The following is a 72089-nucleotide window of genomic DNA, read 5'->3' on the forward strand; positions in this document are numbered from 1 at the left end:
ATGCCCTAGAGGCAATAATAAAGTTATTATTTATTTCCTTATATCATGATAAATGTTTATTATTCATGCTAGAATTGTATTAACCGGAAACATGATACATGTGTGAATACATAGACAAACAGAGTGTCACTAGTATGCCTCTACTTGACTAGCTCGTTGATCAAAGATGGTTATGTTTCCTAGCCATAGACATGAGTTGTCATTTGATTAACGGGATCACATCATTAGGAGAATGATGTGATTGACCTGACCCATTCCGTTAGCTTAGCACTTGATCGTTTAATATGTTGCTATTGATTTCTTCATGACTTATACATGTTCCTATGACTATGAGATTATGCAACTCCCGTTTACCGGAGGAACACTTTGTGTGCTACCAAACGTCACAACGTAACTGGGTGATTATAAAGGTGCTCTACAGGTGTCTCCGAAGGTACTTGTTGGGTTGGCGTATTTCGAGATTAGTATTTGTCACTCCGATTGTCGGAGAGGTATCTCTGGGCCCACTCGGTAATGCACATCACTATAAGCCTTGCAAGCATTGCAAGTAATGAGTTAGTTGCGGGATGATGTATTATGGAATGAGTAAAGAGACTTGCCGGTAACGAGATTGAACTAGGTATTGAGATACCGACGATCGAATCTCGGTCAAGTAACATACCGATGACAAAGGGAACAACGTATGTTGTTATGTGGTTTGACCGATAAAGATCTTCGTAGAATATGTGGGAGCCAATATGAGCATCCAGGTTCCGCTATTGGTTATTGACCGGAGACGTGTCTCGGTCATGTCTACATAGTTCTCGAACCCGTAGGGTCCGCACGCTTGAAGTTTTGATGACGGTTATATTATGAGTTTATGTGTTTTGATGTACCGAAGGAGTTCGGAGTCCCGGATGTGATCACGGACATGACGAGGAGTCTCGAAATGGTCGAGACATAAAGATTGATATATTGGAAACCTATGTTTGGATATCGGAAGTGTTCCGGGTGAAATCGGGATTTTTTCGGAGTACCGGGAGGTTACCGGAACCCCCCCCCCCCCCGGTAACTTAATGGGCCTTAGTGGGCCTAGGTGAAAGAGAGGAGAGGAGGCCAGGGCAGGGCCGCACGCCCCTCCCCCCCCCCCCAGTCCGAATAGGACAAGGAGAGGGGGCGGCGCCCCCCCCTTTCCTTCCTCCCCTCCACCTCTTCCCCCTCTCTCTCCTAGTCCAACATGGAAAAGGGAGGGAGTCCTACTCCCGGTAGGAGTAGGACTCCTCCTGGCGCGCCTCTCCCCTTGGCCGGCCGAACCCCCCCTTGCTCCTTTATGTACGGGGGCAGGGGGCACCTCTAGACACACAATTGATCAACGATCTCTTAGCCGTGTGCGGTGCCCCCCTCCACCATATTACACCTCGATAATATTGTAGCGGTGCTAAGGCGAAGCCCTGCGTCGGTAGAACATCATCATTGTCACCACGCCGTCGTGCTGACGAAACTCTCCCTCAACACACTGCTGGATCGGAGTTCGAGGGACGTCATCGAGCTGAACGTGTGCTGAACTCGGAGGTGCCGTGCGTTCGGTACTTGATCGGTCGGATCGTGAAGACGTACGACTACATCAACCGCGTTGTGTTAACGCTTCCGCTTTCGGTCTACGAGGGTACGTGGACAACACTCTCCCCTCTCGTTGCTATGCATCACCATGATCTTGCGTGTGCGTAGGAAAAATTTTAAATTACTACGTTCCCCAACAATACCTGCTTCTAGAAGTTTTAATATTTCCGTTCTTACCAGTTCTTTCATTTTCGGATTTAACCGACGTTGGTGATCAACAACGGGTTTAGCATCAGGTTCCATATTAATCTTGTGCTGACATAGAGTGGGACTAATGCCCTTTAAATCATCAAGAGTATATCCAATAGTAGCTCGGTGCTTCCTTAGAACTTTCAATTATCTTTCTTCTTCATGCTCTGAAAGGTTAGCACTAATAATAACAGGGTATATCTTCTTCTCATCAAGATAAGCATGTTTCAAAGTGTCTGGCAATTGTTTTAATTCAAACACAGGATCACCTTTAGGTGGAGGAGGACCTCCTAGAGTTTCAATAGGCAAATTGTGTTTAAGCAGAGGACGTTGCTCAAAGAAAATCTTATCTATTTGATTTCTTTCATGCATATGTAAATCATTTTCATGGTCTAGCAAATATTGTTCTAGTGGATCAGTAGGAGGCACAGCAATAGAAGAAAGACCAATTATTTCATCCTTACTAGGCAATTCTTTTTCATGAAGCTTTCTACTAAACTTGGAAAAATTAAACTCATGAGACTCACCACCAAAACTAACACCGACAGTTTGTTTCTCACAATCTATTTTAGCATTAACGGTGTTCAAGAAAGGTCTACCAAAGATAATCGGACAAAAGTCATCTTGTGGGGAACCAAGAACAAGAAAATCGGTAGGGTATTTTATTTTCCCACACAAGACTTCAACATCTCTAACAAACCCAAGTGGTGTGATGGTGTCTCTATTAGCAAGTTTAATAGTGGCATCTATTTCTTCTATTTCAGCGGGTGCTATGTCATTCATAATTTCTTGATATAAGGTAAAGGGAATAGCACTCACGCTAGCACCTATGTCACATAAACCATGATAACAGTGATCTCCTATTTTAACTGAGACAACGGGCATGCCAACAACGGGTCTATGATTATCCGTTCTATCGGGTTTGGCAATTCTAGTAGCTTCATTACATAAGTAAATAACATGCCCATCTATATTTTCTTCTAAGAGATCCTTAACCATAGCAACACTAGGCTCAACCTTAATTTTCTCATCGGGTTTAGGTGTTCTAATATAACTTTTGTTAACCACAATTGAAACTTTAGCATGTTGCTTTATCCTAATAGGGAAAGGTGGTTTCTCAATATAAGTAGTAGGAACAACTGGATCAACATTATAAATTATAGTTTCCTCTTTAGCTGGTAACGGTTCTTTAATTTCTTCTTTAATAGGTGGGTGATATTTAAACCACTTCTCTTTAGGGAGATCAACATGAGTAGCAAATGATTCACAAAAGGAGGCTACTATCTCAGAGTCAAGTCCATATTTAGTACTAAACTTTTGAAAAGCATCGGTATTCATGAAAGATTTAACACAATCATACTTGAGTTTAATACCTGACTCTTTACCTTCATCGAGTTCCCAATCTTCAGAGTTACGTTTAATTCTTTCCAAAAGATCCCACCGGAATTCAGTAGTCTTCTTCATAAAAGAATCATCACAAGAAGTACCAAGCATGGATCGATCATTATGAGAAGCCGAGCATAAAAATTCTGGATAATAATTTCTCTTGAGAGCTCATGATTGGGGCATGAATATAACATTGACTTCAGCCTCCCCCAAGCAAGATCGATACTTTTTCCTTCACGAGGCCAAAAATTATATATATATATATATATATATATATATATATATATATATATATATATATTTCCGATCACGATGAACTAGATGCATGGGATAAATTTTTTGGTGGAACTCCAATTTCAATCGATTCCAATTCCAAGATCCAATATCATCGCATAGCCTATACCATGCCAATGCTTTTCCCTTCAAAGATAAAGGGAAAACCTTCTTATTAACTTCATCTCCGGGTAAACCTGCAAGCTTAAACAATCCACAAATTTGTTCCACATATATCAAGTGCATATCAGGATGTTCGGTTCCATCTCCTGCATAAGGATTAGCTAGCATTTGTTCTATCATACCCGAAGGAATTTCATATTCAATATTTTCAGTAGGTGCAGTAGGTTGAGGGGTAGCTAGTTGTGGTTCAGGTCGAGGTGAAGATACCCCGAACAAACCCCTCAAAGGATTGTTTTCCATAGTAACAAGTGACAGTAAATTTCAGCACACTATATAAATGTTTCCTTACCAAAATCAACTTACCAAAGGCGCTTCACTCCCCGGAAACGGCGCCAGAAAATAGCCTTGATGACCCACAAGTACAGGGGATCAATTGTAGCTCTTTTAGATAAGTAAGAGTGTCGAACCCAACGAGGAGCAGAAGGAAATGACAAGTGGTTTTCAGCAAGGTAATGTCTGCAAGTGCTGAAATTGTAAGTAACAGAGTAGTTTGATAGCAAGATAATTTGTAAAGAGCAAGTAATTATAGTAGTAATAAAAGTGCAGCAAGGTAGCCCAATCCTTTTGAGGCAAAGGTGAGGCCAAAACGGTCTCTTATAGTAAGCAAAGCGTTCTTGAGGTTACACAGGAATTTCATCTAGTCACTTTCATCATGTTGGTTCGATTTGTGTTCGCTACTTTGATAATTTGATATGTGGGTGGATCGGTGCTTAGGTGCTATTCTTACTTGAACAAACCTCCTACTTATGATTATCCCCCTCGCAAGCATCCGCAACTACGAGAAAAGTATTAAGAATAAATTCTAACCATACCATTAAACTTTTGGATCCAATTTGTCCCTTACGGAATAGCGCATAAACTAGGGTTTAAGCTTCTGTCACTCTCGCAACCCATCATCTATAACTACTCCACAATGCATTCCCTTAGGCCCAAATATGGTGAAGTGTCATGTAGTCGACGTTCACATGACACCACTAAGGGAATCACAACATACATACTATCAAAATATCGAACACATATCAAGTTCACATGATTACTTGCAACATGATTTATCCCGTGACCTCAAGAACAAAAGTAACTACTCACAAGTGATAAACATGCTCAAGATCAGAGTGGTATTAAATATCATATTCGATCTGAACATATAATCTTCCACCAAATAAACCATATAGTAATCAACTACAAGATGTATCAACACTACTAGTCACCCACAAGCACGAATCTATAGTTCCGGTACAAAGATTGAACACAAGAGATGAAATATGGTTTGAGATGAGATGGTGCTGTTGAAGATGTTGATGAAGATTGCCCTCCCCAAGATGGGAGGGTTGTTGGTGATGATGATGACGATGATTTCCCCCTCCGGGAGGGAGGTTCCCCTGGCGGAATCGCTTCGCCGGAGGGCAAAAGTGCTCCTGCCCAAGTTCCGCCTCGAGATGGCGGCGCTCCGTCCCAAAAGTCCTCTCTTTATTTTTTTTCTAGGTCAAAATGACTTATATACCAGAAGATGGGCACCGGAGGTGGGCCTGGATGAGCACAACCCACCAGGGCGCGCCTGGGAGCCCAAGCGTGCCCTGGTGTCTTGTGCTCATCAGGGTGGCCCCCTCTGGTACTTATTTGCTCCAGTATTCCTCATTTATTCCATAAAAATTCTCCGTCAAGTTTCAGCTTGTTTGGAGTTGTGCAGAATAGGTAGCCTGACTTAGCTTTTCCAGGTCCACATTTCCAACTGCCGGAATTCTCCCTCTTTGTGTGTACCTTGCATATTATGAGAGAAAAGGCATTAGAATTACTCCAAAAAGCATTATTATGCATAAAAACATCATAAATATCAGTAGGAAAACATGATGCAAAATGGACGTATCACTGAACCTCGTAGGTCAACCAGAACACGTACCGCACCAGAGTGGTACGGTAATCCTGTCCTAGAAGTCATGTTGTTAGACAACGGCGAACCTACGAACTATGAAGAAGCTACGATGAGCCCAAATTCCGATAAATGGCTTGAGGCCATGAAATCTGAGATAGGATCCATGTATGAGAACAAAGTATGGACTTTGGTGGACTTGCCCGATGATCGGCAAGCCATTGAGAATAAATGGATCTTCAAAAATAAGACAGACGCTGATGGTAATATCACTATCTACAAAGCTCGACTTGTCGCAAAAGGTTTTCGACAAGTTCAATGGGTTGACTATGATGAGACTTTCTCACCAATAGAGATGCTTAAGTCTGTCTGAATCATGTTAGCAATTGCCACATTTTATAATTATGAAATCTGGCAAATGGACGTCAAAACTGCATTCCTTAATGGATTTCTTAAAGAAGAGTTGTATATGATGCAACCAGAAGGTTTTGTCGATCCTAAAGGTGCTAACAAAGTGTGCAAGCTCCAGCGATCCATCTATAGACTGGTGCAAGCATCTCGGAGTTGAAATATACGCTTTGATGAGGTGATCAAAGCATATGGTTTTATACAGACTCGCTGTGAAGCCTGTATTTACAAGAAAGTGAGTGGGAGCTCTGTAGCATTTCTGATATTATATGTGGATGACATATTGTAGATTGGAAATGATATAGAATTTCTGGATAGCATAAAAGGATACTTGAATAAGAATTTTTCAATGAAAGACCTCGGTGAAGCTGCTTATATATTGGGCATCGAGATCTATAGGGATAGATCGAGACGCTTAATAGGACTTTCACAAAGCACATACCTTGGCAAAGTTTTGAAGAAGTTCAAAATGGATCAGTCAAGGGCGCTTGCCTATGTTGCAAGGTGTGAAGTTGAGTAAGACTCAAAACCCGACCACGGCAGAAGATAGAGAGAGAATAAAAGCCATTCCCTATGCCTCAGCCATAGGTTCTATAAAGTATGACATGCTGTGTACCAGACCTATTGTGTGCCTTGCCATGAGTCTGGAAAGGGGATACAATAGTGATCCAGGAGTGGATCACTGGATAACGGTCAAAATTATCCTTAGGTACCTAAGAGGACTAAGGAAATGTTTCTCGGTTATGGAGGTGATAAAGAGTTCGTCGTAAAGGGTTACGTCGATGCAAGTTTTGACACCGATCTGGATGACTCTGAGTCTCAATCTAGATACGTATTGAAAGTGGGAGCAATTAACTAGAGTAGCTCCATGCAGAGCATTGTAGACATAGAAATTTGCAAAATACATACGGATCTGAATGTGGTAGACCCGTTGACTAAACTTCTCTCACAAGCAAAACATGATCACACCTTTGAACTATTTGGGAGTTAATCACATGGCGATGTGAACTAGATTATTGACTCTAGTGCAAGTGAGAGACGGATGGAAATATGCCCTAGAGGCAATAATAAAATGGTTATTATTATATTTCCTTAATCATGATAAAGGTTTATTATTCATGCTAGAATTGTATTGACCGGAAACTTAAATACATGCGTGGATACATAAACAAATACCGTGTCCCTAGTGAGCCTCTACTAGACTAGCTCGTTGGTCAAAGATGGTTAAGATTTCCTAACCATAGACATGAGTTGTCATTTGATAACGAGATCACATCATTAGGGGAATGATGTGATGGACAAGACCCATCCATTAACTTAGCATATGATCGTTCAGTTTATTGCTACTGCTTTCTTAATGTCAAATACATATTCCTTCGACCATGAGATCATGCAACTCCCGGATACCGGAGGAATACCTTTGTGCTATCAAACGTCACAACGTAACTGGGTGATCATAAAGATGCTCTACAGGTACCTCCGAAGGTGTCTGTTGACTTGGCATGAATCGAGATTGGGATTTGTCACTCCGTATAATCGAGAGGTATCTCTGGGCCCTCTCGGTAATACAACATCACAAGAAGCTTGCAAGCAAAGTAACTAAGGAGTTAGTTATGAGATGATGTATTACAGAACGAGTAAAGAGACTTGCCAGTAACGAGATTGAACTAGGTATGGAGATACCGACGATCGAATCCCGGGCAAGTAACATACCGACAGCCAAAGGGAATTACGTATGTTGTCATAAAGGTCCTACCGATAAAGATCTTCGTAAAATATGTAGGAACCAATATGGTCATCCAGGTCCCGCTATTGGATATTGACCGGAGAAGTGTCTCGGTCATGTCTACATCATTCTCGAACCCGTAGGGTCTGCACTCTTAACGTCCGTTGACGATATAGTATTATATGAGTTATGTGAGTTGGTGACCGAATGTTGTTCGGAGTCCCGGATGAGATCACGGACATGACGGGGAGCTCCGGAATGGTCCGGAGGTAAAGATTAAGATATAGGATGAAGGTATTCGGGTTTCAGAAAGGTTTCGGAATGCACCAGATAATCTTCGGAGTACCGGAAGGGGTTCCGGGAGACCACCGGTAGGACTTGGTGGGCCTCATGGGCCAAAGGAGGGAGGCGCACCAGCCCACAAGGGGTTGGGCACGCCCCACCTCCCTTTCCCACGCACAGAAGGAAGGAGGGGGCGCCCTAGGGCAGCCGGCCCTCCTTTCCTTCCACCCATGCATCAAATATGGAAGGGGGTGCGCGTGAGGCAGGGCAGCCGCCGGCCTCACTCCTGCCCTTTCTTCCACGCCTAAAGGAAGGAAAGGGAGGGGCGCGCCTAGGGATGCCTCCTCTCCCCCCTCCACCTATATATATGTGAGGAGGAGGAAGGGCAACACACACCATGACAATATCTTAGCCGTGTGCGGCGCCCCTCTCCACAGTTTAGTCCTCCGTCTAGTTTCTCCGCAGTGCATGGCGAAGCCCTGCAGGAACAAGTTCACCATCACGCCGTCGTGTTGTCGGAACTTATGTACTACTTCGTCCGTCTTGCTGGATCAAGAAGGTGAGGACGTCATCGAGCTGAACGTGTGCTGAACGCGAAGGTGTCGTGCGTTCGGTACTTGATCGGTTGGATCGCGAAGAAGTTCAACTACATCAACCGGGTTAATAAACGCTTCCGCTTACGGTCTATGAGGGTACGTAGACAAACTCTCCCCTCTCGTAGCTATTCATCTCCATGGATAGATCTTGCGTGTGCGTAGAATTTTTTTTGTTTTCCATGCAACGTTCCCCAACAACAGAGGCCGCGGGTGATCCTCCTTTTCTGAAAAAATATGGAGGAGTTGGCTCTCTACGAATTAGGGATGCAGATGCGGGTCCCGCTAGTCCCACATAACATGCTAAGTTAGTTCAAAATAAACTGAAAGCTCTATCGTATTGAAGGGTTGGGATTCTGCAAAGCTGGATGCGGGATGGGTCGGGCGCCGCTCTGCACCCCTACTCCCCATACACTCCTCAATACATGCAATGTCAGCACCTGCTCGTTTTGCGCCTCCCATTTTCTGCGACCTTCCATTTCTCTCCGCCGACTCCGCGCGCACGTCGTGCCACCATCGATGGAGATCTGCACCACTGTCAATGGAGGCGCTAATTCCCTCTGTCCCATGTGTCGTCGCACCACCATCGATGGAGGTGCCGGGGGCCGCTGCTGCACTGCTGTCAAAGGAGGCACTCATTCCCTCCGTCCCATGTGCCCCCCGCCCCTGCACCCTACCTTCTCCTCCACCCTCAACTGGGGGTGCTGCCCGACACACGCCTTGCCGCCATCGGCGTTGTGGGAGAGGAGGGAGGCGCCGCCCTGCGTTGACGAAGAAAGCGATGGCAGCCGCAGATGCGACACCGATGGCCTCCTTCATGGCAACACCGTAGGCATCCTTCTTGGCGACACCGCCGGTCTTCCCCACCTTCTCGAAGGCCGCCAATGACTGCGACATGGACAATGCAAATGAGTTGTTGGACAAAACGTAAGAAAGGTATATTTTTCCATTTCTCGTATTTTTTGCCATGGCTATATGAGTAAAATTTGATGCAAACTTTTCAATGGAAATGGCCATTAGTCTTATAATTTTTTTAATATGTAGTCAACTATCATATCTCAACTTGATGAACGACTCGGTAGGCATAGATGATAATTCTTTGTCCACTCCGCCTGCAAAGGTTGATGATGTTGTCATTGAGATTGCTCATACAAAACTGAAGAAACAGGCAAGGTCGGGCAACTACTCCACACAGGAGAATACTACATTGGTCATGTCATGGGAGAGTGTGAGCATTGATCGGGTATTAGGGTCCGATCAAAATATGAAGACATATAGGAAGTACATTGTAAAGCACTTTATCACAATGTGTCGCTTCCCTCCGGTCGGTTAGTAAATTCACTTAATCACATAGGAGCACAAATCTTGTATGTCGCAATAAGTGGGAAGGTTGTGTGGTCCAAGTGGAGCGTGCCAAGCCTAGTGGAATGATAGAGGATATGTTCGTGAGTCTTTTTGTTCTTGCTTTGTCCCTCTGCGGAAATTTTCCTATGAAATATTTGAACCCAACTTGCTAATGATTTGTTTAACTTGACAGCTCAACTGCAAGAATGAGTTTTACAAACAGAGGTATCCAGAAGGCAAGTCATTTGGCATGATCCATTGTTGGGCGTCACTCCAAAACAATGAGAAGTGGAAATATAGGAACAATGAAAGATTCCAACCTACGAAGAAGGCTAAACCATCATCGGCTCTAGATGTTGACCATAATGATGATCCTGTGATGACGTTGATGAAGTCCCAAACTTTACTCACAACTCGACGGCGACTACCAAAGTCAACATGCCATCAGGAAGGAGAGGTGAGAAATATAAGCAAAAGAATAGATGAGATGCAGTTGTGTTCAGGACGGCGGTCGAATAGATAATAGCAAAAAAGGAGTTGGAGTTAGAGAAAAAACAAGAGAAGGAGTCGAGGTGGTTGGAGGTCAAGGCAATGGAGGAGCTCGAAGTTGCATGTGAGGAATGTAAGGCACCAACTGAACAAGAGAAATTGAGAGTCCTTGCACCTCGATCTTTGAGGGCAAGGCGTGCAATGAGCTGCAGGTGGCCAATACATCGACGAGGACTGCTACTGGTTGTATGCTGGCTTGGCACCAATGAACAAGTTTTTTGATCCACCTTGAGTCCTCACAGTAGTGTTGGATACACTTGTGCTTGGCTTCAAGCACCAGCAAGCTATGTGTGAGTGTGCGTTTGTAATTGTTACTGTAACCCATCTCCTTCATCAATAAAAATCAGCATCTAGCTGCTTTTTCATCAAAAAAAGAGTCCTTGCGCACGAAGTGGATTCAAAGGAGATCAAGAATGCAAGATCATGTTCATGAGTCTTGTTGTAGAGCCCCAATAAGTTATTCTTAGGGAAGGTTTTTTGGCAAGCCCCGATAAATGGTTATTAAGGGAGTTTAATCGCGACAGCTGGTAGGGACACGCTTACCCCTTTCAAAACCGACCAGTAGTATCATGCTTACGATCTGTTTTTTTTATCTTTTCAATGATTCATTTTGACATCTAGCACCAGTTCTTTTTAGTTTCTGGGGCAGCTTCCTAGAAATTGTAGGTTGAGATTCTGGAAAGAGTTGTGTTGAAATGTCTGTACTACCCTTAGACATAAATTGTTTGATGAATTACTAACACTTTGTTGTTTCTAACAGTATCTAGTCGAATATGTGTACAGAAGTGATTTACGAATGTCATAAAAAGTGCTAAATATTACATTTAGAATGGATTTAAAGTTTTGTTCATTACAAAAGTTGATGAACTAAAAATGAATAATCTCAAGGTATGAGACTAGCAGCAATCGCCTCGCATATTGCGTTCATGGTACCATCATCTTCTGGTGGTAGAGCGTTGGCACCTGTAAACGGCAATGGAGGTTGCACATATACATCATTGTCAAACTTTTCAAAATGCTTATCACGTAACTTGCTATCATGAATCCAATTGTGGAGACACATGCCTGCAGTGACAATCATCTTTTGGGACTCCGGTTTGTACCGAGGTATGCCTCCGAGAATTCGCCATTTCATCTTGAGAACACCAAATGTTCTTTCGATGACATTTCGCAAAGAAGAATGCTGATGGTTGAATGTCTCATATCTCCTAACTGGTGGATTGCTACTTCTTGAGCTTGCGTTGGTTTTTCCCTTGAAGAGGAAAGGGTGATGCAACAAAGTAGAGATAAGTATTTCCCTTAGTTAAAGAACCAAGGTATCAATCCAGTAGGAGACAACGCACAAATCACCAATACCTGCACAAACAATCAAACAACTTGCACCCAACGTGATAAAGGGGTTGTCAATCCCTTCACCATCACTTACAAAAGTGAGATCTAATAGAGATAGATAAAACTAAACAAAAGATAAAGTAAATATTTTTTGTATTTTTTGGTTTATAGATCTGAAAATAAAAGATTGCAAATAGTAGATCAGAAACTTGTATGATGGAAAATAGACCCGGGGGCATAGGTTTCACTAGTGGCTTCTCTCAAGATAGCAAATAATACGGTGGGTGAACAAATTACTGTCGAGCAATTTGTAGAAAAGCGCAAAGTTATGACGATATCTAAGGCAATGATTATGAAATATAGGCATCACGTCCGTGTCAAGTAGACCGAAACGATTCTCCATCTACTACTATTACTCCACACATCGACCGACTCCTGCCTACATCTAGAGTATTAGGTTCATGAAGAACAGAGTAACGCATTAAGTAAGATGACATGATGTAGAGGAATGAACTCAAGCAATATGATGTAAACCCCATCTTTTTATCCTCGATGGCAACAATACAATACGTGCCTTGCTGCCCCTACTATCACTGGAAAAGGACACCGCAAGATTGAACCCAAAGCTAAGAACTTCTCCCATTGCAAGAAAAACCAATCTAGTTGGCCAAACCAAACCGATAGTCCGAAGAGAATTACAAAGATATCAAATCATGCATATAAGAATTCAGAGAAGATTCAAATAATATTCATAGATAAGCTGATCATAAATCCACAATTCATCGGATCTCGATAAACACACCACAGATCTCCAAGAACATCGAGGAGAACATGGTATTGAGAATCAAAGAGAGAGAAGAAGCCATCTATCTACTAGCTATGGACCTGTAGGTCTGTGCTAAACTACTCACGCTTCATCGAAAGGGCAATAGAGTTGATGTAGAAGCCCTCCGTGATCGAATCCCCCTTCGACAGGATGCCGGAAAAGGCCCCAAGATGGGATCTCACAGGAATAGAAGGTTGCGGTGGTGGAAAAGTGTTTTTGTGGATGCTTTTGGTGGTTTGGGAATGTATGTGAATATATAGGAGGAAGGTCTAACTCAGGGGGTCACCGAGGGGCCCACAAGGCAGGGGACGCGCCCTACCCCCCTAGGCGCGCCCTCCACCCTTGTGGCTGCCTCGTGGCTCTTCTGCCTCCTGGGTGTCTTCTGGTCCAAGCAAAATCATCGCAAAGGTTTTATTCCGTTTGGTATTCCTTTTCTGCGAAACTCAAAAAGAAGGAAAAAAACATAAACTGACACTGGGCTCTAGGTTAATAGGTTAGTCCCAAAAATAATATAAAATAGCATATTAATGCATATAAAACATCCAAGACAGATAATATAATAGCATGGAACAATCAAAAATTATAGATACGTTGGGGACGTATCATGCTTGTTGTTGGAAATCTGGTACATGGTTCATTGCCCTTTCTATGGTGCTAGATATCCAACCCTGTTTGGATATCCGGAATCGACAAGATAATATTTATCTAGAGTACGACATCAACAAAATACATTAGAAATTTACAACATACCAGCATGTATATAATAATATGGATACATGCAAGAGACTACCTGTGGGGGGTTGTGGAAAGTGATCTTAACGAACTATGACATTGCTCCATAAACGTGTCATGAACAGATCCGGGCCATCCGGGAACATCAAACGTGAACCTCATATCAAAATCACACACTGCCATAACATTTCACTTGTGTAACCTTTCCTATTCCTATGTTGGGGCTCCAACTCCTTGGGCACAATCACCTTAATGTTTGTTCCATCAATGGCTCCAACAGCATGTTGAAAATGAGGCAAAAACTTTTTTTTTGTAAGTACTGGGTGTGGTTCAGAGAAAGTTGGATCGATTGGTCTAATGTAATCACCAGCCATGCGGTCTACACACTCCAAAACCTCGTGGAATTTTTTGTTAATGACATAATGACTATGTGCAAACCGATCTGTGACATTATCAGTTGTCTGACATGTACCCACGCTCCATAAAAAAATGTGTCAATGCTTCTTTGGAGGAAATGTTGCAAGTTCTCGGATGGCCCATACTTCTGAACTAACAGATCATGCAATGTGTGAAACACTGACCTCCAAAGAAGCATTATCATGAAATGTGTCAATGCTTCTTTGGAGGAAATGTTTCACACATTGCATGCGCCCATACTTCTGAACTAACAGATCATGCAATGTGTGAAACACTGACCTCCTCATTCTGAACATAGCAAAGAAAGCTTTTGCATCTTTCTCCTTCTCTTCTACCCATTGGAGGCCTGTAACAAGATGTAACTTTCTTGGTGCATACGGCAGTGTCACACTTGACGACGCCACATTCATAGTAAATGCAACCATGGCCGCCTCAAATTCCTTTTCTTCTTGTTTCTTTTTGGATATATCCATCTGCCACTACAACATGCACATAGTTTAATATTAAATACAACACAGTTCAAATAACTTGGTTCACAACACTACATGTCCAAAGCAAGTAGCTTAGTTCACAACAGTACAAGCAAATATCTTAGCTCATAACAATACAAGCAAATAGCTTAGTTCACAACAGTACATGTCCAAAGCAAGTAGCTTAGTTCACAACAGTACAAGCAAATAGTCTGGTAGAAAGCATTAAAACATAGACATTCTACTTATGTTCGAGGCCAGATGCTTGCTGGATCAGTGTCTTCCATGTGTTGTACTCACTTCTACACACACTCCACCTATATTTTATTTGCCGGGTCGAATAGTTTCTTCCAGTGCATTCATTGAACTTTTTATGCAAATTAGCTTGTCCTATGTCTGACAAATAATCACCGTTGCAGTTATTTGCTCAAACCTCCTCTACGCACGCATTCATAAAAATTGTATGAGCAGCACTGTCCCAATTTGCTTTTGGTTCTTTGACTTTCTCCATCTACAATTACCATTCACCATTATCACATTAGCATTGAACAACAGAATTAATCAATGTAACAACATTTTCATACAGTAGCAAACAGCACCAATACCACAGTAGCATTGACAGTAGCACACACAAAAAACTAGCACCATCCATCCATCTACCAGCATCTGCAATCAATCCATCCATCTATCTAATAAATTCAAGCATCAATCCATCTACCTATGCAACATAAATCAGTCTAGCTATCCAATTTAGCATAAAAATGAAGAACAGAGAGATAGGAAAGAGGATGGCTCACTGTGGGTGTGGCATGCTCCTCGCGTGGGCTGCTCGTGGCCGTCGAGGTGCAGCGCCGGTGGTCGTCCAGTTGCAGCTGAAGCCTGTCGGGTAGTCGTCGAGGTGCAGCGCTGGTGGCTGGTGAAGCTGTCGGGTGTAGACAGTTGTGGGCGGAGACAGGGCAAAGGGGTGGATGAGCGGCGAAGGAAGAGGGGCGTCGGAGGAAGATAAGGACGGCGACGGCGGGAACTTGGCCGGCGGCGGCAAGGGCCTGGCTGGCGAGGTGGGTCCGGCGGCGGCGCGGCAACCCTAGCCCTCGCTGCGGCTGGAAGTCCTTACCCCCGATGTGAACAGGGGTCGAGCGAGACCGCTCGCTTGTTTTCTCGGTCCAGTGCGTGGATGGGCTCAGTGGCATTTTGGGGGTAATTTGTTGATGAGATAGACGTACACTTCTATTTTGAAATGTTTTTTGTTGAGGGACTCTCTAAAATCTCCAGATTCTGAGAAAATCAAGCTTTTTTGGAGGTTTTGGATTGCACTAGGATTCTGGAGAATCCTCTCCAGATTTTGGAAGGCAAGTCGAGTTCTTTTGGCTCCAGATTTTTCAAACCGAAATTCTCCACAATCTGCTCAAAAGAACAGGGCCTAGGTCAGTCGGCTCTAACAAAAAAGAACTTGAGACTTTCAAGCTTTCTGATTAACTAAATTCAAACCTTTCCCATTTTGCCCTTCCCCTGAACTCTTATTCAAATAACACTGCAACACAAGTTTCTTATATAGGGGGAGATATGTCGATTAGCGACATTTTTATACACAATATTATATACTATTGGTTCAAAAAATATAGTCCACACAGGGGTTTTTTCAAAAGTCAAACTTTGTAAACTTTTGCCAAGTTTATAGAGATAGATATATCTACATTTTAATACTGTTAGATACATTATAAGATATATTCTATATTGTATTTATTTGACATTGTGGACGTGGTATTTTTTTCTCAAGAATTTTTTATCAAATTCTAAGAGGCCTTACTTTCTATTAAAAACAATTGTGCACTATATTATGAAACAAAGGGACTATTATAGTGAGATGAAAAGAACATGTATTCTCCTTTGGGAAGCTATGAATGACTATTTTTTCTCAGATTTCTAAGTTCCGGAAGGTTGATGTGTCCACAAACATGAAACATGCAATTATGCCTTCTACTATAGTTGTTAATTATGTCCTGTGGGGTTGTATCACCTTGATATATCGACTGAATGAAGATGTCCTTTGTTGAAAATGTTGTTAATTAGGTCAATCCAATAAAATATTGAATATTGCCTAAACTTGATGCGAAATAAGCATGAAAACTTCAAAAGTTGTAGATGCATTGTGGACATATGCTACGTCCTAAACGTTTCTATACATTTTTTAGTTTTCATGTCACACTCCTATTAAATATAGAAATTTTTATTTTATTTATGTTCTAACATTTCCTATATACCTAAGAGATTCATCCCACTAACTTATTTATCTCAACATGCAAGTCTGCCACATCATTATACAATTATGGATGGGATAATACCCACCTCAACATGCAAAAGACCCACCACCATATGCAACCATGCATGGGATTTTTTTACTCTTTTATTCTATTTATATTTAATAAATATTTTACAAATATACATAATCAAATATAATAAACCGTATGTATTTTTTATTTTGGTTGATGTGTTATTAATCAAAATATTTATCATTGAAATATATTGCAACCGATTTCAGCAGCAACGCGTGATGTATCATCTGGTTAATAAAATGTCAGAAGATGAGTATATTTCTAATTAATTTGTTCTTTCATGGGGAACGGGTATATTTGTTAAATCAAAAAAAATCCGAGAAAATTTAAAACAAAGTTTTACGTCAAAACAAGGCTTGTGGCGGAAGGGCCCGCCTAGGGGCAGGTGGCACAGGCCCATGCATTCTAGCAAACCTAGGGCTAGAGCATGCCCCCACTGTGTGTTGGGGCCACATGGTGCCTCTGCATGAGGGTCTAGTCCCCTTGGCTCATAAATACCTCAAAACTCACCTCTAAATTACCATGTAATTTTTGGTCGCGGCCATATCGCAATCTGAGGGGGGGGGGATCTCTAGAGCCATGTTTTGGTACTCTGTAATAGAGGCATCATCTCCTTCTACATCAATGTCAAACTCCTCTACTCCTGTCATGAGATGTGAATAGTCGATCCCCTAAACTACGGGTTTATGGCAATATGTATGTAGCATCTTCTCCCTCATGCTTCAGCATAGCGATCACATGAGCTGATGTACATGATTACAATCTATTCGAAGTAACCCGTGGTAAATCTTTATGTTAGTGATAAATTACTTCTTTATAATTATATTAGACATGTTACTTTTCATGCTTTACAGATGAATATTGCTCTTTAAATCATTAGTCTAATCATTGGTCGGTTTAGACGAAAAATAAATAGAGCTAGTGGTGTGCATCAGATGGAGTAGATTCCTACAAGTGAATCTTTGCTGAAAATAAGAGAGAAAATATTAGAACGGGATCTGGGTTTGCTACTAATATGGGAAGAAGAACATTATGCCGGTGCCTCCCGTTTTCTGATTTGAGTCGGCCCGTGCCAGTTTCGAAGCTACTCCACACCACATAGGGGACAGATAGATATACGCCAGTCCAAGGTCTGTAGCTCCGGTGTCATTTCAGGCACACGCAAGGAGAGTCGCCTCGCTTTTTCTCTAACCTAAACAAGCTTCAAGATGATATGCCGACTCAGTCTCTCGAAGGTGCTCATAAGGGTAGAGTGTGCATGTGTGCGTTTATAGGGATGAGTGTATGCGCGTACGTATGAGCTAAAAAAATTGCGTTGCTCCATCGCCGCATCACTTCCGCAAAAGTACGAGAAGGCAAGTGCAGGTAATCGATATACGAACGCTCATATATTACAGTAATAATAAGAAGATAAACGACCAGAGCCACACGCTCGCAGTCTGAGGACAAGAGAAGAAACACCACGCGCCGAACACAACCAAACAAACACATCACGAGACGAGATCCACAGCACCAACACACAACCAAGCGCCGCAGCAGCTTCTGCCCGTTGGGGAGCGCCCCACGACGAACGACATGCATGTGCACGCGTGTCACACACAGTGGCGCATCCGCTCGCCGCTGGTCCACCGTGCCGGCCTGGCCCTCGTCAGCGGCTGCCTGCGTGCCCCGGTGGGTGACCCCGCACGCGTACGGGCGTCCGTGCTGAGTTGCTCACGTACGTACACACACAGCTCCCTACCTACCATGAGCCAGGACCAGCTGGAATCCTAGGCTTCTTAATCTTGGTCTCGTCGGCGAGCTAGGCGGCCATGGCGGGCTGCGGCGGCAGCGGCGCGGCCCAGATCTGGGCGTTCTTGACCTTGGAGACGCTGGCGAGCACGCCGAGCGGGGTCACGTCCCCCACCACCGTCACCTTCTTCGCCGCGAAGTCGATGCTGAACGTCCGAACACCTTCAGAAACAAAACGCAGCTTGGTTATCTGTATCTGCAATTTTACTGAACCTGAAGAAAAAGTTTACGATGCTCACCTTCCATCTTGGCGAGGTGCTTCTTCACCTTGCCGGCGCACGCTTTGCAGTGCAGGGACACCTTCAATACCACCACCTGCAACGATGACCAGCAAATTAATTAAGCAGAGTGCTTAATCCCTTCAGAGCAACCACATGATGTGCCGGCTTTGAACACTTTGAACCAAAAGAGGCGAAGACGCAACCCTGGAAGCAAACTAGAAGCAGCAGTGTATACACAAACATCAATCTGTTTTGGAATACGTGTCCAACAAATTAATCAATCATTTCCACACAAAAGATACTGTCTACAAGTACTTGTCATCATTGTATTTCCAAATGAAATCGCCGAATAAAATTAAGTACCACTCTCTGGGTCTAACACCGATATGATTAGTGATGATTGCACCATCTCTACCTACTCTGTATATTCCTCTATCTTCTCTTTTTCTGTTGAGGTATCAAGACGAGTGGAATCAAATCTTCAGAACACAAGTACTAGTACGGCAAATAATCAGCAATGATTCACAACAGAACTGCAGAGTATCCTTACCTGCTCCTGCGTGTTGGTGTTCGTGTTCTTCACATCAACAGCAGCCGGCTCCTCTCTTCTGACATCACCACCCGGGGCAGCGGCCGGAGGCGCCGCCGTAGCCGTGCCGACCTCCTGGATCTCATCGACGGCGGCACAGCCGCTGAGCAGGAACCTTGTCGACCCGGCCGGGCTGGCGAGCTCGCCATTGGCAACGCCAGCCCGGTGGTGGTGGTGGTGGTGCTGCCCTTTCCTGCCGTCCTGCCTGTGGGCTCTGGGCTCGGCCGGGACCTGGAAGAGCGGGCTGACGCCGGCCTTCTGCGGGCGGAAGATGGGCTGGCGCTCCAGGCTGGGGCATATGGCCGTGGACGCCGGCGACGAGCACGAGAGGCTCCTCATGTCCTTGAAGAGGAGGGGAGCCATGGCGCGGTAGCGTGCAACTGTGTCACCAGTCCAGCCGAGTTCAGCGGCGAGTGGAGCAGCGCTGAGCTGAGCTATTTTGGATAGTGGCGCAGTGCAGTGTGCAGAGTGCAGCGATGGTGCAAGGGAAAATGGTTTTATAGGAGACCCTGCCACGCTGCTCCTGAGCTCCTCACATGGTAGATTGGCTCTGCTCCGGAGTTTTATTGCGCGGCAGAAAGAAAGAGAGAGAGCGCGGTGAGAAAGTCGTGGGCGTGGCTCAGGCTTTCGGCCACGATTGCCCTGTTCATGGTTCACAAGCTTCAGTCGTCCTGCTTCTGTCTGCATGCACCAGTGGCGTCTGCATTTCCACCACGGAATGCCGTACCGCTATCGGCGAGTTAATATGGCAGTTGAGAGTGCTCGAGACTGATGTAACGAGCAGCGCTGAATTATTGACCCAATAATGCGCTTAAATGGCTTACTCCAAGAATGGAGATTGTGGAAATAGTGGTGGAGAGAAGAACTCAGGTCGAACGTATGGGTTCTTTTCACCATGTAGTCGTTGGTTAGCTACGTCTAACTCACCGTAAGACATCTCCAACGCTGTCTCTCAAACCACCCGCAACTGTTTGAACCGTATAGTCCGGATGGTTGCGTGTGGTTTTTTTTTATGGAAAGGCCTTTATGGCTAGCTTTATTCACTTAAACCACACTTATATCGTCTCCTAATAAAAGAGAGATAAAAGAGGGTGGAGAGTCCAGCCACACAGACAGTGGATCATCCCGACCCCGAAGAGCTGGCGCATGAGCTACAGAATTTGATTCTCTATTACAATGCTCTAAAGAAACCTTTCCAAACTCACTTAACAAGCTTCTGCATTCATCTAGAATAGGTGCTGAAATCATGGAGTATCCGGTATTAAGATTGAGCACTTCAACCACCATCAGATTATCCATTTGAACTAAAATAGAGTTGCACCCAATATTAAGGGCTAGTTTCAATCCTTCGACCAGAGCTGCAGATTCAGCCGATACAACGTCCGCTACATGCTCGAGTTTTGATGTAGATGCAGCCACGAACATGCCACCGATGTCCCTAACAATCGCCCCGCAGGATCCTGTGTGTTCAATTTCAAAGAAAGAAGCATCAACATTTAAAGCCAACGAACCTGACATCGGTCTTCTCCAGTGATTCACCCGAGGTGTATTTGCTGGTTTCGCTGTCGCTTTCACAAAATTTAGCTCTAGCACATGTATTGCTGCAGCCGTACGGTCTGGAGGTTGCACCTCCTCGTCTCGAACAATCAGTCGCCGCTGCCACCATAAATACCAACAAGACACTGCGACCATCTCCGGTAAATCCACAACACCCATATAGCTTCTCTGATGTACCGGGTCACACAGAACCATCTCTAAAATCTCAGCTCCCGATCTTGCATTAGTATGCGGCGAGTCCATCATACCATGTAATCCCAAATGTCTCCATATTTCTTTAGCCCGACTGCATTTATTAGCATATGAGCCACATCCTCAGCATGTGTTCGGCAAATTGGGCATTGTCCAGAAGTGGATATGTGTCTATTGGCTAGCACACACATACATGGGATGGCGTTGTGTAGACATCTCCATAAGAAGATTTTAACTTTCCCTGGTACTTTCAACTTCCACAACTTATCCTATACCGGATGCGGCGCCGATCCCCCAACAACTGAACCCATATTGTGCGACAAATAACAATCCTTCCATTGTTTGTAATATGCTGATCGCACTGTGAATATGCCGGATCGTTTTAAATGCCGGGCCACAAAGTCCTCTGTCTCATGCACAAAAATGGGAATCTGTAATATTCGCTCCGCATCAATATCCAGGAAATTGTCCCTGATTAGAATCTTATCCCACGTTCCGGATATGGGATCAATGAGCTCATTGACCCTTGTAAGAATCCTATTACCTCTGGGGGTGATGATTTTCCTACAGGAGCTGCTCGGTATCCAACAATCCTCCCAGATGTTCATCTTCATACCATTTCCTACTCTCCGTATACAACCCTTTTTAAAAGTTTGAACTCCTGCCCATATACTCTGCCATGCATAAGATGAGCCTTTCTTCAGTTCACAATTCAACAAATCACCACTTGGATAATATTTCGCCCGTAGGACTCTTGCACACAGTGAATCATAATTCTCAACTAATCTCCAACATTATTTGGCCAGCATAGCCAAATTAAAACTGTGAATATCACGGAATCCCATTCCACCTCTATTATTTGGAACACACATCTTCCATCATGCAAACCAATGCGTCTTACGTTGTCTTCTTCGTCACCCCACCAGTAGTGCGAAATTGCATCAGTGATCCCCTTACAGATTTTTTTGGGAATTTGAATACGCTCATCGCATATGTTGGGATGGCCTGCGCCACCGCTTTGATCAATGCCTCTTTGCCACCATAAGATAGTGTTCTCTCCTTCCAACCATTAACAAGTTTTTGAATTCTCTCAATTAGGTGTTTAAAGCAGTCAACACGGTCTACCCCAATCATTGAAGGGAGACCCAAGTATTTATCAGAGAGAAACTCGGTCATTATATCAAGAACCTGACAAACCTCTACCTTGTCATCCACCTCTGTGTTTGGGCTAAAAAATATTGATTATTTTGCTGCTCTGACCAATTTTCCTAAAGCGGCACAATAGTCATCCAATATTCTCTTTAAGCAGTTGGCATTCGCAGCATTTGCTTGCATCAAAATAAGTGAGTCGTCAGCAAAAAGGAGATGTGAAATAGTTGGCGAGTCACGACACACCTTGACTCCTGAAAGATTACCCCCTTCTTCTTCATGAGCTATGAGAGCAGACAAACCTTCAGCACATAATAGAAAGAGATAAGGGGACAAAGGATCCCCCTGTCTCAAACCTCTCGAGGGGCTGAAAGGTGCAGTCTCATTAGAGTTGAATCTCACTTTGTACTGTACTGAAGTCACACAAGCCATAATAAGTTGGACCCAACGATCATCAAAGCCTAACTTTAACAGCATGGCCTTTAGGAACACCCATTCTACCCGGTCATAGGCTTTATGCATGTCTTATTTTACTGCACATGACCCAACTTTACCTTTCTTCTTCTTCTTCATTGCATGCAGGCACTCATACCCTACAATCACATTATCAGTAATAATACGCCCAGGTACAAATGCACTTTAATTTTCACTGATAATATCTGGAAGAAAAATCTTCAACCTTGCTGCAAGCATCTTTGCAATCACCTTGTAGACAACGTTACATAAACTTATGGGGCGAAATTGTGTTACCTTCTCTGGCGTGTCAACTTTAGTGATCATGACAATGGTTGTAGAGTTCCACCCATCTGGTATGACACCGGTATTAACAGCATGTAAAACTTCCTTCACCAGATCATCGCCCACAAGGTGCCAAAACTTTTTATAGAAGATAGCGTGGAGGCCGTCGGGACCGGGAGCCTTCAGGTCGCCGATGCTAAACAGAGCGCGCTTCACCTCCTCTTCAGTATAGGGCGCGAGTAACGCTTCGTTCATATAAGAGGATACCTTTGGCTTCACTTTATCAAGCACTACTAAATTCGGTCGACGGTTGTGTGTGGTTTGAGATGTGTCCGGACGGTTGTGGGAGGTATGAGATGTCATCCTACATGGTCCTGTGTAGATCCATTTGGCGGGCCGGATATATTTTCTCGCAAATTGGAGACAAACTGGGGATGGGGTGTGGGGGGCTTTGCGGGAGTCCAGATCGCTATCACGCCCGCGTCTGACGATTGTGGCCCACCCAAACCCCCTCTCCTGTGCCCGCGTGCGTTCCTGCACGAAAAGGTTAGCGCCGCTCCAGAGTATCAATGTCGTATTTATGCTGACTCACAACTAAATGTTATGAATTTGCTCCGGCTTAAATGAAAAGCATCCGATTTTTATGTAAAAAAACCGTGCAAGTATGAATGAATATCCGATGCGTTCCCACATGCATCAAATTTGTTCATTTTCGCTAGAATTCTTCCAAAATTTAACAGGACAAACGCGGATTGTCTTGGATGACGCTTCTCCGCATCCGTATTCGCGGGCTGCCCCTCTGTCCGCAGATAAATGCGGTGTCCGATTTAGGGATCGGCGTTGGAGATGCCCTAACAATTTGCTCGACCCCTATCTAAACAAACGAACTGAAAATCATGCACCGGACATAGCGGAGGAGGGCAACGTCGTCGATCGAAGAAAGAAGAAGAAGAAGAAGAAATCGGGATTCCCTTTCTCCTGCGGTGGCGGTGCGGTCCATCATCCAGAAGCAGAATCAGGTTCTCCTCTCCTTCCAACTTTTGGTCTACCCGCCTTCCGATCGCTTTAAACTGGTGCACCCACAGTGGGCACGCGTCGGCATCACGGATTCCGCACCGCCGCTAGACGCCGTCGCTCGGCCCGGCGGCGATCACTTTGCGCGCACGCGCGGGCAACCCGGTCCAGATGATGCCGTTGGGGGCCGGGGACACGCCCCGCCGGGCAACGGCATGGCGGCAGGCAAAGCGCGCGGCAGACACACCACGCGCGCGCGCACGAGGAGGTCCATCGCCCGTCGCCGGTCGGCCAGGGGTTATCGATGGATAGATCGAGCCGTTGCGTGTGTCAGCGGGCAGCAGGAGGAGCCGAGCAGGCATGGGCGTGCGTGCACGTGACGACCGAGCGTGCGCCCGTCGTTTGCACAGGGAAAACAATGCAGGCGCGGGTCCGACGGGTCCGACTGCTGTCTCGCCCAAAAGTAGGAATCGGTGCCACTAATCGATATACAATCACCGATTCAGCCGCGTCACTAACCCGTCGCCTATAAAGTGAGTCAGTAATACAAGCTTGCTGAGTTCCCTAAAAAAAAAAAACACAAGCTTGCTGAGTATGAGGACTAAAGTGCGTCAGCTGTGCATGCATGCCCTAGCCAATGCAACCAAAAGATCGATTTGATGAAAGAGACTAGACAATACGTTTATACGCCAACATAGCTCTACCGAGCAAGTAAGCATGTATCGTGCTTTGGTTTCTCGATCAGCTTGACATGAAGAAGAGGATATAACCTTGCCATGACATCTTTGTGAATCCATCGTCTTATATATTTTACTTCAAACAATATCAGGGCATCCTCAACGCGGACACATAAAACGTACACACTATTTGTTCGTGGACTGGTCGAGTTGGACATCCAACTGCATTCTCTAAGCATCCGTGCAAGTCTGGTCATGCAAATGCATAGCAATATGAGCAAATTAAAGTACGATGTTCATAGGGTTCGATCACCTACCAGAAAGAGGTGGACGTTTATAGTTTTTTACATGCACTCGATTACAAAAGAACCAGCCCAACAGCTCCGAGTCATTCACTTGTCCATTCTTAAAGCAACCTCCACCTTTGTCGTGGATCAACTTCTTGTCCGCGTCGTCATACGTTGTCTCGCCCGGTTGAGACATGCTGGCGAACAGATAGCGGACACTGAGCTGCTCCATGCCCGGTGTCCACAACCGGACAAGCTGAGGCGATGCTGGGTCGAGAAATGGAGTGGCGTTGTGTAAACGTTGATGCTATATGACACGAACCCGATGGCGGAGGCCGAGAACTACCCCTGCTGGTCTAGCTGCCTGGCGGCGTAGAAGTAGGGCGAGTGATATTGATCCGGCCAGGTCAGCGTGTGCATGGATGGCAACGGCGATGGTACCCCGCATCCTAGCCCCTCCTAGACCCTGCACCCCGTCTCCAACCCCACCCACTGCACCATCCTTTGCCTCCACTTTGAGGCGGCAGGCTTGTCGTATCGCCAAGTTGATCTTGCGGGCGGGCACCTTCTCTGGATCCTCCAGCTCTGTGGCTCCGCTAGTTCTTTGTACGGGTCCATGCGGCAACTGAAGCGTAAAGCGCGGGAATTGGGGTGAAGGACGGCGCCGATCGGAGCGGAAGGGGTGGAGAAGTGGGGTTTTGGTGCAGAAATAGTGCGGACTGCTCTAAATGTGCGGGGTCTTGGCTTTGGGTGGGCCGGGGTGTCAAGTCGTGCATGGCAATGGTCTGGACTCCCACAAAGCCCTCTGGGTTGCTTGATGTTTACGGGATAACAGACACAGAGGTCCACATTGGATGGCAAACTACGTTGGGACAACTAGCCTATCAACTGCTCTCTCCAGATCATGAGGTTCTTCCAGTCTTCAGATGGATATGGAAACTTGTTGCCAACTAAAACACAAAATCTTCTTCTGGTTAATGGTGTACAACATGCTTAATACCATGGCCATGCTCCAAAGAAAGAATTTCTTCATCGAGGACTACATTTGTGTCATGTGTGACATGCAGGTGCTTGAAATAAGGGATCATTTATTTCTGCACTGTCCTTTTGCACAAATGTGTTGGTCTTACAAATGCCTCCTAGTCACTGATGGATTCAAGATGAAGTTGCTCACATCAAGACACTTCTAGCAGTTCTATTTTGGACTTGAAATCACTGGCCATCTGGACAACCAAGCATGATTACATTTTCAACGGCAGAACTCCCAATTTTTATGCTTGCAGGAAGAACTTTAAAGAAGAGCTCAAATGGATCATCTTCAGGGCTAAGAGGAAGGAACAAAGAACTTTGAAGCATGGGTTGGCTCTTTCAGATAGCTTCATCATGTTTCTTTGTTCCTATTCCTTCATGTACAATTGTTTTTTTGTTTGTTTGATCTTTCGTTTCTTTTGATCTGTATAGTTTCTTTCCTTTCTTCCTCTTATTTCGAGACATTTGACGTACTATTTATTTGAAAATCAATAAAAAAAAAGGAAGTAGAGTCATGATGTTTTCGTAAAAAAAATAGAAAAAGATTAAAGATAAAAAAGAAAAAGAAAAAGTCGTCCGGATTGGTCCATGTTAGAAGGGAGAGAGAGATTGATGGAATCGTTCGTTGTATTGCTTGAGCCTTGTGGGCATATATATAGGAGTACATAATCATCTTGGAGCACAAGGCAAGGTAGAATAATATTCTACGCTATCCTAGCTTTCCTAATAATCACGATACTCAACACCGCCCCACAATCACAATGGTAGCGCCGCAGACGGTGAGACTGGAGAAGAATCCGAAGCAAGCCGACGGACACCCTCCACAGTCGTAACGGTCGATGCATCGCGGAAGTCGTGGCTAGAGTAGAACCCTGACGGGGTTGCTCAAGCAAGGCGGTAGCCCTTTGTGCCATTTGTCGAAGTAGCCGAGAGCGTAGGGTGGTGTAGCCGCGGTCGAGGTAGCCGTGCGAAGAACGTCGTGGTCGATGTCAAGTCGGGGTAGCCAGTGTTGAGGAAGTCGTCGTGGAGCAGCGGGCGCAAGGAGGCGCCGAGTTAGCATGGGCGCAGTGGTGTCGAAGCAGGGGTGCGCCGAGAAGAAGACGTTGTTGACGACGCGTCGCGGCGGGTTTGCCAAGCCCCGGGACACATCGTGGACGAAGGCACGCAGCGGTGTTGCTAGCACCGGGCATGCATAGACTGAGACCTGCACGAGCTGTACGCCATGTCGAGCAGTCGGAGGGCCAGCAGAGAAGAAGACTCGACGACGGTTGCGGCGCCAATCGGCGCCATCGGTGGTCGGAGTAGACAAAGTGGTCGGGGTAGATGACGGCGACGCGAGCGACGGGCTGGTGCTGGACGAAGACGAAGGAGGGTGGACAGGCGGCAGCGGCTACGGCGGCCGAAGAAGAGCGACGGCGGCGGCTAAGTTAGGAGCGCGGCGGCGGTGCTCGAAGTAGGTGAGGAGAACCCAACAGCATGACGAAGACTGGCGCGGACGGTGGCGTTCCCGCGCCAAGGAAGGTGGCGCGGCGCATGCCACGGGAAGTCGACGCGCGTGGACGGCGATGGACCGCGTCCGCGGCGCCACGGCCCGAAGGGGCGACACGGCGGCAGCCGGCGGGTCTTGGCGACGAGGGGAAGACCTCGGGGCGGCGACGGGGACCGCGTATCGCGGCACTACGACCCGAAGGGGTGACACGGCGGCAGCAGGAGGGTCTTGGCGACGACAGAAAGACCTCGGGGCGGCGGGGGGACCGCATATTGCGGCACTACGGCCCGAAGGGGCGACGTAGCGGCGATGCGCGAGTCGATGCAGCCGCGAGGAGAACCACGGGGCGGCGGAGGCGGGTGACGTGGATCGATGGGCTGGCCGGCGCACGTACGGCGGCTATGATGGGCCACCGCATGGCGCGAGGCCGCTGGGTCGGGGCGATGTAGGTGTCTCGGTCGGAGGTGGCGGCGATGGCCGGCATAGATCGACGAGTGGGCCGGGGCGCGGACGACGGCCGTGAGGCGCCGCATGTCACGCGAGGCCGTCGTGTTGGTGAAGAAGCCTGTCGGTCGCACCTGTGTCGGAGTAGAGGTGCACGGGGGTCGACGGCGGAGGCGGGCGACGCAAACCGATCAAGTATAGATCGGAAAACCAAAAAGAAAACGCTGATCAAGATGACCGGCGGAAGAGAGAAAAAACCCGGAGCAAGGGCTCGGGAAAAAAGACTCTCTAGGGCAGCAGGTCAACACGACTGGCGGACGAACTCTAGTTACGGGTGGCGCGGCCTCCGGCGGCGGTCATGGAGGCCGACCGCCCGGAAGGCGGCACGCGGAGCGAAAGCGACGGGCGGCTAGTGTTTGGATCAGTTAGGCTGATATCATGTTAGAAAGGGGAGAGAGGTTGGTGGAATCGTTCGTTGCATTGTTTAAGCCTCGTGGGTATATATAGTACATGGTCATATTGGAGTACAAGGCAAGGTAATATAATATTCTACGCTATCTTAATTTTTCTAATAATCACAATACTCAACGATCCGGATATGCGCTATATATGAGCGTGATGCACAGGGTTTCATGTGATTGGGCCGGACAACTGGGCGCAAGCGAGCTGCTTTATGTACCGCGATTAATGCATGCTTCTAGCCACTAGAAAATTGCGTCCTCGTGAAAGATGTGAAGCACGAAATATTTAAGAACCACACTAACAATGTCGAGCTTTGAAACATTTTTGAATTGCTTTCAAAATGATTTCTTGAAAATTGCGAACAACTTTGTCGTTCTGACAATTTTTGAAATTTCAAACATTTAATGGAAAATGCAAACATTTTTAAAAACATGAACAATTTTTTAAGTTCAATTTTTTTCTAATGTGAATAATTTGAATTTTTGAATATTTTATAAAAACAAAAGAAATTATTCAAAATCAGGAACAACTTTCGAAGAACATGCAATTTTTTTGAAAGCGCAACCATTTTTTGAAACTCCACTCATAATTTGGGAAAACCCAATTTTTTATTTGTATTTTATAAAAATAGGAATAATTTTTGAAACCCTGGACAAAATTTCCAAGCGGGAACATTTCACAAATTTTCAATCATTTTTTGGAAAAATTAGATCATTTCTGAAAACTGTGAACATATTTTACGAAATCATTTTTTAATAAAGTAAACAAAGAAGCATAAAAACAAAAAAAATATAAAAAAATTAACATGCAGAAAAGGAAACATAAAAATGAAAAAACAAAAAAAAATAATAAAATCCAAAAAAATAAAAACCATTAAACAGAAGAACTATAGAAAAAAGATTAAAACTCTTCAGAAACCTTCTAGAAGGTTCCCAAAACCAGTTAATACAGTGCACTACCTACGCTAAAACGGTCCTGCGGAGAAAGAGCGCTTGCCTCGCTCGTCGTGTGCGTCCATTCGACAATAGACAATCTACCGCAACGATCGCGAGATAGGATTGTTCATTCCTTCCCAGATATGTGCTCGGTTTGGGGGTGTCCGAGCAGGACGGACATAGGAGGACGATTTGGCTGATTTGGTTAGATGGGCGTGACTATGCTTCCCTTAATGCAAGGTGGTAGCTAGCCTCGCCAGCATTCACAAAACAGGAGCCGGTAATGGACTGACTAAGGAAGTGTGTTCGTCATGCTAATATCGTGATGACATCCCATCATTTTTGCGCCTTCCACTTTATATATTTATTATAAATTGATATGTTTGAAAAACTTATATAGTTTTTATATAAAGGCGAATCAAAAAATGTTAATGCGATACAAAAAAAATTGGTTAACGCAATTTTCAAAAAATGTCGGTAGTGTTGAAAAGAATGTTTGTGGAAATGAAAAATTAGTTAATCATGTATTTGAAAGTGTTAAATGTGTATAATTGTTTTTTGATGTGCACAATATGTTAACCCTGTACTGAAAACTGTTAAGCATGTATAATAAAAATGTTTCTAATGTACACAAAAAATGTAGAATCTGTATGAAAAAGGTAGATAGCAAAACATATATCTGAAAAAATGTTAATCATGTATTTGAAAAATGTAAACAGGCATAAAAATGTTTGTTATATATACAAAAAGTGTGCCATCTGTTTGAAAAAAAGTAGATACCAAACTATATGGGTGAAAAATGTTCCCAAATTCTTCCCGGTTCACGCGCACCATCTGGGCAAAACGGGCGGCCGGTCTTGCATGCATCTATGTGTTAATTCTTTTTGTCTTCTAGTGCATGTGGCTGTTAGTATTAAATGCGAATACACTGATTACCGCATTCCGAAAAGAACAGATCCACACATTTATTTTGGAGTTCTAAATTTTAAAAAGGCATATCTTTTAAACCGCTCGTCGGAATTCAGATCCGTTTTCACTGCTGGAACTCTTGCGACGAGATCTTTGAAATTAGATCCCGCATGGGTATATTTCGACGAAATTTTTTCGATGCCAACTTTTGTGCTATATGGTGCAACTTTAGTACTGTATTGTGCAACTTTAATACTATATCGTGCAACTTTTTTCAAAACTTATTTTTGAATCTGCATGATTCAACTTCCTATGAGATTGCAATCTAGCAACCACGACAACTTTGTTGTGCAACTAGTCTACTGTCCCGACCAACTACCTAGTAGTCGATGTGCAACCCTCGTTCGTTGGCTTGTAATGTAGTCTAGTCGCGCACACATATGCTCAGTTGGCTTGTAATATAGTCTAGTTGCACACATATTAATGTTTAGTTGGCAGGACTATTGGCACACACATATGCTCAGTTGGCTTGTAATATAGTCTAGTTGCACACATATTGATGTTTAGTTGGCAGGACACTAGTTGCACACACATATGCTCAGTTGGCGCGACAATGTAGTCTAGTTGCACACGCATTGATGTTTAGTTGACAGGACTATTGGCACACACATATACTCAGTTGGCGCGGCAATGTAGTCTAGTTGCACACACATTGATGTTTAGTTGGCAGAAGGATTGTTGGCACACACATGTGCTTAGTTGGCGCGGCATGTAGTCTAGTTACACATATATTGGTATTTAATTGGCAGGAAGACTAGTTCGTCGAAACATCCCCATATGGGGATCTACTTTTGAAGAGCACGTCGCGAGGGTTCCAACGGTGAAAACGGATCTTAATTCCGAAGCGCGATCTAAAAGTTATGACTTTTTAAAAATTTGAAAACCCAAAATAATTGCGTTCATATCTGTGTTCTTTGTAATACTTTTTTAGTACGTGATACCTTTTCTAATTAGAATTGTTTTATCAATTGGAAGGAACAAATTACCTTTTATGGATTAGGGACCAAAATTTTCTGTTTTAGACCGGCCGCTCGGGACGACTAGCGAGCAGCCGGCCGCTCGCTAGATCGGTCCAAAAATGTTAACCATGTATTTAAAAAATGTTAATTGGGTATAAGAAAATGTTTCTACTATATACAAAAAACGTACAACCTGTATGGAAAAAGTAGACCTCAAAACCTATATATATAGGTTCTACCATTGGGTGGTAGTTACCTCCACCCTCGCAGCCCTCCGATCTCACCCATGCACATCCGTTGATTAACGGGTTTTGGTTTTTAAAAGTAGACAGATTTGTCTACCCGATTGAAAAAACCAGCCGCACCCTCCCGATTTATGCGGCCAGATAATTGGCATAGATAACTACCTCAAGTCAAAAGACGAAGCTACCGTTCCAATCATATCCCTCGTGATCCGGCGCGTCATATTTCACGGCCAAGAGGTAACCATCGTGATCCATTTCTTTCATCCATCTTGTTTTGAATAGGCATGTTAATCTTAGATCCATCTCATTCTAATTCTCTAGATCTAGCATGTGTACATGTATTCTTTCTTTTTTTGTTCGTCTGATCGTGGTCTTTTTTCTGTGCGCGATTAATATGCAGGCGCTCGTGGCGGTGGCGGTCATGAAGATGTACGGCTGCACCAACCACTGGCTGCTCCGGCGTGGCCCGGTGACGATTTACCTAATACTATCTGGCAGTGCGACTACTTATGGGTAACGGCTCCGCGCGGCGGCGACGGCGACGTCGACTAGCGGTTGTACACGGTCACCGTTCCGGCAAGGTTGCAATCTTACAGACATCTAGACATGGCTGGCAGATGACTGCTCAGTCATCGCCGGCGGCGGCAACAACGGCGAGGCTCCACATCGCCGACCGGTGGCTGCTCCGGCGTTGGCGTGACAGTGACTTCGCCCTTACATATTCCATACTCCGATGTGTATATCATGTTATAGATCTATACACGCACGTGCACAAGCATGCACCACAACCAGGCAAAGGGACTACGTGCTAGTGCTCACTTTTTGCTTCAGAGTGTACATGCATAGATATTTCATTTTGCTTCAGAGTTTAGTACGTGCATAGACACTTCGTTTTGCACCGCAGATCTATGCACTTTGCTGCCAAGCAATCTCATCACATATTGTACTTGTACATGTAGAGGGAACCTAATGAATATACTTCTTTCAGTATCTCTAATATCTACAAGTATTCCTTTATTTAGAGATACTTCTTATATTTGGAGCATATACTCTTTCTCATTGTTTTTTAGAGATACTCAATACTTTCTTTAAAACATTCTCTTGCCAGATACTCTATTCTTTATGAAATACCATGTACTCCGTACTACATTTTTTTTGACGGAACCATACTACTTTATTTTTATACTACAATACTACATACTACCTTGTCTTATGAATATACTCCCTTTTTTGTGTGAATTTATGAATGTACTTTCTATATTAATGTTGACGTATAATGTGCTGCCTAGTCTCTTTCATCTTTTGGTTGCATTGGCTAGAGCATGCACTTCTACATGGTATCGGAGCCAAGAGGTCTTGAGTTCAAGACCCGGTTGGCGCAATTAAATTGCAGCCCACTTCCGGTCCACGTTTAGGCCTGAGGGAGCCACACGTGAGGGGGAGTGTTGATGTATAATGTGCTGCCTAGTCTCTTCTATCATATCGGTCTTTTGGTTGCATTGGCTAAAGCATATACTTCTACAATTAAAGGGCATGTCTAAGACACACATACTGTATTAAAATATGTGTCATGCACAAAAAAATACATGCTCCACACTCTTAATGGAAAATATACATATACAACGTACTTCATACTTTGCTAATTATATGCTAAACTCATACTCCAAGTATACAGTAGTATACTCCATGCGGCTAAAAAGTAGGTATGTACTAATAGTGTTAAGATTTTTTAAGGAAATTTATAAGCTCATACTACATATATACTCCATAGTCCATACTACCTATTTGGCTATTTCTAAGAAAAAGTAGGTACGTATTCATTAGGAAATTTTCTTTCAGTCTACAAGAGTAATCAGCGTATACTACTGATTTGGCTATTTTTCTAGTAAAAGGTAGCTACATATTCACCAGAAAATTTTCTTCCACCGAACAAGAGAATGATTAGCGTCAACGTGGTTATCCGATAGATTGTCTGTTCACGTACGTAGGCTGGAATTGAGGAGGTCGTTGAACAAACGCATCACCTGCCGGATTATTTTATTAGTATAACCTAAATTAATTGCCACAGTTTGGATTTCACCACACCCGTTAAGCCAATCTCTCTGCCCGGTTGAGTGCAATGGTGGAGGACACGTGGAGGACAAACAAGTAGGTGGTAACTACAACCGGTGGTAGATATAATTTGTTATATATATATATATATATATATATATATATATATATATATATATATATATATATATATATATATATATGTATATATATGTATATATATGTAATGTTAATCATGTATTTAAAAATTAATAAAAAAGTGAAGACAAATATAAAAATAAAAATAAAATAAATTACAAAAATGAAAAATGAAAAAAATGATCACATATTAAAAAAATGTAAACATGTATTTAAAAATGTTCCTGTTGTATACGAAAAATGTAAAACATACAAGAAATAAAGTAGACATCAAAACATATATTTTCAAAAGAATGTTAATTATGTGTTTACAAAATGTTAGGCATATATATATGTATCAAAAGTGTACATTTTGAGAGGAAAAAAATCGGTACTGCCATGGAGAAATTGGTCAACTTGCATTTGAATTTTTTATTGTGTATTTGAAAAAATGGTTCAAAACATGTATTTTAGAAAAGTACATGATGTATTAAATGTTCAATATGTATCATATTTTTTTAACACGTAACAGAAAATGTACATTATGTAATGAAAACAAGTAGACGTTAGTTGAAAAAAATTAAGAAACTCGATGAAAAGCAACAAAGAAACCAAAGAAAAGTGAAGAAACCCGGGAAAGAAACCAGGGAGACCAAAGAAAAAAAAAGAATTTTATTTTGACGAAAACTAATGTAAACGAGTGAAAGTGAAAGAAAGAAAATAAAAACCAGAAATAAAAAAAAGAAAACCAGGAAAAACCATAAAGAAAAACATAGAAAGAAGAAAGAAATGAAAATCGGATAAGGCAGGAAGGGAGCAAAAGGAAACCACACAAAAAACCCAAAAAACCAAAGAAAAACCAAAATGGATGCGAAACAGTGGAACCAAGAAAGAAACACATAAACATAAAAAAGGAAAAATAAAAAAACAATTTAAATCGTGAAAGAAGCTTAGAAGCCCGATGATAAAAAATGAAAACTGAAAAACACCGGTGAAGAATAGAGAAAACCCAAAGAAAAAAAATGAAGCGAACGCAGCCAGTGACAACAAGTGAACGAACGAACACGCGGAAATGTGCCGGCCTAGTACTATAGCAGGTAGGGAAAAGCTTCAGGCGAGCGGAGGTACACCTTAGTATAAGCGAGATATAGCTTCTATGCGGTTAATTTATTTTTTCGTTTCTTCTACCCGAGCATTGTCCGGGCTGTCCGTCCGGACTTATAGGGACAAAAAGTCTGATTGGAGATGTTCTAATTTAACTGTTTCCATTTATTGATTTAACATAATTATTCGAATTACACTACTCACTGCACGCAGAACATACATACCAGACTATGTACACACATAAAGGTGCCGCTCCATGGACAAAGGTGGCCTGGGAGTGAAAGATCTACGCAAACAAAATATCAGCCTCCTTGTCAAATGGTGGTGGAAACTTGATACTCAAGAGGGGCTTTGGCAAGATATTGTTAAAGCCAAATACTTGAAAAGGGATATGGTTGCCACGGTGAAGAGTAAATTTAGTGATTCTCCTATTTGAAAAGATATTATGAAAGTAAAAGAATACTACATGCAGGGCAGAACAATTCATATTAACTCTGGGAATGTGGCTCGAGTCTGGGAGGACTCCCTGAATGGTTTGCCCCCTATGCGCATCCAGTATCCTCAATTATTTAGCATATGTACTTTTCCTGATATCACGGTTGCTAAACTTGGGGGGGGGGGGGGGGGGGGGGGTTGGAGGCTGGTGACATGTTTCGCAGAGGGCTTAACCCCCCTCTTGACAATATGTGGAATGTGATGCACACGATGGTGCTGAATTCTATCTCTTCGGCAGAGCCAAACCAGGTTGGCTGGGCTCCTGGGCCTAAACGCCGTTTTACTACAAAAACCATGTATAAGATGCTTGAAACCAACCTTGCAGGATGCGATTTCCGGTGGATTTGGAAAGCCAAAATCCCCCTAAAGATCAAAATCTTTATGTGGCAGTTGTTCCAGGACGCTGTTTTGACTAGAGATGTTATGAAACGTCGCAAGTGGCCTGGTAATGCTAAATGTTCTTTTTGTGCTGCTCGGGAGACGGCACAACACCTCTTTTTCCTTTGCCCAGTTTCTAGGATTATCTGGCGATCGGTGAGGGCAATCCTGGGCACCGACCTATGCCCCAACAACCTTTGGCAATACTATTCTTGGTGCTATATCTATCTTCGTGATGGTGCAAAGTTCTATACTTTTGGACTAGCTGCCATTTGTTGGGCTATTTGGAACTGTCGCAACAGGGCCACCTTTGAGTTTAAACTGCCTAAAACCCCTTTTGAGATTGTGTTCTCCGCTTGTGTCTTCATTACCTACTGGGCAGGTCTCTTGAAGGGGGCGGACCGTGAGGCGATGGAGCGGGGGTCGCAGATGCTGAGGAACAACACAAGCAACATGATGATGATCTGCGCTACTGCGACGGAGGATTCGGCGACGACTTGAGGATCTGCTTCAGCTCCATTCATCTCTTCTCCGCCTTCCGGTTACCTGTCCAGGAGGACATGCTGCTTTTGTTTTGACTCCTGCGCGAGGTTGTGACCGGAGGGGTCTTGTATTTTACAAAGTCTGATGCTAGAGTTGTTGGTTCGTTTGAGATATAGGTGTCGTCAGGTTTTCGCCCCACAGCAGGTGTCTCGTAAACGAGTTCCTGTGGTGGGTTTCCCGAAGATGCGTTGAACTCGCTTTCCCCTTTCCTGCTTCCTTCTTAGTTCTGTCCTAGGAGAATGTATTTCTGTTATTCTATTAATGGAAAGGGGTAATGCCCGGTTAAAAAAAAATACACACATAAAGCAAATTATAATTGACGGAGTAATTGACCACGGGTACCCCGAAGACGGCGAGACAATAATTCAAGACATCGGGGCTAGCAAAGCCCCTCAGTCCGACTGCCCGGCCGCTCCTGCCGGCTCCCCGTCCGACTGCGCCGACTAGCCGGCTGCCGACTGCGCCAATCAGCCGGCTGCCGTCTGCAGCTCGACCCGACACCGACAAGACCCCGACGAGACGGCCATACCGCGAACGAGACAGCTGTACCACGACGCCATCATGTACAGTGTCACTTGTCCCTGGGCACTATTCATGAAGTGACCCAGGAGACAAGCATGACACCCACACCATGCCCCCATGCCCACTTGTCCATGCCACTACATAGCTTAGGAAGTAAGCTAGCCATGCCTATATAAAGGCACACATCCATCCATCCAGGGGATGGACTCACACTCCCACACACTCACGCATGCATGCTCATGCACTTGCGGCCATGCACACACTTGAGCTCATATGCATATACAAAGCCAGATGCCTATGTCACTGAGCTCAGATACAGCTCCAGGAGCAACTCTGTACCAGATATACTACAGATACTCAGACATGCAGGAGTAGGGGTATTATCTCTCCGGAGAGCCCCGAACCTGGGTAAACTAGCGCGTGCTACTCGCATACCCGCTCCCGGTCCTATCAGCAGCAGTCTTACCCTCACACTAAGCCCTTGTGGCATCTGTCGCCTCGCACCCCCCGTGAGAATACCACGACAGTTGGCGCCCACCGTGGTGTGGTACTACTACTATGCTACCACGCTGCTGCTGGTTTCGCTGTCCGGCGGGACCATTTTCGTCTTCACCGCCGCGGCATCGCGCCGTCTCTCCGATAGCGGTCGGGGGCTCAACATCGACATGCCCCCGGAGTGGCCGTGAGGGGCGGCGCGCCCTCGCCGTCGGCTTCGCCATCTTTGTCGTCACCGCGGCGCCGCCGGCGGCGTCGCCGTCGTCTCTCCGGTGGCGCTCGGGGGCTTGACATCGACGCGACCCTGGAACAGCCGCGAGGGGCGGCGCGTCCTCGCCGTCAACCTCTTCGTCACCACCGTTGCGATGCCGGCCATCAGTCCACGCGTGCGCCGCGCGCGGGCCTCGCTTCGGTCGGCCGTGTCCATCCACGCGCCGCTCGTGTCTACTCCTCTCCGCTGCGCCTTGCTCTGGCCGGAACGCGCTTTCGCTCCTCCATATTTCGTCTATACAAGCTAGCTAGATGCAAGTCAAACCATGGTCAAACACTATCCATACACTACCCAGACAATGGTTATACATTAGCGAGATACTAGTTAGGTGGAGTCCGTACATTGATCAGATAATATCCAGACAATGGCCAGATAGTGGCCATACACCAAGCTAGAGCTCGGCTCCACTCGCGGCTGTTGCTCGTTGTCATGCGCCAGCCACTCTCCGCCGCTACAGCTGCTAAGCTTCACCGCGCTGGCCTCCTGCTCCATCGCTGCTCTGCCATGGCCGCGTTGCTGCGCTGTCCTTCGGCAGGCGAGCTCAGGCCAGCGCTGCGCCCTCCTTTTCCCCCAGCGCCCGCTCAGCCCGGGCCTGCTGCTTCGCTCGGCCACGCCGGCTTCGTTCCGCGCCGCGCTCGGCCACCTCCGCCCGGTGCTGCATCCCTCCGCCGTCCTCTACACCGGGTGCTCCTGAGCGCCGCATCCGGCCTCGCCTGGCCTCCGCCGGCTCCGACGCGGGCCGTGTGCACCGCTCGTCCGCGCCGTCTGCGCCCGTGCGTGGCCGGGTTCTCCACCCCCGCCGACTCCGCCCTGCCGCGCCCGCGCCGGGTGCTCCCCTCTCGCGCGTCGGCCCCGCCGTTCGCCGATGGCCGGGTCCGCCTCCACGCGCACTGGCCGGCTCCCCCGCTCCCTCGCTGCGTGGCTGCCGCGTCCCGTCCGCCTACTGAGCGCGCCTCCCGCATCGCCGTCTGCCTGCTGGCCCCCGGCCGCGCCTGGCCGCCTCCGTCTCGCGCGCACACCGGGCCCCCTCCGTCACGCCCGGCTCCGGCTGTGTCGCGCTTGCCCGGCCTCTCCAGCAGCCGGCTTCGCCGCAGTCCGGCCCGCGCGCCGCCCGGCTTCGCCTCCGTCGGGTGCGCCCGCGGCCGCCTGCTTCGCAGCCGGCCGCCGTCTCCCTCCCGCGTCGCCCGGCTCTGTTCGCGCGACCGGCTTCGCCAGCGCCTGGCGGCCGGGTCGTCGCGCCCCTCCGCTCCGCCCTGGTCGCAACCCGACTCCGGGTGCTCGGCTCGCCGTCCGGCTCCCCCGCTGGCCCGCTTGCTGCCTCACCTCTGGGCGCCCGTGTGCGCCTCAGCCGGCTCCCGCTGTTCGCTGCCGCAGCCTGTCGGTGTTGTTCGGGCAGCCGAGAGAAAGAAAGAAAGAAAGTGGCCGGGTGGTGGCGTCCGGCTGCTCGCATGCAGTCGGACAAAGAGAAAGAAAGAAAGGGGCCGGGTGGTGGTGTTGGCTGCTCGCATGCAGTCGGACAAAGAAAAAAGAAGAAAGAAAAAGAAAAAGGCCGACTGCCCGCTGCAAAAAAAAAAGAAAGAGATATGCGTTCGACTGCACGCAGCCGACTGGAATTTGCGTCCAAATGCCAGATGCGCGTCCGACTGCCTGCACCCGGCTGAAAATTGCGTCTGACTGCCAGATGTGCGTCTGACCACCTGCTGTGAAGATGGTGCTGACTATCCAACCGGATGAAAAAGAAATGTCCGTCCGGCTGCCCACAGCCGGACAAAGAAAAGAAGAAAAAAGAATCAACCTCAACAAAGAAGTCAAAATAGTCGCCGGGAGATCCGGCCCGACTGCTCAGCAGTCGGTCCGAATCTCGGGGGCTACACCCAGTGGGTGCGCTGACGCGCCCCCGCGAGGAAGAAGACAAAGTAGTTGCCGGGAGATCCGGCCCGACTGCTCAGCAGTCGGCCCGAATCTCGGGGGCTACACCTAGTGGGTGCGCTGGCGCGCCCCACGGAAGATTGCAAGAAACAAAAACAAGAGAAGAAAGAAGAAAGAGGGCGTTGCCAGACGCCTCGCCACCTGGCCGGCTGTGGCAGGCCGGCTCGGCTGCGTTCTGCTTGCCGCCTGGCCGGTCAGGCCCGACCGGCTAGACCCTCCTCGAGCGCCTAGAGGCTCGAGGGCTACACCCAGCGGGTGCGCCGACGCGCTACACGAGCGCCGAGCCGCGCCGGCTGTCTTCGACGACCTCCGCCTCGGCTACACGAAAATCAATGTGAGCTCCTCACCCGCATATTTTTTCACCGCGAGAGCCGGATAACCCCGAGCGATGCTCGGGGGCTATCTCCGCATTTTATTACAGTTGCTCCACTGTTCGCCCCGGTGCCAGCCAGAGTTGGCCCGGAGGCTGGACGCTTGGCCTGAGACGTTAGTTCCCGCAGACGGCTTAGTAGTGTGCGCGGTACCAAAGGCCCACTCTTAGTCACAGACCGCAGAGCGGCTGTCCGGCTAGCAAGAGTGAACGCTGGAGGCCACCCACGTGAAAAACGTCCGGGAAGAAAAAACGGTTCGGGTGACCCGGTCGTTTCTTTTACGAGTATCTGCTCGGTCAAATCTGCTCCCAGAGTCTGAGTACTGTACACTCCACTCCGCGGCCCACTCTCAGCCACAGACCGCAGAGCGGCTGTCCGGCAAGCGAGAGCACAAGCCAAAGAGTGGAGGGAACATGAAAACGATTGAAGGGGGCTCGGGCGAAACCGAGTCGGCACCCTCCGCATAAAACTTGCAGTGCTAAAAGCAAACATTTGATATATCTGCGCGGACTAACTTTGTCTTTTGCATGATCATTTTCGTGGGGAACCCCCCTCCTCGCTCGGAGGCTCGGAGGCTACACCCAGTGGGTGAGCTGGCGCGCCCCCACTGGAAGCAAGACGCGCCGGTTGCAGCCCGCAGCCGGCAATCAGCAACAGCATCAGTCGGCGGACCCCCGCGTCCGCGCCCGACACCATCAGTCGGCGGATCCCGCGACTTCGTGTCCGCGCCCGGCACCCACGACGCCATCGTCTACACCAACAAACGCAAAAAGCCTCCGCCCAACTTTTCCAAGTTGCCCGGAGGCTCGGAGGCTACACCCAGCGGGTGCGCTGACGCACCCCCGCCCGAAGCAAGCTACGCCGGCTGCGGCCTGCTGCCGGCCGTCATCGACATTATCTACATCAACACCCGCCAAAAAACCTCCGCCCAACTTTGCCAAGTTGCCCGGAGGTTTGGAGGCTACTGACGGAGTAATTGACCACGGGTACCCCGAAGACGGCGAGACAATAATTTATGACATCAGGGCTAGCAAAGGCCCTCAGTCCAACTGCCCGGCCGCTCCTGCCGGCTCCCCGTCCGACTGCGCCGACCAGCCGGCTGCCGACTGCGCCAATCAGCCGGCTGCCGACTGCAGCTCGACTCGACACCGACAAGACCCCGACGAGATGGCCATACCACGGACGAGACAACTGTACCGCGACGCCATCATATACAGCGTCACTTGTCCCTGGGCACTATTCATGAAGTGACCCAGCAGACAAGCATGACACCCACACCATGCCCCCATGCCCACTTGTCCATGCCACTACATAGCTTAGGAAGTAAGCTAGCCATGCCTATATAAAGGCACGCATCCATCCAGGGGATGGACTCACACTCCCACACACTCACACATGCATGCTCATGCATTTACGGCCATGCACACATTTGTGCTCATATGCATATACAAAGCCAGATGCCTATGTCACTGAGCTCAGATACAGCTCCAGGAGTAACTCTGTACCAGATATACTACAGATACTCAGACATGCAGGAGTAGGGGTATTATCTCTCCGGAGAGCCCCGAACCTGGATAAACTAGCGCGTGCTACTTGCATACCCGCTCCCGGTCCTATCAGCAGTAGTATTACCCTCACACTAAGCCCTTGTGGCATCTGTCACCTCGCACTCCCCGTGAGAATACCACCACAATAATCGCTCGTAGGATTTCTGTGCCCTGAAAGCAACAATCAATCCACCTATACACCAAGCTACTAGTAATTTGGAGTCCCACGAAACAGCTGCAGCGCCTTGTCCCTGGCCATCCCGCCCTCCACGGCGACGAACAGCAGGATCGCCAGCGTGGCGGCCGCCTGGTCCGCCGTCTTCACCCCGATCTTGTCAAACGCCGTGAACGTTGCCGGGCCTTCAGGAGCTGATTTTTCCGGGCCTTTCGGCGTTGGCTTCTTGTCTTTAGAGTTCTTGCTAGTAGATGCGTCTCCATATTTATCCGTCTTCAGCAGCGCCGCGGAGAGGTCCTGCCACCCGTTCACCTGCGCTTTCATCTCCCCGGTGATGGTCCCTTTGTTCTTCGCCGCCCTCGGGTGCATCAGGCCGGCCACGAACCCCGACACGGTCTGGAACCGCGCGGCCTCGTTCACCATGAGCAGCAGCGCCACCACGGCCTCCCTCGCCTGCTGCTGCTTGGCACCGGAGCCGGCGTCGGCCGCGGTGCGCGCGGCGAGCGCGTTCACGGCCTCGGCCATCTGCTGCGGGCCGAGCGCGACGCCGGCCAGCTTGTCCGTGTCGCCGAGGAGGTCGCGGTAGGTGCCGCCGAAGCCCAGGTGGGTGGCGCCCGCGATGATGCGGGGCGTGAGCTCCCACCACGTGCCGTTGCTGCTCCGGAAGCCCTCCAGGTAGAGGTTGTCGGCCCGGATGGCGAGCGTGAGCGTGCTGGTCCGCGTCCTGAGCACCACGTGGAACCACCGGCGCGGCGGGGTGCCGGGCGGGTCCGCCGGCGGCAGCACGGGGACGTTGTGGGAGTAGTGCTTCGTGTTGGCGACCCTGCTGCGGATGCCCGCGATGAAGCTGGTGTACTTGTCGCTGCTCTCCACGTCGAACGACGCCACGAACCGAGGGTTGGTTGCCATGGTTGGATGAGATGGACGAACTAATGCGAGATCGATGATGGGAGGATGGACGAAGAAGAACGAGTTGGCGATGAATTTATAGGCAACAGGCGCGCATATATGCTTGCTAGTTGAATCAAAGAAGAAGCCAAGGCCAACTTCGATTTGCAACACAGCGCAGCTGGTCATGCCTGGGATGTATGGAGACGTCTTGAAGGCGACATCAGTCAGCGTGGAACGGGTCGCGGCATGTTGAACCGGCGACATTTCTCCGGAAGGGTGGACCAAGTCTGGCACTTTGGCCTCAAATACAAGTTGCGTGATGGGAAGATGCAAAATTTACATAAGTGATGATCGTGTGAAGCATATATACGGCTCAGACCTTGAGATTGATGTGACAAACACCACTAAATTGTAAATCCAATAATGCATCTAATTTGACTTCATTCTATTACCTCCGTCCAAAAGTTCTTGTCCGAGATTTGTCTAGATAAAAATCCCGTATGGAGTGACCACTACTGAATTGCCAAAATGGTTATTGTTCTGGTCCAGCGGGAGGCCACTAAGGGTGTGTTTGGATTGTGGCCAAAGTGCAACCTACCAAAAATTTGGTTATGATCCAAAGATTGGTTTTTATTTGGATGGTTGCCAATTTTTTGGCAATGCCAATGAATGCTAGCCAACTCTAGTTTTTTTTTCACTGTTGACCAAATCATGGGTAGCGAAAACCTCAACCAAAATTTTGGCTAGCCAATGCTTTGGTGGGGCAATCTTGGACACAAACCAAACACACCCTAATTACCTATCTTTTGGGCTAGCACTGACAGCAAGACTGCGCCTACAAATTTTATAGGTCTTCTAGATATATCTTCCCACTATTACTAAACCACCAACGCCTCACTTTTTCGATTAAGTCTCGTAATATTTCTCAGCAATTAAATGTTTACCATCAACTTCCTTTGGTGGCTGATAGTTTCATAGATCTGCCAGCCACTGGATCCAGAGGTGGGATTCTGATTGCTTGCTAAGATGATCACGAGATAACGGCTGAGCCGCTGGCAATGGGACTGCACTCAGTGTCGGGTACTGTTAGAAACAAAACTAATGGAATGACTTGGTCGATCTCTGGGGTGTATGGGCCATAATCGGAGGACAAAGTAACATTCATTGATGACCTAAAGATGATCAAGCAACATATGTTACCAAGATGGAAGGTACTAGGAGATTTTAACATGATATGCAAAGCGAGGGAAAAGAGTAACAACAATATTAACTTGCAAATGATGGGAAGGTTCAGGGCTGCGATTGATGATCTAGAGCTGGTTGATTTCCCATTGTTTGGGAGGAGATTCACTTGGTCCAATGAGAGGGAGAACACCACGCTCACTAAGATTGATAGGGTCCTGGTTACTAGCGACTGGGAAGCCAGGTTTCCTCATTTTCAGCTGTCACCCGCCTCCACCAATGTTTCCGATCACTACCCGCTTGTGCTGTGAAGGATGGAGGTGACCCGCTGCACTGCTTTTCAGAGGTCAATTAACTACTGGAGCTTACACTGCAGATACTACTTATTAAAGGGCACACATTTCAAGACACCTTCAAGCTACTGAAATTGAAAAGCAATGATGTTATACTGGGTTATGATTGGCTATATCGTCACAGAGAAAAGCAATGGTTGTTCGGGGATAGGTCCCGCAATGAAAGTATTAATAAATCTAAAGTAGATTGGCAAGAAAGAATTTGAGAACCACTAGTTAAACTGCCCAGACTTTGCGAAGGTGGTGCAAGGCGCTTGGTCGAAGGAAGTCAGGTCTCGAGATCCCATCAGAGTTCTGCACACGAAGCTGTCGTGGACAGCCAAGGCCCTAAGAACATGGAATAAATAGAAGATGCGTTGAACCGTCTTCACATCGGCACTAGCCAGCGATGTGTTTTTCAGTCTGGATTTGGCTCAAGAGGAGAGGACACTTTCAGAGAGGGAGAGGCAGCTGCGTGCGTGGCTCAAAGCTAAACTATTGGGATTTGCGGCAGTGGACAGGGCTAGATGGCGACAAAAATCACGAATGACTGAAATTAGGGAGGGTGATGCAAGCACACGTTTCTTTCACTTGAGGGCTTCAAGGTGAATGTGCAAGAACTACATCCCACAACTAAACGGTGTCGATGACCCAGTCTGAGAGCATGCAGGCAAGGCCAAACTTCTTTTTGACGGGTTCAAGGATCTCATCGGAGCACCATTCGTTCGAACTGCCAAGCTCAATTGGGATATGCTCGGGCTTCCGCGCCGTGATTTGAGTCATCTGGAGGGCATTTTTTCAGAACAAGAGCTGCCGACAGCAATCCAGGATACTCATGGGGAAAAGGCACCGGGGCCAGACGGGTTTACTGGGGCCTTCTTCAAATCTTGCTGGGAAACAATAAGATAGATCTGCTGGCGGCTGTCAATTGTGTGCACAATTGGAGAGGGCAAAACTGGCACATATCAACATGGAAAATGTAATGCTTTTGCCTAAGAAGGAGGAGCACAAGACGCAAGTGATTTCAAGCTTGATGCATAGCATACCAAAGTTGGCGAGCAAGATGTTAGCAACACGTTTGGCACCTGAGATCAACCACCTTGTCACGCACAATCAAAGTGCCTTCATCCGCGGGCGTTCGATCCAAGATAATTTTCTGTATGTTAGAAATGTGATCAAGGCTGCTCACTGTGCCAGATATCTCCTAGTGTTCCTTAAGCTCGATATTGCCAAGGCATTCAACTCGGTCTGTTGGGGGATTTCTGCTTGACGTTATGGAGGCAATGGAATTTGGACAAAGATGGAGGGATATGATCTCTTTGATCCTCTCCTCCTCCTCTACAAGGGTATTACTGAATGGATCGCCTCGAGCCCCGATTTTGCATAGAAGTGGACTGCGGCAACGGGATCCGTTGTCGCTTATCCTTGCCATGGAGTCACTCCAGAAACTGTTTTCCCTAGCCACAGAGAGGAATATCCTCTCTTCGCTCACTATCCGGCTTGCACGCTTCCAATCCAGCTTCTATGCCGATGACGCGACTCTTTTCATCAACCCAGTGCCTCAGGACTTTGCTGCTGTCCAGGCAATCCCGAACCTCTTTGTTGATGCTTCGGGGCTGAGAGCAAACATTCAGAAGATGGTGGCTTATCCTGTGTCATGTGTGGGCATTGATTTGCGGCCTCTGATGGCTGATTTTTGCCGGAAACTAGGTGCCTTCCCTTGTCAGCACCTCGGTTTGCTGCTCGGCATGCGAAGGCCAAGGAGAGTTGAGACGCAACCACTGATCGATAAGATTGCGGGCAAACTGGCTCCCAGGAAGGGACGAATGCTTAACAGAATGGGCAGACTGGTGTATACCAACTCTATGGTCATGGCTACGGGCACATATTTTTTGACGACCTTCCTGTCGGTGTCAAAACCGGCCGATCTCGGGTAGGGGGTCCCGAACTGTGCGTCTGAGGATCGAAGGTAACAGGAGACAAAGGGGACACGATGTTTACCCAGGTTCGGGCCGTCTTAATGGAGGTAATACCCTACTTCCTGCTTGATTGACCTTGATAAGTATAGGGGTTACAAGAGTTGATCTACCTCGAGATCGTAATGGCTAAACCCTAGATGTCTAGCTTATATGAATTCTGATAGCCTCTACGGACTAAACCCTCCGGTTTATATGGACACGAAGGGGCCTAGGGTTGTATAGAGTCGGTTTACAGAGAAATGAAATCGTACATCCGGATGCCAAACTTGCCATCCACACAAAGGAGAGTCACATCCGGACACGGGGGAAGGCCTTCTATCTTGTATCTTCACAGCCTGTCGTGGTTTTGTCACGACAAATGTCCTAGAGAAAGGACTTAGTCGTGGAGCCATCGCTACGGGTTAGCTTAAAGGGGTTAAAGCGGACAAGGGACACCGAGAGTTTATACTGGTTCGGCCCCTTGCGGTGAAGGTAAAAGCCTACGATCCAGTTGTTGTGGGATTGCTTGGGTTTCGATGACCAGGGAGCGAATACGCTTTGCCTGAGTCTCGAGTTGTTGTCTGTTGTCCCTAAACCGCCGTCGGGTCGTCCCCTTATATACATGGGTTGACGCCCGTCGGTTTACAGAATCCCGAGGCCGGCTTATAAACGTGTCCGGCTCGGTCTCTGTTCTTTCTATCTTACATCACAAGTTTACATGCTAATGTCGGTTTATGTCTATAGGCCTTAAACCGGCTCTGGGACTTGGGCCTTCATAAAGCGTCACCGTCCTTGTCTTCATGGGCTTCAGGTACAGTGAACCATTAAGGGGTTAACCCAGCCTCTCCTGGCCGGTTTACGCCCAGTAGTAATATCCCCAACATTAGGCCCGAGATTGATTTGAACTGGTTCATGTCAATCCTCAACGCATCATCATCTTCATAAAAATCTTGTAAACCGCCATGATGTCACTTCTCAGGACCATGATAAATCGCCATGACATCATCCGTTATAAAAAATTGCGCATAACCCACTTTTATTGATGGGCCTCCGACAATCGAGGCAACAGAGCTGTCACATATCCCATTTTTCCGGGCTCCTCGATTCTCGCGTCTGCCTTTATCCATTCACCTTATAAATAGGGCCGAGGGTCCCTTTCATTTTTCCCCCTCGTGCCTTTTCGCGTCGTCTTCTTCCTTTCGCCGACCGACCTGCGAGCTCCGCCGCCGCCGTCGTCCTTCACCTCTGCCTCAACGACGGCCGCTGCATCAACCTGACCATACCAGAGAGACGCGGCGATCCTTCGCAGCTTCGTCAGCACCAGTAAGTTCCTCTTCTCCTCTCTCCAGATCCACCATTAGGGTTCAGTGTTCTTCATAGTTCTTGGAACTGTTCTTCCTTGTTCTTCTTTAGTAGCAGCAATGGCTAGTTAGATCTGATTTCGGTGCCCTTGTAGTTTGAACTCCCTTTTCGTTGTTTTAAGGAATCTGCTCTATATCAAACTCATCTGATCTTACTGAACTTCTTTGAGTACTTGAAATTAGGTCAGAATATATTTCGATTTTCCAACGCACGACAGATCTGAAGTTACCATATCAAGCCGTGGAACTTGTTTTTCCTTCACTTACACATCTTTAGACTTGTACCTTCAATACCGGTTTAGGCGGTTTAACCTCATAGAAAAATGATGATCCGGTAGATACCATTAGTCCCCTATTGAACTGCCAATGCATTTATCTTTGCACCTTCTCCATTGGGAGACTCCAGTTTACCAATAACAAACTCCGGTATTGCTGCCCATTGTGACTTAAACCGGTCATAATTATGTTTCAGCTTGTTATTGGTAAACTGGCAGCAATAACCGGTTTAACATTATGCATACACCCTTGCACCACTGTATTGCTGCCCATTGTGACTTAAACCGGTCATAATTATGTTTCAGCTTGTCATTGAAATGGCCAAACAAGTCTATGAGTGCAACTGGGCTCCTTCCCGGGTTACCGAAGAGCAATTAGAAAGATGTGTCACGACTGGCGCTTTAGCCAAAAAAGAGGTCATCCACTGGAGGGCCCCCGGTCTAGAAAATCCTCCCGAGCCCAAAGACGGAGAAGTAGTTGTTTTTGTTGACCATCTGGCCCGAGGCTTTAGTCCTCCCGGTTCAAAATTCTTCCGAGACGTGCTTGCTAGTTTTCAGCTTCACCCTCAGGATATCGGCCCAAACTCTGTGTCCAACATCTGCCATTTCCAAGTCTTTTGTGAAGCTTATCTTCAAGAGGAGCCCACAGTTGAATTGTTTAGAGACTTCTTCCACTTAAACCATCGCACAGAGTTCACAGATGGACCCAATACTGAATTAGGCGGAATGGCAGTTCAGAAAAGGAAAGAAGTCACTTTCCCTCATGCCAAGCTTCACAGTCACCCAAAGAATGGAACCAGACTTGGTTTTACTGCAAAGATACATCTCCAACCGATGAAAACCCCTTGCCGGGTTACCGCCCTCACCGCCTTAGGAACACACATCCTTTTCCTCAGAGGTTAACTGCAAAGGAAAGGGCCACCTATGCCCCACAGCTGTCGAAGCTTAGAGCCTTTATGGCAAACGGGTTAACAGGTGTTGATTTTGCTCGTTGCAGGATCGGCTGGAGCGTTCTGCCCTTAAGCCGGCGCCCCGGTTTGATGTGTGAATATACAGGGAGTTTGACCGACCCTCAACGACACATTAATATTCAACTGACAGAGGCTGAAATTACTGAGGCAGTCAAGAAAATGTTGAATGAACCGGAGACCGTCTGCAGCCAGACCGGACTAAGTCCTTTCTGCACCTCCAACAAACCGCCAGCTGTAAGAATTATATACCTTTTGTCGTAAGTTGCTTTTTTCAAAATATTCTCTGAAAGTTTGTCTATTTTTGTCAGGGTGATGATCCGTTCTGGAATAAAAAACCACCACAGGATAAACCAGCAAAACCACAAGACAAACCGGCCAAGCCAATTCGCCCGAAGACCAGGGTTGTTAAAAAACCTGCCAAGAAAAGGACCACTGCATCCTCCGAACCGAATGCTGATGACGATGTGGGTAACCCGGAATCAGAGGTAGAACTTGACTCTCTTGGTTCATTTTTCATACACCTCATTAACAATGACTATTATCAGGACGATGCTGAGGGCAGTCAAGCTGATGACGTAGAGGTAATCATTCTTTCCTCCGATTCAGATCCTCTGCCAACATCAAAAATCCGTCGAGAAAACCGGAAAGTAAAATTTTCTCACCCCCTTACTTACTTGGACCCAAACTTTCTTTTGAAGACGCAGCAACATGAAGCTCGCCGCACAACTCGGCACAGCGGCCAGGTAGTTACGTCCGCCGGTTTACCCGGTTCGGACACGCCGATCAGAGGTCTCTTATACCCTTGACACTTCTTCCCCCAAGGCGGGTTGCTTTCGACAACCTCTTAATCCGTCTGATTCGAATTATCAAGGAACTTCCCACTCATCGTCTGGCGAGTCATCAGCCACAAAGCTTCCACCCCTCAAAACAGTTCCTGGGTGAGCTATGTACTTGTTTTTATCTTTGACGTGTTATTTTTACCTACTGTACCGACCCTCATGTTTATTTTCCTCAATGCCAAGCCCAGACCGAGCAAGAAGGCTCGGTTGAGTAAACCGACTAATGATAACATGGCTGTGGAACCAGAAAAGACTCCAGACCCAGAAGAAACCGATGATGATGCCGTGCTTGATGATCCGCCTCCTCAAGACCATGACTTGTTTACTGAACAAGTAGAAATTGACACCACAGGCCACGCTGACAAACTGACCAGCCCAGTCCGCCCTGATGACAAATCGGCCAGTCCAGCGAAGGCTACCGACAAACCGCCCACTCCCGTGAAGGCTGCTAATGATAAAGAAGATGATGTCATGATTACTGGCATTGGCCACACCACCCCTGGCAATCCTGTCGCTTTATCAAAGCATACTGCCAAGGACGAGCTGTCTACTATTGGCAAAGGCAAATGGAACGCCGATTTGTCCAGCTATGCCCATCTCAACGCTCAAGACCTTCACTCTGGCTATTTGAACCGTCTGCACACTAGCCGCGACTATGAAGCCGGTTTGGTTAACTTGATGAAGGAGCGATATGAGGTAACAACATAACTATTTCTCTCTTATGTCCAATTGCAATCTATCAAGCCTAGTAGCCCCCAAGTGACGGTTTATGATAACAATCTGAACCGGGACTTTTAAAATAACTGAACTTTACATGCTTAGCCTCCAGGGACCGGATTATCTCTTTAAGATAAACCGGTTCTTTTTAAAATTGCAATACTGATCTTTCACCGGTGTAGTCCCCAAGGGCCGGTTTAACTTTATAAAGATGAACCAGGACTGTAAAAGAATTCCCAAATCAGCAGTTATGAGCAAACACACATTAGCCCCCAAGTGCCAAGATTAATACTTGTATTGTGCTTGGGACTTGTAAAGATTTCTGATAAAGAGCAAATATGCATTAGCCCCCAAGTATCAAGGGCATAACCTATTTATGTACTTGGTACTTCAAACATGTATTGTCAACTCATTATACATCTGTCTCTTTATAGGCTGAGTTGAGCAAGAAGGAAAGCCAAACCGCTGACCTGCAAGAGAACATCAAGTCCCAGCAAGCCGAAACCTCCAAAGCCAAGGAAGAGTTGACCAGCGCTCTGAACGCTATGGAGAAACTGAAAGAGAGCTTCAACAAGGAGCGGGCGGATTGGGAGACAGAAAAATCCGCTTTGCGAAAAAGAGCCGAGGACGCAGAAGCAGCTCTTAAACCGGTGGTAGACGAGCTGACTGGCGTAAAGCGGCAGATTCATGCCATGACTACTGCTGTGTTCGGTAAACATCTTTTCCTTATACTTCCAACATATCTTCCCATGTGTTGTCGGTTTACTGACATTTGTAATGGTGCAGGAACTCGCATTAGCCATCTGGGCTCTGATGTACAGAAGAAGCTGAAGGCTGCCTATACTCTGATAGAGCAGTTATATACCGGTGCGCAACGGATCATCTATACTGCTTCACACAACAAGCCTTCCCCACTTTAATCAAGGAAACCTTAGAAAGGTTACCTATGCTTCCTGCCCGGGTAGAAGAGCTAAAAAAGTCTGCTGCAAGGGCAGGCGCTCTGACCGCACTAACCCGGGCAAAGGCATGGGTACCTGACCTTGATCCAGTGGAAGCGGCCAAAGGCTATCCCAGCTTGAAAGAAGATGGATCAGAATTTGGCAGTGATGATCTCCGAACCATAAACCGGGAAGTTCGTCCACTGGCGTGTCAACTGGCTGAAGAAGCGGATCTCTCGTATTATCAGGCGAGTTATGATGACAAGAACAGACGGATTGCGGCACCAATTCCAGAAGCACAAAATCTTATCCCACCAATCCGTAAGCACACCTATGCCCCTAGCATTGAACCGTCCACCCTTATAAGCGATGAAGCTGTATTCCAAGCCCTAACTGGGATCGACTGGGCAACTGTTGACTTCCAGCCACTAGGTAGAGACGAAGAAGATGAACCGGTGCAAGATGATCTGCAGCCGTCAGGTCAGGCTGGTGACCAACCATAATCCGGAGGCCGGTTTAGTCTTCCACGTGCTGCAACACTTATTTGAAAAAAATTATCCTTTTGGGCACTGAAACGCCTTGTAATAAGCTAGTTAAAACACTTGGTCTGTTATGCCTTCGTGCATATTTATCTGCGACTGATGCTTGCTAATCCGCCATGCTTAAGATATGATGTTCATAATCCATAGCAATTTATTCAAACTATCCCTGCAGATAAGAAGCTTAAAGCACCCTGGCGGTTTATCACCAGGCGGGTCATAATGCCCAATTATATATATATATATATATATATATATATATATATATATATATATATATATATATATAACCAAGGTTTATAACCAAAGTTATAAAAGATACCAGATATGGAAATACGTGATACCTGTGACCTTGAATCATAATGTTGGCTGACCAACTTTGTAGTGAGGGTAACAACCCTAATCCGGAGTATCAGTAACTCCTGTTATATGATGCCGGTTTACAATAAAACCGTTCCGAGTTGTGATAAACACCGGTTTATTCAATACTGGTGACTTTGAGTCGAAACCAGACCGGGCTGATAGTCTCCGGATTATAACTGATCATGTACTGACAATTTGTAGTTGAAAGTCAAGCCGGTTTAACAAACACCGGTTTATCAAAACATTAGAAATCTCATCCAAGGAGAAAAACTTAGCAAATAAAAGCAAATGAAACCCTTGTAGTCAAGGCTTTTCACGGGCTGCCAGGCCCCAAATTCGAGGCTTTTCATGGGCTGCCAGGCCACTGAGTTAAACCATTTCACAAAGCCTTTTAAGATGGTCCTCAATCCTTAACCAATCATCATTTTAACTTGACAAGTTCAGGGTTTATTTAGAGTAACTTGTCAAAGTTCGAAGGGTCATACCAGGTCTACCTGGGCGGAGTGACTTACTTAAATAGGCAGGCTAACCCGGGGTTTTAGGTGTATACACCAGGCTTCCAAGCCATGGCTTGATAGCCTATTACAAGTGTAGATTCTTTGTTCATTTGCGACAGCAAAGAATCCCCAAGTAACATTTTGAGCTATGCTCAGTGGGTGCCTATGTTTGAGTTGCTCTTTTGCAACACTCTTTGGCCCCAAAATAATTTTGGCGTTTGAGCCGATCAAGAGGTGTGACTATGGTTCGAATACGACCAAGCCCCCAAGTGATTTTGTGGCATTGCACCAATCAAGAGGTGTAACTATGGTTCGAATACGACCAAGCCCCCAAGTTATCTTTATATAAAGCTTTAACAAGCGGAATCAAGGGGTAAACCGGACGCCGCTTTATGAACAGAAGCCCCCATGTAACCACACATGATATAAGAAAAACAACAGATACCCCGCTTTAGCTGAGGTTCCGGTTTATTATATTTATCATAATATATACATTGTCATAATATGTACATAAGCAGAGCCTATGGCTCAAGTATAGTAGGGCCGAAGATGAGCAATATTCCATGGCCGGTGGGTCTCCTCCTCCGATTTACGTGAGTCTTTGCGCTCTCGAACATCTATAAGGTAGTATGACCCGTTGTGCAGATTCTTGCTGATCACAAAAGGTCCTTCCCAAGGTGGGGATAGCTTGTGCATATCTGTCTGGTCCTGGATGAGTCGGAGCACCAAGTCGCCTTCTTGAAAGGTTCTGGTTCTAAGCCGGTGGCTGTGATAACGATGTAGATCTTGCTGATAAATCGCCGAATGGGCTGCTGCCATGTCATGCTCCTCATCTAACAGGTCAAGCGCTTTCTGTCGTGCCTTCTCATTGTCAGCTTCAACATAAGCCGCCACACGAGGCGAATCATGACGGATATCACTTGGGAGGACCGCCTCCGCTCCATAAACCATGAAGAACGGTGTGTAACCCGTAGATCTGTTGGGTGTAGTATTGATGCTCCATAACACAGAAGGTAACTCCTCAACCCAACAACCCGGCGTCCGTTGCAAAGGAACCATAAGCCGGGGTTTGATGCCTCTCAAGATCTCTTGGTTGGCCCTCTCTGCTTGACAATTGGACTGGTGGTGAGCCACCGATGACATATCAAGCTGGATGTGCTCACGTTGACAGAACTCCTTCATAGGACCTTTGGATAAATTGGTACCATTATCAGTTATGATGATGTGTGGAAAGCCAAACCGGAAGATCACCTTCTTGATGAATTGAACCGCCGTAGCTGCGTCACACTTACTGACTGGCTCTACCTCCACCCACTTGGTGAACTTATCAACTGCCACCAGAAGGTGGGTCTTCTTATCCTTGGATCTCTTAAAGGGTCCAACCATATCAAGCCCCCAAGTTGCAAACGACCAGGTAATTGGAATCATCCTCAATTCTTGAGCCGGTACATGAGCGCGCCTTGAGAATTTTTGACAGCCATCACATCTTTTGACCAAGTCTTCGGCATCAGCATGAGCTGTCAACCAATAGAAGCCGTGACGAAACACCTTAGCTACCAGAGATTTTGAACCGGCGTGGTGACCACAATCCCCTTCATGGATCTCACGCAAAATTTCACGACCTTCTTCAGGAGATACGCAGCGTTGAAACGCCCCGGTCACACTGCGATGATGTAACTCTCCTTTGATAATAGTCATGGACTTGGACCGCCGGATTATCTGCCTTGCCAAAGTTTCATCTTCCGGTAACTCGCCCCGGTTCATACACGCCAAATATGGAACCGTCCAATCCGGAATAACATGAAGAGCCGCCACCAACTGAGCCTCCGGATCAGGAACAACCAAATCCTCTTCACCAGGGAGCTTGACGGACGGATTATGCAGCACGTCCAGGAAGACATTAGGTGGAACCGGTTTACGCTGGGAACCTAAGCAGCTCAAAGCGTCCGCCGCTTCATTCTTTCGCCGGTCCACATGATCCACCTGATAACCCTTGAAATGACCTGCAACAATATCCACCTCGCGACGATATGCCGCCATGAGTGGGTCCTTGGAGTCCCAAGTGTCGGACACTTGTTGAGCCACCAGGTCCGAATCACCAAAGCACTTACCTCGGTTTAGGTTCATCTCTTTGGCCATCCAAAGACCATGAAGTAAAGCCTCATATTCAGCTGCATTGTTAGTGCAAGGGAACATTAAACGGAGAACATAACAAAACTTATCACCTCGTGGGGAAGTTAATACGACTCCAGCCCCCGAGCCTTCCAATTGCCTGGACCCATCAAAATGAATAGTCCAATAAGTATGATCCGGCTTCTCCTCTGGCGCCTGTAGTTCTGTCCAATAATTGATGAAATCCACAAGTGCCTGAGATTTGATCGCCGTCCGGGGCATATATTTTAATCCGTGAGGTCCAAGCTCAATAGCCCACTTAGCAATCCGGCCAGTTGCTTCCCTGTTCTGGATTATATCCCCCAAATGAGCAGAGCTGACCACCGTGATGGGATGACCTTGGAAATACTGCTTAAGCTTCCGGCTTGCCATGAACACTCCATACACCAGCTTCTGCCAATGCGGGTACCTTTGTTTGGATTCAATAAGTACCTCACTGATATAATAAACCGGCCGTTGAACCGGATACTCCTTCCCGGCCTCCTTGCGCTCCACCACAATAGCCACACTAACAGCCCGGGCGTTGGCTGCCACATAGAGCAACAACGACTCTTTATCAATAGGAGCTGCAAGCACCAGTGGATTAGCAAGCTGCCGCTTTAAGTCCTCAAATGCTTCATTGGCGGCGTTACTCCAGACGAAGTTATCCGTCTTCTTCAGCATCTGATATAAAGGAATGGCCTTCTCACCAAGGTGACTGATAAACCGGCTCAACGCGGCAATCCGGCCTGCCAGGTGTTGAACATCATTGATACACTTCGGTTTAGCCAAAGAAGTTATAGCCTTGATTTTCTCCGGATTAGCTTCGATGCCTCTGTTAGATACCAGAAAGCCCAAGAGCTTGCCTGCCGGTACACGAAAGACACACTTGGCCGGATTAAGCATCATTTTATAAACTGGGAGGTTGTCAAAGGTCTCCTTCAAGTCATCAATCAATGTCTCCACTTTCTGGATTTCACCACAATATCATCCACATAGGCATGAACATTGCGGCCGATCTGCTTATGGAGACAATTCTACACACACCGTTGATAAGTCGCCTCGGCACTCTTGAGCCCAAAGGGCATAGACACATAGCAGAAGGCTCCAAAGGGAGTTATGAAGGCTGTCTTCCCCTGGTCCTTAACTGCCATTTTGATCTGATGGTAGCCAGAATATGCATCCAGAAAGCTCAAACGCTCGCAACCTGCCGTAGCATCAATAATTTAATCAATACGAGGGAGGGCAAAAGGATCTGCTGGACAAGCCTTGTTGAGATCTCTATAGTCCACACACATACGCCAAGTGTCGTTCTTCTTAAGGACCAGCACCGGATTGGCCAACCACTCAGGATGGAATACCTCGATGATAGATCCAGCCGCCAGGAGCCTGGCTACCTCTTCACCGATAGCTTTGCGTCTTTCTTCGTTGAACCGATGAAGAAATTGCTTGACCGGTTTAAACTTGGGATCAACATTAAGTGTGTGCTCAGCGAGTTCCCTCGGTACACCTGGCATGTCAGATGGCTTCCATGCAAAGATGTCCCGGTTCTCACGGATGAACTCGATGAGCGCGCCTTCCTATTTCGGATCCAAGTTAGCGCTGATGCTAAACTCCTTGGATGAATCGCCAGGAACGAAATCAACAAGCTTAGTCTCATCAGCCGTTTTAAACTTCAAGGTCGGTTCGTGCTCTGTAGTGGGCTTTTTCAAAGAAGTCATATCCGCCGGATCAACATTGTCCTTATAGAACTTTAATTCCTCGGTTGCACAAACCGACTCAGCGTATGCTGCATCACCTTCTTCACATTCCAAAGCGAACTTGCGACTCCCGTGTACTGTAATAGTCCCCTTATGACCCAGCATCTTGAGCTACAGATAGACATAACAGGGCCTTGCCATAAACTTAGCATAAGCCGGCCGTCCAAACAGGGCGTGATATGGGCTCTTGATTTTCACCACCTAAAGGTCAACTTCTCTGATCTTGAATCATGCTCATCACCAAAAGCAACCTCCAGAGCTATCTTACCAACGGGATATGCCGATTTACCAGGTACCACACCATGGAAGACCGTGTTGGACGGTTTAAGCTTTTTATCTGTTAACCCCATGCGACGGAAGGTTTCATAATAAAGTATATTGATACTACTCCCCCCATCCATGAGTACCTTGGTGAACTTATATCCTCCTACCTGAGGTGCCACCACCAATGCCAGATGACCCGGATTATCAACCCGGGGCGGATGATCCTCTCGACTCCACACAATAGGCTGTTCAGACCAACATAAATATCGGGGAACCGCCGGTTCAACGGAATTTACTGCCCTTTTATGAAGCTTCTGATCGCACTTGTCCAGGCTAGTGGTGAAGACATGATACTGCCTGCTATTCAACTGCTTCGGGTTGCTCTGGTAACCCGACTGCTCCTGCTGCTGTTGCTGATTCCCCTGATTATTATAACCACCTTGGTTGCCCCGATTGCCTTGATTGCCATGTCCACTCTGGTTACCGTGAAAGCCTGAACCGGAACTACCTCCACCGTAACCCGGCCCATGAGCCCCGGGTCCTGAACCGCCACCCGGTCCATGATCATACCGAAAAGAATCGGAATTTTAGAACTCCTGCATGATATAACAATCTTTCCATATGTGCGTGAACGGGTTCTCCTTCATCCCGTGCTTTGGGCAGGGCTGGTTCAACAGATAAGACATGCGGTCCGGGTTAGGACTCGGTCCTCCTCCACGCTGGGGCGGTTTACCTTTACGCCGCTGGCCCTTGTCCTGCGCGTTGGTATTAGCCACAAAATCCAAGCTATTATCCGCTTTACGCTTAGCATTGTTTCCATGGCCCGCCGAGTTGTGCTGCTGCCCCTTGGTATGGCCGCTCTTCTTTCCCTTCCCTGTCTTGTCATCATCAGACTCGGGGTCCTTGGTACCATCAGAGTCGGCATATTTCACCAGAGCAGCCATGAGAGTCCCCATGTCATTGCAGTGGCGTTTGAGCCGTCCCAACTTCAGCTTCAGAGGTGCAAACCGGCAATTGCCTTCCAACGTCAAGACTGCTGTATCAGCGTTAATGCGGTCCGATGAATGCAAAATCTCTGAAACCCGGCGCACCCAATGGGTTGTTGATTCTCCTTCCTCCTGGACACAGGCAGCTAGGTCCACAATTTACATGGGCTGCTTGCACGTATCCTTGAAATTCTGGATAAAGCGGGCCCTCAGCTCGGCCCATGACCCAATGGAGTTAGCTGGCAATTTCTTCAACCAAGTGCGAGCTGTCCCTTCAAACATCATGGTAAAGTATTTAGCGCACGCCGCATCGTCCATATCCAGCATCTCCATTGCCATCTCATAGCTTTCCACCCATGACTCGGGGGATAAGTCGGCGGTGTAATTCGGCACTTTTCGTGGGCCTTTGAAATCCTTGGGCAAACGCACGTTGCGCAGCGCTGGAACGAGAAACGGTACGCCCAAAGAGCTAGAAGTAACTCCTGGTTCCACCGACGTGGTTGGACGGATCAGAGTAAGTTGGCGGGCCTCATGCTGCGCTGCTAACTCGGCCTCTCGACGAGCTCTAGCGCGATCCACCACATCTTGAGCATCACCACCACCACCCGCCGGGTTATGGCCATGGGGTGGATCACGGTTTCGCGCATTACTTGACACGTCCGGTTCATCAATACGCCTGTTGTAGCTCCGGCTTGGGCGGGGAGTAGAATGGATCCTCTCGCGACTATATGAATAAGCCTGCTGCTGAACCAAAGTTGTCTGAAGAAGCTCCCTAGCCCGTCGCGTCTCGACTGCCACCGGAGACTCGCCTTCGATCGGGAGGGCCGCTAGCCGTGAAGCGGCAGCGACAATGTTGTCCATCAGGTTAGAATAATGACCCGGTAGTGTTGGGACATGCTGCGTTGAGACGTTGTTCTGACGAGGCGGATCCACCATGAGTGGCTGAACCGGCGCCCCCGCTCTAGGTGCCTCCGCCCGGTTTACAACCGGCGGATTACTGGTCCCCGCTCCTGGGGTATTAAGAGGTTCCTGGCCTCATAAACCGGCGGCAGGCGAGACCGGTACCTCCTCTTCAAGACATCGTTTGACGCGCTTTGATCCAGCATAAGCCGATAAGCCTGTGCATCCAACGCGGCTCGTTCCGCGGCCATCCTGGTATCCTCAACTGCCAAGTCAGCTTTGGCCTGGGTGATCTGATCTTTCACCTTCGCAATTTCCGCATTACGTGCCTCTTGATCCGCCGGGTTAACCTCTGCCATCAGTGTCGCCAAAGCGTCGAATAAATCAGATAGAACCTGAGCCGGCGGCCGTACCGGGCCTCATGCCCCCGCTGCCGTTGCCGCTGCTGATCCGGAAATCATCGCCGCTGCGGTCGACGAGTGGAGCGCTGGCTGTGTGCCGGCCATGAAGATCGCAACCCGGTTTGGCGGGTCAAAGGGGTCCGGAATAGTGTCACATCGGAGTAGCCCCCAATCCGGCCATCTTGCAACTGGTATAATGACTCGGTCTCTCCGGTCGATGACTCGTCGCCGGAATAAACGACGGTCTCACCACCAGATTCTGATCTATCCTCAGATTCCACTCTATGGATGGCTCCCACGAAGGCACGCTTCATGGCAGGCTTAACCCGGGCAGGTCTCGTATGCTGAGCCGTCTCGATGAGGTCGGTGCAGATGTCCGGCTCAGGGCCCGGTTCGCCGATCTTGCCAATGAAAACGTGTATGCCGCCGAAGGGGACCCGGTACCCGTACTCGATTGAGCCGGCCTCGGGGCCCCAGCCTGCATCGTCGATGTAGATCTTGCCGCGATGACTCTTGGTCATCCGGCCCATGGCGTATCCCTTGAGTCCTTCGAAGCTGCCCTCTGAGAACTCGAAACCATCATGCGATAGCCCCACGGTGGGCGCCAACTGTCGTGGTTTTGTCACGGCAGATGTCCTAGAGAAAGGACTTAGTCGTGGAGCCATCGCTACGGGTTAGCTTAAAGGGGTTAAAGCGGACAAGGGACGCAGAGAGTTTATACTGGTTCGGCCCCTTGTGGTGAAGGTAAAAGCCTATGATCCAGTTGTTGTGGGATTGCTTGGGTTTCGATGACCAGGGAGCGAATACGCTTTGCTTGAGTCTAGAGTTGTTGTCCGTTGTCCTTAAACCGCCATCGGGTCGTCCCCTAATATACATGGGTTGACGCCCGTCGGTTTACAGAATCCCGAGGCCGGCTTATAAATGTGTCCAGCTCGGTCTCTGTTCTTTCTATCTTACATCACAAGTTTACATGCTAATTTCGGTTTATGTCTACAGGCCTTAAACCGGCTCTGGGCCTTCATAAAGCGTCACCGTCCTTGTCTTCATGGGCTTTAGGTACAGTGACCCATTAAGGGGTTAACCGGGCCTCTCCTGGCTGGTTTACGCCCAGTAGTAATATCCCCAACACAGCCCATCAGTCCGGCCCATGTTACATAGCCCGGACACCCGAGGACCCCATAATCCAGGACTCCCTCAGTAGCCCCCTGAACCAGTCTTTCGATGACGATGTGTTCGGTACGTAGATTGTCTTCGGCATTGCTAGGCGGGTTCCTCCTCCGAATACTTCAAAGTAGTCTTCTGAATAAGAGAACTGTATCCGGCTCTGTATAGCAGTCACAACCCTCAACCACAAGGGCACAATACTTAATCAAAATAAGATATGTCTACTGACAACTTTTTCGGCGAAACATCAGGTCTGGCCTCTTTATCATATCGAACCATTTTTTGACCTCCCGCTTCACGTTTCGAGGCGCCGACTCTACTGATATATCTTATCAAAACAGATATCATGTCCGCTTATTGCGGGATCCTCATCGATACGGGTCTGGATAATCCAACCATGCCGTTCACACGACACCTTGGGAACAGGCGAGTTTTAAGGCTTGTGGGGGGCGCTTGATATTTACTGCCTATATAAACGGATACAGATCCATATTTTTACCCCACGCCTTCTTCCTTCCTCTGCTTGCCCATCCTCAAGCTCCAACGCCCAACCTTTAATCTTTCCCAGCGCCACCAACCTCTCCGGCCATGTCCGGATCCGGCTCTCAGGGCAAGTGGGTGGCCTCCTCCGTCACGGAGAAGGACGTCAAGGAGCTCCGGGAGGCGGGTTACCTGGCTGCGGACATCGCGCATAGCCCCCCTGCAAAAAAGCAAGTCATCCCCACTCCGGAGCCCGGCGAAAGAGTGGTGTTTATTCCCCACTTCCTCCGCGGACTAGGGTTTCCCCTTCACCCCTTTGTCCACGGCCTCATGTTCTATTACAGGCTAGATTTTCACGATCTAGCCCCAAATTCTTTCCTCCACATCTCGGCGTTCATCATCGTGTGCGAGGCGCTCCTCCGCATCCCCCCACACTTCGGCCTATGGCTCAAGGTCTTCAACGTGAAGTCGAAGGTGGTCGACGGGAAGCATGCGGACTGCGGCGGCGCCATGGTGAGCAAGCTCCCCAACACCACCTGGCCCTAAGGGGCCTTCGTGGAGACCATCAAAGTGTGGCAGCAGGAGTGGTTCTACATCACCGAGCCTCGCAGCGCCACATGGGCGGCCACTCCTACGTTTAGATCCGGCCCCCCAATGCGGCTCGCGTCGTGGACCAGCAAGGGTCTGGACTGGGGGTCGACCGACGAGGTGTTGATGCTGCAAAAGCGCATCAAAAACATGATAGAAAATAACACCAGCCTCACTGACGTGATCCAAGTGATGCTATTCCACCGGACCCTCCCTGCCAGCACCGACCTCTCCATATGTGGGTGTTCAATCCGGAAGGGCCGCGGACCCTGCAGCGGTTCTTCGACACGACGCATGAAGACATCTAGAAGCTGCTCTTCAAAACCCAAAAGTCATGGCAGGAGAAGACCAACGACATCAGCCTCGATTGCGCTCATCCGGCCACCCTGGTAAGCATTTAGTTTCTGAACATAACTTTAGTTCACAAATCAAAGGGTATGCTGAGCCTTCCATCCCTTATTTAGGGCTAGACGGAGAAGGCGGAGCGGATCAATTGTCTGGCCCCGCTGCCCGAAGACCCAGCCATTCCTCTGCTAACGAGGATGCTGGTCCCGGCGCTGTATCAGGTGCCGGAGAAGAAGGCCAAGAAGAAGAGCAAGGAGGCCAAAGGTGGCCTCCGCCGTAAAGGTACTTCGGACGCGGTGTCCGGAGAGACCGAGGCTCCCTCCTCCCATGAGGGAGATGAAGACGAAGAGGAGGAGGAGGAGGCAGAAAGCGATTCTCTCCTTAAGGGGAGGAAGAAGAGAAGGGAGGCCTCCGTAGACCCAGAGGCGGAGGAATCCAAGAGGGGGAAGATATCCCTGTCAGACGGCTCGGATTCGGATGCTGTTGGGGATATTACTACTAGGTGTAAACCGGCCAAGTTAGCCGGGTTATCCCCATAATGGATTGTTTATGCTTAAAGCCCATGAAGACAAGGATAAAGCGGATTATTACAGAGACTTGAAGGCCCAAGGCTCAAAGGTAGATTAAGGCCTGTAGTTATAAACCGCCATGTAATTCATGACTTGTATTATAAGGTATGATGAAGTAGAGACCGGGCCGATATGTGTATAAACCGGCGTCAGGACTCTGTAAGCCGGCGGGCGTCGACCTGTGTATATAAAGGCACGACCCGGCGGCGGTTCAAGGAGAACAGATAACAACTCGAGACTCAGGCGAAGCATATTGGCTCCCTGATCATCGAAACCCCAGCAATTCCATCACAACTAGACGCAGACTTTTACCTTCATCGTAAGGGGCCGAACTAGTATAAAACTCTCGTGTCCCTTGTCCGGTTTAACCCCTTTAAGCTAACCCGTTGCGATGGCTCCACGACTAAGTCCTTTCACTAGGACATCTGCTGTGACAATTCCACGAAAGTTGGCGCCCACTGTGGGGCTATCGCGCGATGGTTTCGAGTTCTTGAAGGGCAATTTCGAAGGGCTCAAGGGATTCGCTGTGGGCCGGATGACCAAGAGTCGTCGCGGCAAGCTCTACATCAACGACGCAGGCTGGGGCCCCGAGGCCGGCTCAATCGAGTACGGGTACCGGGTCCCCTTTGGAGGAATTCACGTCTTCATCGGCAAGATCGGCGAACCGGGCCCTGAGCTGGACATCTGCACCGACCTCGTTGAGACGACTCAGTGTGCAAGCCCTGCCCGGGTTCAGCCCACCGTGAAACGTGCGTTCGTAGGCTTCATCAATGGTGCGGAACTTGAACCGGCGTCCGATGGCGAGACCGTCGTCCACTCAGATGACAAGTCGTCCACCGGGGAGACCGAGTCACTGTACCAACTGCAAGATGGCCAGTTTGGGGGCTATTCCGATGGCGACAGTATTACAGACCCCTTTGAACCGGCAAACCGGGTTGCGATCTTCATGGCTGGAACTCAGCCCACGTTGCAATCTTCAACCGCGGCAGCAATAATTTCCGGATCGGCAGCTGGAGCGGGAGGCCCCGCACGCCGGCCGGCCCAAATCTTGTCCGATTTATTGGATGCCTGGACGGCCTTACTGACCACACAAGTTACCGCCGATACGCAAGATCAGCATAATGCGAAGGTGGCGAAGCTGCATGATCAGATAACTCAAGCTAAGGAGGACTTAGCGGCTAAAGAAACCAGGATGGCTCAGGAGCGGGTCGCTTTAGAGGCACAAGCACAGTGGATTCAGGCGGAAAATTATTGACTCCTGTTGGATCAGAACGCTTCAAACGACGTGTTAAGGAGAAGGCATCAGTCACGACTATCACCGGTTTATGAGGCAATGAATCTCTTTGGAACGCCAGGAGCAGGAACCAGTAATCCGGCAGTGGTGAACCGAATTGAGGCACCGAGGACCGGAGCACCAGATCAGCCACGGATGACGGATCCCCCTCGAAGGACCCATAACCCGCTGCAGACTGTACCGGCACCGCCGGGTCACTTCTCCACCCCTTTGGATAATATGATCGCGGCCGCATCACGATTAGCCGCTATCCCAATGGAGGGTGAATCCCCAGCGGCGGTTGAGATGCGGCGTGCTAGGGATCTTCTTCAGACGGCTATGATGCAACAGCAGGCTTATTCATACAGCCGAGACAGAATTCATTCAACCCCACGCCCGAGCCGGAGTTATAGCAGGCACATTGATGAACCGGCTGTGTCAAGCAGTGCGCGGAACCGAGACGCTCCTCGAGGGCCTAATCTGGTGCGTGGTGGGGCACATGCTCAGGATGTGGTGAACAACGGAGCACGTCGTGAAGCCGAGTTAGCTGCGCAGGACCGTCAGCTCACTCCAGTTCGTCCGGTGGTTTCCGTAGAGCAAGGCCTTACTTTCAGCTCTTGGGGGGTGCCTTGCCTCGTCCCGGCTTTGCGCAATGTACGGCTGCCCAAGGATTTCAAGGGCCCCCGTAAGGTGCCTAATTACACCACTGATTTGCCTCCCGAGTCATGGATCGAGAGTTATGAGATGGCTATGGAGATGTTAGATGTGGATGAAGCGGCCTGCGCGAAATATTTCGCTATGATGTTGGATGGAACAGCTCGCACGTGGTTGAAAGGCTTACCAGTTAATTCCATCGAGACATGGGCTGAGTTGAAAGCCCGGTTTATAGCAAACTTCAAAGACACGTGCAAGCAACCTATGTCAATTGTGGACTTAGCCGCCTGCATCCAGGGAGAAGGCGAGTCAACAACCCATTGGGTGCACCGGGTTTCAGAGATCTTACATTCTTCGGATAGCATCAAAGCCGACTCGGCGATTATAACATTGGAGGGAAATTGTCGGTTTCAGCCTTTAAAGTTGAAGTTGGGACGGCTCAAGCGTCACTGCAATGATATAGGAACACTTATGGCTGCTCTGGTTAAGTATGCTGATTCTGATAGTACCAAGGACCCCGAGTCTGACGATGACAAGCCGGGGAAGGGAAAAAAGAGCGGCAACGCCAAGGGGCAGCAGCATAACCCGACGGGCCACAATAATAATGGTAAGCGGAAAGCAGATCATAATTCAGATTTTGTGGCTAACACCAATACACAGGGTAATGGTCAGCGTCGTAAAGGAAAGCCGCCCCCGAGAAGGGCAGAGCCCAGTCCTAATCCGGAGCGCCTGAATTACCTGTTGAACTAGCCCTGCCCGAAGCATCCTGGAACGCCGGATAAACCGACCACGCACCTCTGGAAAGATTGTTATATCATGCGAGAATTCAAAAATTCAGACCTCTTCCGGAATGATCATGGACCATCCGGCTGTTCGGGACCCGGGTCCTATGGGCCGGGTTATGGAGGAGGCAATCCCGGTTCAGGATTCCAAGGCAATCAGCGCGGACATGGCAATCAAGGAAACCAGAGCAGCCAGGGTGGTTATAACCAACAGGGACAGCAACAGCAATAGTCAGGATACCAAAGTCACCCAAAGCAGTTGAACAGTGGACAGTACCACGTTTTCACCACCAGCTTATGCAAATGTGATCAGAAGCTTCATAAATGAGCGGTGAACTCGGTTGAACCGGCAGTACCTCATTATTTACGATGGTCTGAGCAGCCTATCATCTGGAGCCGAGAGGATCACCCGCCTCGGGTTGACAATTCGGGTCATTTGGCGTTGGTGGTGGCGCCTCAGGTTGGAGGTTATAAGTTCACTAAGGTGCTCATGGACGGAGGCAGCAGTATCAACATCTTATATTATGACACCTTCCGTCGTATGGGGTTGACAGATAAGAATCTTAAACCGTCGAACACTGTTTTCCATGGTGTGGTGCCCGGCAAATCAGCCTATCCGGTTGGTAAAATAGCTCTGGAAGTCGCTTTTGGAGATGAGTATGGCTCAAGATCGGAGGCATTGACTTTCGAAGTGGTGAAAATACAAAGCCCGTATCATGCCTTGTCTGGGCGGCCGGCTTATGCTAAGTTCATGGCACGACCCTATTATGTTTATCTGCAGCTCAAGATGCCGGGTCATAAAGGGACTATCACAATACATGGAAGCCGCAAGATCGCTTTGGAGTGTGAGGAAGGTGATGCGGCCTATGCTGAGTCGGTTTGTGCAGCAGAGGAGTTGAAGTTCTATAAGGACAACGTTGATCCGGCGGACATGACTTCCTTGAATAAACCAACCACGGAGCATGATCCGGCCTTGAAGTTTAAATCGGCTGATGAGACTAAGATGGTTGATTTTGTGCCCGACGATTCATCTAAATAGTTCATCATCAGTGCAAATCTGGATCCGAAATAGGAAAGCGCGCTCATCGAGTTCGTTCGTGAGAATCGGGATATCTTTGCATGGAAGCCTTCTGACATGCCAGGTGTACCGAGGGAACTCCCTGAGCACACCCTTAATATTGATCCCAAGTTTGAACCGGTCCGACAATTCCTTCGCCGGTTCAATGAAGAGAGGCGCAAGGCTATTGGTGAGGAGGTAGGCCGGCTCTTGGCGGCAGGGTTCAGTGTTGAAGTTTTTCATCCAGAGTGGTTGGCTAATCCGGTGCTGGTGCTTAAGAAGAATGGCACCTGGCGTATGTGTGTAGATTACACGGATTTGAACAAAGCATGTCCGACGGATCCTTTTGCCCTCCCCTGTATCGATCAAATCATTGATGCTACGTCGGGTTGTGAGCGTTTGAGTTTTCTGGATGCTTATTCAGGTTATCATCAGATTAAGATGGCAGTTAAGGTCCAAGAGAAGACAACTTTTATAACTCCCTTTGGAGCTTTCTGTTATGTCTCTATGCCCTTTGGGCTCAAGAGTGCCCAGGCAACTTATCAGCGCTGTGTCCAGAATTGTCTTCATAACCAGATTGGGCGCAACGTCCATGCTTATGTGGATGATATTGTGGTGAAGTCCAGGAAGGAGGAAACATTAATAGATGATTTGAGAACTTTGGTAACCTCCGGGTTTATAAGATGATGCTCAACCCGGCCAATTTTTTTTTTGGTGTGCCAGCAGGCAAGCTTTTGGGTTTTCTGGTATCTAACAGGGCATTGAAGCTAATCCGGAGAAGATCAAGGCTATTACTTCACTGACTAAACTGAAGTGCATCAACGATGTTCAGCGACTTGCAGGCCGGATTGCACCATTGAGCCGGTTTATAAGTCGTCTCGGGGAGAAGGCCATCCCTTTATATCAAATGCTGAAGAAAACAGACAACTTTGTTTGGAGTGATGCGGCTAATGAAGCGTTTGAGGCTCTGAAGCGGCAGCTTGCCGAACCACCTGTTCTTGTTGCTCCCATGGACAAGGAACCATTGCTGTTATATGTGGCTGCTAATGCTCGAGCTGTCAGCGTGGCTATTGTGGTGGAGCACAAGGAGGCAGGAAAGGATTATCCAGTTCAATGACCGGTTTATTATATCAGTGAGGTGCTCATTGAGTCAAAACAGAGATATCCACATTGGCAGAAGCTTGTATATGGGGTTTTTATGGCGAGCCGAAAGCTGAAGCAATACTTTCAGGGCCATCCCATTACTATGGTCAGTTCTGCTCCTTTGGGAGATATCATCCAGAACAGAGAAGCGACCGACCGGGTCGCTAAGTGGGCTATTGAGCTTGGACCTCACGGATTAAAATATATGCCTCGCACAGCCGTCAAGTCTCAAGCACTCGTGGACTTCATCAATGACTGGACAGAGTTGCAGGTTCCGGAGGATAGACCGGATAACACATACTGGACAATTCATTTCGACGGATCCAGGCAATTGGAGGGCTCGGGGGCTGGAGTAGTTCTTACTTCCCCTCGAGGTGACAAATTTTGTTATGTTCTCCGCTTGATGTTTCCTTGTACTAATAATGCAGCTGAGTACGAGGCCCTGCTCCATGGTCTTCGGATGGCTAAGGAGATGAATCTGAGCCGGGTTAAATGTTTTGGTGACTCGGACCTAGTGGCTCAACAAGTTTCTGGTACTTGGGATTCCAAGGACCCCCTCATGGCAGCGTATCGTCGAGAGGTGGATATTGTTGCAGGTCATTTCAAGGGTTATCAGGTTGATCATGTAGACCGGTGAAAGAATGAAGCGGCAGACGCTTTGAGCCGGTTGGGCTCCCAGCGTAAACCGGTGCCGCCGAATGTTTTCCTTGATGTTTTGCATAACCCGTCGGTCAAGCTACCCATGGAGGAAGACTTAGCTATTCCTGATCCGGAGGCTCAGTTGGTGGCGGCGCTTCGTGTCACCCCGGATTGGACGATCCCATACTTGGCGTATATGAACCGGGGTGAATTACCAGTGGATGAAGTTCTTTCCAGGTAGATAATCCGGTGTTCCAAGTCCATGACTACTGTCAACGGCGAGCTACATCATTGCAGTATCTCAGGGGCTTGTCAACGTTGTGTTTCTCCTAAAGAAGGTCGTGAAGTTTTACGCGAGATTCACGAAGGTGATTGTGGTCATCATGCCGGTTCAAAGTCCCTGGTGGCTAAGGCTTTTCGTCACGGTTTCTATTGGTTGACAGCTCATGCTGATGCGGAGGACTTGGTCAAAAGGTGTGATGGCTGTCAGAAGTTTGCACGCCGAGCTCATGTTCCGGCTCAGGAGTTGAGGATGATTCCAATTACCTGGCCGTTTGCAACCTGGGGGCTTGACATGGTTGGACCCTTTAAGAGGTCTAAGGATAAGAAGACCCACCTCTTGGTGGCGGTTGATAAATTTACCAAGTGGGTGGAGGCAGAGCCAGTTAGCAAGTGTGATGCAGCCACGGCGGTTCAGTTTATAAAGAGGGTGATATTCCGTGTTGGTTTTCCACATAGCATTATAACAGACAATGGCACGAATTTGTCCAAGGGTGCTATGGAGGAGTTCTGTCAAAGAGAGCACATCCGTCTTGATGTGTCCTCAGTGGCCCACCCTCAGTCTAATGGCCAAGCGGAGAGAGCTAATCAGGAAATCTTGAAGGGGATCAAGCCCCGCCTTATGGTTCCTTTGCAGAGGACACTGGGTTGTTGGGTTGAAGAGTTGCCTGCCGTTTTATGGAGCATTAACACAACCCCCAATAGATCTACGGGTTATACGCCCTTCTTCATGGTTTATGGAGCAGAAGCTGTCCTTCCAAGTGATATTCGTCATGACTCACCTCGAGTGGCAGCTTATGTTGAAGCAGATAATGAAAGAGCACGCCAGGATGCGTTGGACCTGTTGGATGAGAAACGGGACGAAGCGGCGGCTCGCTCGACGATTTATCAGCAAGACCTGCGGCGTTATCACAGTTGCCGAGTTAAAACCAGAACTTTTCAAGAAGGCGATCTAGTGCTCCGTCTTATCCAAGATCAGACCGATATGCACAAGTTATCCCCGCCTTGGGAAGGGCCCTTTGTGGTCAGCAAGAATCTGAACAACGGATCATATTACCTCATTGATGTTCGAGAGCATAAAGACTCACGCAAGTCAGAGGAGGAGACGATCCGGCCGTGGAACATAGCTCATCTACGGCCGTACTACACCTGAGACATAGGCTCCTATCATGTACATATTCTGACGATGTATATATTATGATCAATGCAATAAACCGGAGCCCCAGCTAAAGTGGGGTATCTGTTGTTTTTCTCATATCATGAGTGGTTACACGGAGGATTCTGTTTGTGAAGCGACATCCGATTTACCCTTTGATTCAGCTTTACAGCTATCTATTCGATATAAGTCACTTGGGGGCTTGGTCGTATTCGAACCATAGCTACACCTCTTGGCTGGCTCAAAAGCCACGACAGTAAGTCACTTGGGGGCTCGGTCGTATTCGAACCATAGCTACACCTCTTGGCTGGCTCAAAAGCCACGACAGTAAGTCACTTGGGGGCTTGGTCGTATTCGAACCATAGCTACACCTCTTGGCTGGCTCAAAAGCCACGACAGTAAGTCACTTGGGGGCTTGGTTGTGTTCAACCATAGCTACACCTTTTGGCTGGCGCAATGCCACTACTTAGGGGCCAAAGAGTGTTGTCAAGAACAACTCAAACATTGGCACCCGTTGAGCACAGCTCAAAATGTTGCTTGAGGATTCTTTGCTATCGCAATGAACAAAGAAATCTACACTTGCAATAGGCTATCAAGCCATGGCTTGGAAGCCTGGTATATATACCTAAAACCCCGGGTTAACCTGCCTTCATTGAGTAAGTCACTCTGCCCAGGTAAGCCTGGTATGACCCGCCAACTTGACAAGTCAATCGCATATGACCCTGAACTTGTCAATGATAGACCGGCGATTGGTTAAAGACTGAGGACCATCTTAAAAGGCTATGTAAAACGGTTTAACTCAGTGGCCTGGCAGCCCTTGAAAAGCCTCGACTATAAGTTTTTCTTTATTCTCTGGTTTTTTATTGGTCAATTTTGTTTTTCTCCCTTGTTAAAGTTTTGAGCTAAACGGCGTCCAATGGCCCGGCCTGATTGTAAGTCATCCGTATAAACCGGTGTTATTTAACCCGGCCTGGAGTTAACTATAAGTTGCCAGGATGATCATCCGGTGTTTATCATAACCCGACATCCCTTGTTTTTTACCAGCGTAACATGGTTTGAGTTATCAATGCTCAATATTTGGGTTATCACCCTTATTAAAAAAAATTTGGTAGACCAACAAGGTGATTCAATATCACAGGTATGATATGTTTCATATTTCATTATTCAAAGCTATGGTTATCAACCTTGGCTATATATTGGGTGTTATGACCCGTCCAGCGGTAAACCGCCAGGACAGTTTTCACTTTGTTTTATGCAGAAACAGGGCTGTATAAAACCGATAAAGATCATCAGCAAATATAGCATGACGGATTAAAACTAGTGTACGACAAGTATGCACGATGGTATATCAGATCAGCTGTTCAAGCTAGCCTATTACAAGGCGTTTCGACTGCCCAAAAGAATGATTGTTTTTCAAGGATAACAAAAGGAACAAATTAAACCGGGTTCCGGATTATGATTCTGCTTCAGGTTGATGTGAAGGTTGCGGATCTTCCTGCGCCGGTTCATCCTCCTTCTCTCCGCCCAATGGCTGGAAGTTAATAGTTGTCCAATCAATTCTTGTTAAGGATTGAAAGACAACTTCGTCGTGTATCAGATCAGACGGTTCAACATCAGGAGCGTAAGTGTACTTACGGATCAGCGGGATCAGATTTTCCACATCATAAGTTGGAGCACTTATTCGCTTGCCGCTGGCATCATATACATTCTGATAAATTGACAAGTTAGTATCTTCGGCCAATTTACTTGCCAGTGGTCGCATCTCTCTCGTGATAGCCCGGAGATCATTATTGCTGAATTTTGAACCGTCCTCTTTTTGACTCGGGTAACCGTTACCAATGTCTTCCAGATCAAGGTTAGAGATCCAGGCCTTGGCGCGCGTCAGTGCAGTAAGGGCACCGGACCTAGCAGCGGATTTATTCAATTCCACAATCCGGGCAGGCATCATAGACAATTTTTCTAGTGTTTCCTTGATTAGCGACGGTGGCGGATGGTTATTGGAAGCTGTGCAGATGGCCCGTTGCGCGCCGGTATAAAGCTGCTCTGCCAAAGTACAGACGGCCTTCAATCTTTTGCGCATATCTGTGCCAAGATGAGTAACACGGCTACCTGCAATAGGATCCAATTTTTATTAAAGCTAGAAGTTTTTATAGCTGATGTTGTTACAGATTGGTGAAGAGGTTGTTACCAAAGATGGCAGAGGTCATAGCATCAATCTACCGCTTCAGGCTGCTCAGTTCCTCTGTGGCCAGTTTAAGGGCGTTTCTGCATCTTCTGCCCGTTTTAACAAGGTGGCTTTTTCAGTTTCCCAATCTGCCCGTTCGCCTTTGAAGGATTCTTTCAGCTGCTCCATGGTTGTTAAAGCGGTGGTCAGCATGCTCTTGAGTTTGCAAGTTTCATCTTGCTGAGACTTAATGTTCCCTTGGAGATCAGTGAGTTCGGAGTCTTTTTTGGACAACTCAGTCTGCAACATACAGATAATAAATTACAACATCTAAAGTCTCAAGCACTTAACAAGTTATCTACTTGACACTTGGGGGCTAATGCGGATTGCTTCTTATCAGCTATTCATTTAAAGTCTCAAGCACATAACAAGTTATCTACTTGACACTTGGGGGCTAATGCGGATTGCTTATTATCAGCTATTCATTTAAAGTCTCAAGCACATAACAAGTTATCTACTTGATACTTGGGGGCTAATGTGTATTCATTCAGATTCAGATGGATGGTCATCATTATAAGTGGTGAGATTAATAGGATGTACCGGTTCATTCTAAAAGATATAAGCCGGTTCATGGGGGCTACACCAGCAAAATGCAAATATCGATTCAAGACCCGGTTCAAACCAATGTTATGAACCGGCCCTTGGGGGCTACTAGAGTTGATATATAGGACCAGTTTTAACAAAAGGACAATTGGAATATTTATGCAAAGGGAAAGTGACATTTATCTCATATCGCTCCTTCATCAGGCCTACTAAACCGGCTTCAAAGTCGCGGTTTGTATACAGGCGGTTTAAAAAACCAGAATGTAGCTCTTGAGCGCTGAGGTTGGAATAGTTGGATAGCTCGGATTTCCATTTCCCTTTATCCATAGCAGAAATTTCTTTGGCGCTATGCTTTGATAAAGTGACAGGACGAGCAGGGGAGCTGAAACCAAGGCCAGTTACGACAACATCGTCGTCTGTAGTTTTGGCAGGACTTGGCGGTTTATCAGATTCTTTAGCCGGGCTCGGCGGATCAACAGTTGGACTAAGTGGATCAGCTGACTGGCTTGGCGGATTATTTTCTACCGGTTCAACAAGTGTATCAGTTGCTTGAGGTTCCGGATTATCAGTAATAGTGTCAGCCTCCGGGTCAATAGCCTCTGGGGTTTTCTCC

The 72089-nt window shown here is 47.5% G+C and overlaps 2 protein-coding genes and 1 long non-coding RNA gene across 3 annotated transcripts; 1 reads left to right on the forward strand and 2 right to left on the reverse strand.

The window, feature by feature from the left end:
* Positions 1–17855: 17855 nt before the first annotated feature.
* Positions 17856–19658, reverse strand: LOC123123465 (protein SODIUM POTASSIUM ROOT DEFECTIVE 2). Its single transcript, XM_044543981.1, has 3 exons — positions 19072–19658; positions 18540–18615; positions 17856–18462 (listed from the first exon to the last, which is right to left on the reverse strand). The coding sequence occupies exons 1-3, from the start codon at positions 19471–19473 to the stop codon at positions 18311–18313; spliced, it is 630 nt and encodes a 209-aa protein (XP_044399916.1). The 5' UTR covers positions 19474–19658; the 3' UTR covers positions 17856–18310.
* Positions 19659–31379: 11721 nt separating this feature from the next.
* Positions 31380–32246, forward strand: LOC123125972 (uncharacterized). Its single transcript, XR_006461526.1, has 2 exons — positions 31380–31493; positions 31657–32246. It is a non-coding gene; the product is annotated as an uncharacterized lncRNA (long non-coding RNA).
* An 8620-nt stretch (positions 32247–40866) lies between these two features.
* LOC123123466 (protein synthesis inhibitor II) lies at positions 40867–42489 on the reverse strand. The gene has a single exon (XM_044543982.1). The coding sequence runs from the start codon at positions 42408–42410 to the stop codon at positions 41289–41291; it is 1122 nt and encodes a 373-aa protein (XP_044399917.1). The 5' UTR covers positions 42411–42489; the 3' UTR covers positions 40867–41288.
* Between the last annotated feature and the right edge of the window lie 29600 nt (positions 42490–72089).

This window comes from Triticum aestivum, chromosome 5D (genome assembly GCF_018294505.1).
Source record: "Triticum aestivum cultivar Chinese Spring chromosome 5D, IWGSC CS RefSeq v2.1, whole genome shotgun sequence".
Lineage (NCBI taxonomy): Eukaryota > Viridiplantae > Streptophyta > Magnoliopsida > Poales > Poaceae > Triticum > Triticum aestivum.

Excerpts from the sequence above, each read along its gene's own strand:
- LOC123123465 (XM_044543981.1), bottom strand. The coding sequence starts at position 19,473 with ATGGCTCCCCTCCTCTTCAAGGACATGAGGAGCCTCTCGTGCTCGTCG. Across the intron at positions 18,616-19,071 it reads ACACCAACACGCAGGAGCAG|GTGGTGGTATTGAAGGTGTC; the intron begins GTAAGGATACTC and ends TCATCGTTGCAG. Across the intron at positions 18,463-18,539 it reads GCACCTCGCCAAGATGGAAG|GTGTTCGGACGTTCAGCATC; the intron begins GTGAGCATCGTA and ends TTGTTTCTGAAG.
- LOC123123466 (XM_044543982.1), bottom strand. The coding sequence starts at position 42,410 with ATGTCGCCGGTTCAACATGCCGCGACCCGTTCCACGCTGACTGATGTC.